General features: G+C 43.0%; 4 protein-coding genes, 2 long non-coding RNA genes and 1 other non-coding gene across 14 annotated transcripts in view; 6 read left to right on the top strand and 1 right to left on the bottom strand.

Moving 5' to 3' along the window:
- Positions 1-10,457: 10,457 nt before the first annotated feature.
- On the top strand, positions 10,458-11,808 carry LOC127928673 (uncharacterized). Of its 6 annotated transcripts, none has more exons than XR_008131764.1 (4): positions 10,468-10,640; positions 10,761-10,835; positions 11,223-11,522; positions 11,648-11,802. It is a non-coding gene; the product is annotated as an uncharacterized LOC127928673 (long non-coding RNA). The 6 variants fall into 6 exon arrangements; XR_008131766.1 differs by having other exon boundaries at positions 10,469-10,640; positions 11,723-11,808; XR_008131765.1 differs by lacking the exon at positions 10,761-10,835 and having other exon boundaries at positions 10,458-10,565.
- Positions 11,809-16,895: 5,087 nt separating this feature from the next.
- On the top strand, positions 16,896-19,839 carry LOC127928666 (gastrula zinc finger protein XlCGF57.1-like). Its single transcript, XM_052515847.1, has 2 exons — positions 16,896-17,641; positions 18,434-19,839. Exons 1-2 carry the CDS (start codon positions 17,314-17,316, stop codon positions 19,594-19,596), a joined length of 1,491 nt encoding a protein of 496 aa, XP_052371807.1. The 5' UTR covers positions 16,896-17,313; the 3' UTR covers positions 19,597-19,839.
- Positions 19,840-21,390: 1,551 nt separating this feature from the next.
- Positions 21,391-34,582, top strand: LOC118372579 (transaldolase). 2 transcript variants are annotated; one of them, XM_052515849.1, is made up of 8 exons: positions 24,362-24,582; positions 28,616-28,739; positions 31,188-31,295; positions 31,713-31,844; positions 32,123-32,298; positions 32,485-32,682; positions 33,832-33,977; positions 34,133-34,582. In XM_052515849.1, the coding sequence occupies exons 1-8, from the start codon at positions 24,483-24,485 to the stop codon at positions 34,163-34,165; spliced, it is 1,017 nt and encodes a 338-aa protein (XP_052371809.1). In that variant the 5' UTR covers positions 24,362-24,482; the 3' UTR covers positions 34,166-34,582. The 2 variants fall into 2 exon arrangements, 1 of the variants encoding a protein (XP_052371809.1); XR_008131759.1 differs by lacking the exons at positions 31,188-31,295; positions 31,713-31,844; positions 32,123-32,298; ... (1 more) ...; positions 33,832-33,977; positions 34,133-34,582 and adding an exon at positions 21,391-21,704 and having other exon boundaries at positions 22,003-24,582; positions 28,616-28,683.
- Positions 34,583-35,099: 517 nt separating this feature from the next.
- Positions 35,100-53,886, top strand: LOC118372581 (uncharacterized). Of its 2 annotated transcripts, XM_052515845.1 has the most exons (14): positions 35,100-35,213; positions 39,618-39,682; positions 39,901-40,057; positions 40,562-40,747; positions 41,144-41,248; positions 42,699-42,837; positions 43,161-43,302; positions 43,681-43,813; positions 45,148-45,303; positions 45,392-45,429; positions 45,735-45,764; positions 49,181-49,347; positions 53,089-53,518; positions 53,788-53,886. In XM_052515845.1, exons 3-13 carry the CDS (start codon positions 39,921-39,923, stop codon positions 53,449-53,451), a joined length of 1,596 nt encoding a protein of 531 aa, XP_052371805.1. In that variant the 5' UTR covers positions 35,100-35,213; positions 39,618-39,682; positions 39,901-39,920; the 3' UTR covers positions 53,452-53,518; positions 53,788-53,886. The 2 variants fall into 2 exon arrangements, with proteins under 2 accessions (XP_052371805.1, XP_052371806.1); XM_052515846.1 differs by lacking the exon at positions 39,618-39,682 and having other exon boundaries at positions 39,876-40,057.
- LOC127928671 (uncharacterized) lies at positions 39,600-40,004 on the bottom strand. The gene is made up of 3 exons (XR_008131760.1): positions 39,858-40,004; positions 39,726-39,809; positions 39,600-39,683 (listed from the first exon to the last, which is right to left on the bottom strand). It is a non-coding gene; the product is annotated as an uncharacterized LOC127928671 (long non-coding RNA).
- Positions 53,887-59,843: 5,957 nt separating the features above from the next.
- The window catches only part of LOC127928669 (paired amphipathic helix protein Sin3a-like), a 23,943-nt gene continuing 13,113 nt past the window's right edge, over positions 59,844-70,673 (top strand). Inside the window, 10 exon segments of the mRNA XM_052515861.1 lie at positions 59,844-60,055; positions 61,491-61,695; positions 61,901-62,080; positions 62,917-63,023; positions 63,252-63,576; positions 65,420-65,671; positions 68,305-68,457; positions 68,803-68,940; positions 69,556-69,657; positions 69,863-69,981. Coding sequence (XP_052371821.1) covers positions 61,513-61,695; positions 61,901-62,080; positions 62,917-63,023; positions 63,252-63,576; positions 65,420-65,671; positions 68,305-68,457; positions 68,803-68,940; positions 69,556-69,657; positions 69,863-69,981 — 1,559 coding nt within the window. The 5' untranslated portion in view covers positions 59,844-60,055; positions 61,491-61,512.
- LOC127928677 (small nucleolar RNA U109) lies at positions 70,066-70,203 on the top strand. The gene has a single exon (XR_008131780.1). It is a non-coding gene; the product is annotated as a small nucleolar RNA U109 (small nucleolar RNA).

Genomic DNA, 70,673 nt, shown 5'->3' with positions numbered 1-70,673 from the left:
CCTCTTCATGTTTTATGAAGGTAACACACATCCCTCTTCATGTTTTATGAAGGTAACACACATCCCTCTTCATGTTTTATGATGGTAACACACATCCCTCTTCATGTTTTATGAAGGTAACACACATCCCTCTTCATGTTTTATTATGGTAACACACATCCCTCTTCATGTTTTATGAAGGTAACACACATCCCTCTTCATGTTTTATGAAGGTAACACACATCCCTCTTCATGTTTTATGAAGGTAACACACATCCCTCTTCATGTTTTATTATGGTAACACACATCCCTCTTCATGTTTTATGAAGGTAACACACATCCCTCTTCATGTTTTATGAAGGTAACACACATCCCTCTTCATGTTTTATGTTTTATGAGGTAACATCCCTCTTCATGTTTTATGAAGGTAACATGTTTTATGAAGGTAACATCCCTCTTCATGTTTTATGAAGGTAACACACATCCCTCTTCATGTTTTATGAAGGTAACACACATCCTCTTCTTCATGTTTTATGTTTTAAGGTAACACACATCCCTCTTCATGTTTTATGAAGGTAACACATCCCTCCATGTTTTATGAAGGTAACTTCATGTTTTATGAAGGTAACACACATCCCTCTTCATGTTTTATGAAGGTAACACACATCCCTCTTCATGTTTTATGAAGGTAACACACATCCCTCTTCATGTTTTATGAAGGTAACACACATCCTCTTCATGTTTTATGAAGGTAACTCTTCATGTTTTATGAAGGTAACACACATCCCTCTTCATGTTTTATGAATCCCTCTTCATGTTTTATGAAGGTAACACACATCCCTCTTCATGTTTTATGAAGGTAACACACATCCCTCTTCATGTTTTATGAAGGTAACACATCCCTCTTCATGTTTTATGAAGGTAACACACATCCCTCTTCATGTTTTATGAAGGTAACACATCCCTCTTCATGTTTTATGAAGGTAACACATCCCTCTTCATCCATCCCTCTTCATGTTTTATGAAGGTAACACACATCCCTCTTCATGTTTTATGAAGGTAACACACATCCCTCTTCATGTTTTATGAAGGTAACACACATCCCTCTTCATGTTTTATGAAGGTAACACACATCCCTCTTCATGTTTTATGAAGGTAACACATCCCTCTTCATGTTTTATGAAGGTAACACATCCCTCTTCATGTTTTATGAAGGTAACACACATCCCTCTTCATGTTTTATGAAGGTAACACACATCCCTCTTCATGTTTTATGAAGGTAACACACATCCCTCTTCATGTTTTATGAAGGTAACACACATCCCTCTTCATGTTTTATGAAGGTAACACACATCCCTCTTCATGTTTTATGAAGGTAACACACATCCCTCTTCATGTTTTATGTTTTATATCCCTCTTCAAGGTAACACACATCCCTCTTCATGTTTTATGAAGGTAACACACATCCCTCTTCATGTTTTATGAAGGTAACACACATCCCTCTTCATGTTTTATGAAGGTAACACACATCCCTCTTCATGTTTTATGAAGGTAACACATCCCTCTTCATCCATCCCTCTTCATGTTTTATGAAGGTAACACACATCCCTCTTCATGTTTTATGAAGGTAACACACATCCCTCTTCATGTTTTATGAAGGTAACACACATCCCTCTTCATGTTTTATGAAGGTAACACACATCCCTCTTCATGTTTTATGAAGGTAACACACATCCCTCTTCATGTTTTATGAAGGTAACACCCTCTTCACATCCTCTTCATGTTTTATGAAGGTAACACACATCCTCTTCATGTTTTATGAAGGTAACACATCCCTCTTCATGTTTTATGAAGGTAACACACATCCCTCTTCATGTTTTATGAAGGTAACACACATCCCTCTTCATGTTTTATGAAGGTAACACACATCCCTCTTCATGTTTTATGAAGGTAACACACATCCCTCTTCATGTTTTATGAAGGTAACACACATCCCTCTTCATGTTTTATGAAGGTAACACACATCCCTCTTCATGTTTTATGAAGGTAACACACATCCCTCTTCATGTTTTATGAAGGTAACACACATCCCTCTTCATGTTTTATGAAGGTAACACACATCCCTCTTCATGTTTTATGATGACATCCCTCTTCATGTAACACACATCCCTCTTCATGTTTTATGAAGGTAACATGTTTTATGAAGGTAACACATCCCTCTTCATGTTTTATGAAGGTAACACACATCCCTCTTCATGTTTTATGATGGTAACACACATCCCTCTTCATGTTTTATGAAGGTAACACACATCCCTCTTCATGTTTTATGATGGTAACACACATCCCTCTTCATGTTTTATGATGGGTAACACATCCCTCTTCATGTTTTATGAAGGTAACATCCCTCTTCATGTTTTATGAAGGTAACACACATCCCTCTTCATGTTTTATGAAGGTAATGAAGGTAACACACATCCCTCTTCATGTTTTATGAAGGTAACACACATCCCTCTTCATGTTTTATGAAGGTAACACACATCCCTCTTCATGTTTTATGAAGGTAACACACATCCCTCTTCATGTTTTATGAAGGTAACACACATCCCTCTTCATCCCATCCCTTTCATGTTTTATGAAGGTAACACACATCCCTCTTCATGTTTTATGAAGGTAACACACATCCCTCTTCATGTTTTATGAAGGTAACACACATCCCTCTTCATGTTTTATGAAGGTAACACACATCCCTCTTCATGTTTTATGAAGGTAACACACATCCCTCTTCATGTTTTATGAAGGTAAGTTTTATGAACACACATCCCTCTTCATGTTTTATGAAGGTAACACACATCCCTCTTCATGTTTTATGAAGGTAACACACATCCCTCTTCATGTTTTATGAAGGTAACACACATCCCTCTTCATGTTTTATGAAGGTAACACACATCCCTCTTCATGTTTTATGATGGTAACACACATCCCTCTTCATGTTTTATGAAGGTAACACACATCCCTCTTCATGTTTTATGAAGGTAACACACATCCCTCTTCATGTTTTATGAAGGTAACACACATCCCTCTTCATGTTTTATGAAGGTAACACACATCCCTCTTCATGTTTTATGAAGGTAACACACATCCCTCTTCATGTTTTATGAAGGTAACACACATCCCTCTTCATGTTTTATGAAGGTAACACACATCCCTCTTCATGTTTTATGAAGGTAACACACATCCCTCTTCATGTTTTATTATGGTAACACATCCTCTTCATGTTTTATGAAGGTAACATCCCTCTTCATGTTTTATGAAGGTAACACACATCCCTCTTCATGTTTTATGAAGGTAACACACATCCCTCTTCATGTTTTATGAAGGTAACACACATCCCTTTCATGTTTTATGAAGGTAACTTCCCTCTTCATGTTTTATGAAGGTAACACACATCCCTCTTCATGTTTTATGAAGGTAACACACATCCCTCTTCATGTTTTATGAAGGTAACACACATCCCTCTTCATGTTTTATGAAGGTAACATCCCTCTTCATGTTTTATGAAGGTAACACACATCCTCTTCATGTTTTATGAAGGTAACATCCCTCTTCATGTTTTATGAAGGTAACACACATCCCTCTTCATGTTTTATGAAGGTAACACACATCCCTCTTCATGTTTTATGAAGGTAACACACATCCCTCTTCATGTTTTATGAAGGTAATGTTTTATGAAGGTAACATCCCTCTTCATGTTTTATGTTCCCTCTTCATGTTTTATGAAGGTAACACACATCCCTCTTCATGTTTTATGAAGGTAACACACATCCCTCTTCATGTTTTATGAAGGTAACACACATCCCTCTTCATGTTTTATGAAGGTAACACACATCCCTCTTCATCCCTCTTCATGTTTTATGAAGGTAACACACATCCCTCTTTCATGTTTTATGAAGGTAACACACATCCCTCTTCATGTTTTATGATGGTAACACACATCCCTCTTCATGTTTTATGAAGGTAACACACATCCCTCTTCATGTTTTATGTAACACACATCCCTAACACACATCCCTCTTCATGTTTTATGAAGGTAACACACATCCCTCTTCATGTTTTATGAAGGTAACACACATCCCTCTTCATGTTTTATGAAGGTAACACATCCCTCTTCATCCCTCTTTCATGTTTTATGAAGGTAACACACATCCCTCTTCATGTTTTATGAAGGTAACACACATCCCTCTTCATGTTTTATGAAGGTAACACACATCCCTCTTCATGTTTTATGATGGTAACACACATCCCTCTTCATGTTTTATGAAGGTAACACACATCCCTCTTCATGTTTTATGAAGGTAACACACATCCCTCTTCATGTTTTATGAAGGTAACACACATCCCTCTTCATGTTTTATGAAGGTAACACACATCCCTCTTCATGTTTTATGAAGGTAACACACATCCCTCTTCATGTTTTATGAAGGTAACACACATCCCCCTCTTCATGTTTTATGAAGGTAACACACATCCCTCTTCATGTTTTATTATGGTAACACACATCCCTCTTCATGTTTTATGAAGGTAACACACATCCCTCTTCATGTTTTATGAAGGTAACACCCTCTTCATGTTTTATGAAGGTAACATCCCTCTTCATGTTTTATGAAGGTAACACACATCCCTCTTCATGTTTTATGAAGGTAACACACATCCCTCTTCATGTTTTATGAAGGTAACACACATCCCTCTTCATGTTTTATGAAGGTAACATGTTTTATGACATCCCTCTTCATGTTTTATGAAGGTAACACACATCCCTCTTCATGTTTTATGAAGGTAACACACATCCCTCTTCATGTTTTATGAAGGTAACACACATCCCTCTTCATGTTTTATGAAGGTAACACACATCCCTCTTCATGTTTTATGATGGTAACACACATCCCTCTTCATGTTTTATGACACATCCCTCTTCATGTTTTATGAAGGTAACACACATCCCTCTTCATGTTTTATGACAACACATCCCTCTTCATGTTTTATGAAGGTAACACACATCCCTCTTCATGTTTTATGAAGGTAACACACATCCTCTTCATGTTTTATTAACATCCCTCTTCATGTTTTATGATGGTAACACACATCCCTTTCATGTTTTATGAAGGTAACACACATCCCTCTTCATGTTTTATGAAGGTAACACACATCCCTCTTCATGTTTTATGATGGTAACACACATCCCTCTTCATGTTTTATGAAGGTAACACACATCCCTCTTCATGTTTTATGAAGGTAACCACATCCCTTCATGTTTTATGAAGGTAACACACATCCCTCTTCATGTTTTATGAAGGTAACACACATCCCTCTTCATGTTTTATGAAGGTAACACACATCCCTCTTCATGTTTTATGAAGGTAACACACATCCCTCTTCATGTTTTATGAAGGTAACACACATCCCTCTTCATGTTTTATGAAGGTAACACACATCCCCCTCTTCATGTTTTATGAAGGTAACACACATCCCTCTTCATGTTTTATGTAACACACATCCCCCTCTTCATGTTTTATGAAGGTAACACACATCCCTCTTCATGTTTTATGAAGGTAACACACATCCCTCTTCATGTTTTATGAAGGTAACACACATCCCTCTTCATGTTTTATGAAGGTAACACACATCCCTCTTCATTTTATGAAGGTAACACACATCCCATCTTCATGTTTTATGAAGGTAACACACATCCCTCTTTCATGTTTTATGAAGGTGTCCCTTTCATGTTTTATGAAGGTAACACATCATCCCTCTTCATGTTTTATGAAGGTAACACACATCCCTCTTCATGTTTTATGAAGGTAACACACATCCCCCTCTTCATGTTTTATGAAGGTAACACACATCCCTCTTCATGTTTTATGAAGGTAACACACATCCCTCTTCATGTTTTATGAAGGTAACACACATCCCTCTTCATGTTTTATGAAGGTAACACACATCCCTCTTCATGTTTTATGAAGGTAACACATCCCTCTTCATGTTTTATGAAGGTAACACACATCCCTCTTCATGTTTTATGAAGGTAACACACATCCCTCTTCATGTTTTATGAAGGTAACACACATCCCTCTTCATGTTTTATAGCGGTAACACACATCCCTCTTCATGTTTTATGAAGGTAACACACATCCCTCTTCATGTTTTATGACGGTAACACACATCCCTCTTCATGTTTTATGAAGGTAACACACATCCCTCTTCATGTTTTATGAAGGTAACACACATCCCTCTTCATGTTTTATGAGGGTAACACACATCCCTCTTCATGTTTTATGAAGGTAACACACATCCCTCTTCATGTTTTATGAAGGTAACACACATCCCTCTTCATGTTTTATGAAGGTAACACACATCCCTCTTCATGTTTTATGAAGGTAACACACATCCCTCTTCATGTTTTATGAAGGTAACACACATCCCTCTTCATGTTTTATGAAGGTAACACACATCCCTCTTCATGTTTTATGAAGGTAACACACATCCCTCTTCATTTTTATGAAGGTAACATCCCTCTTCATGTTTTATGAAGGTAACACACATCCCTCTTCATGTTTTATGAAGGTTTTAACACACATCCCTTCATGTTTTATGAAGGTAACTTCTTCATGTTTTATGAAGGTAACACATCCCTCTTCATGTTTTATGAAGGTAACACACATCCCTCTTCATGTTTTATGAAGGTAACACACATCCCTCTTCATGTTTTATGAAGGTAACACACATCCCTCTTCATGTTTTATGATGGTAACACACATCCCTCTTCATGTTTTATGACGGTAACACACATCCCTCTTCATGTTTTATGAAGGTAACACACATCCCTCTTCATGTTTTATGAAGGTAACACACATCCCTCTTCATGTTTTATGAAGGTAACACACATCCCTCTTCATGTTTTATGATGGTAACACACATCCCTCTTCATGTTTTATGAAGGTAACACACATCCCTCTTCATGTTTTATGAAGGTAACACACATCCCTCTTCATGTTTTATGAAGGTAACACACATCCCTCTTCATGTTTTATGAAGGTAACACACATCCCTCTTCATGTTTTATGACGGTATGACCTTATGATGGTAACACACATCCCTCTTCATGTTTTATGAAGGTAACACACATCCCTCTTCATGTTTTATGATGGTAACACACATCCCTCTTCATGTTTTATTATGGTAACACACATCCCTCTTCATGTTTTATGAAGGTAACACACATCCCTCTTCATGTTTTATTATGGTAACACACATCCCTCTTCATGTTTTATTATGGTAACACACATCCCTCTTCATGTTTTATTATGGTAACACACATCCCTCTTCATGTTTTATGAGGGTAACACACATCCCTCTTCATGTTTGTATTGAATAACTCTTTCCTTAATCACTGTGGGTCAGTTGGACTGGACAAGGGATCAAATCAAATTGTATTGGTCCCATACACGTTACTGTGGGTGTAGCAAAATGCTTTACAGAAGAGACAATAAGATACACAAGGGCTGAAACTAAACAATATGTACACAGATTCACTCATAGGTGAATTTTAAGGAGTGAATAACGAGAAGCAGTTGATTTTCTAGTTGTGTTGATGTTGGTGGTAATGTGTGTTCCTTCACTCTCTGTCTAGCTCTTATTCTAACCTGCTGTTTTCACACACACACAGACACAGACACACACACACAGACACAGACACACACACACACACACACACACACACACACACACACACACACACACACACACACACACACACACACACACACACACACACACACACACACACACTTCTTTGAACTCAAGTTAGCACAATGATGACCCCATGTGGCCATTTAAGGGACTACAGTGGGAAAATAAATATTGAATATATTTTTTTTCTATAAACAATGATAATCCATAAACATGATATTCAAAGTATAATTTATTATCCAAAAACAGAACATGTTCCAACATAAAAAAAAAATATAGAAATGTCAAATTTGTCAGCAGTAAATTGTGTGATATTTTCTACAAGCTGCAATTTCCAGCAACAGTGTGTGAAAACCTTGTGAAGACTTACAGAAAACGTTTGACCTCTGTCATTGCCAACAAAGGGTATATAACAAAGTATTGAGATAAACTTTTGTTATTGACCAAATACTTATTTTCCACCATAATTTGCAAATAAATTCATTAAAAATCCTACAATGTGACTTTCTGGATTTTTTTTTCTCATTTTGTCTGTCATAGTTTAAGTGTACCTATGATGAAAATTACAGGCCTCTCCCATCTTTTTAAGTGGGAGAACTTGCACAATTGGTGGCTGACTAAATACTTTTTTGCCCCACTGTACAAACAACAAACTGCAACAATAACAGATATGGCAGCGCCTGAGTTTGAATGGTCAAGTGGGCCCATCCACTGCTTCTGTCCTGGGACCACAGTTCTAGAGATGCAGTATTCCCCAAACTCCATCTGCAACGTGGTCATTAAAAAGTGTTATGGACAGATAAGCACGGTCAGAGATGGCTACATTGAGAGGAGACAGTTATACAGGATACGATGACGAGAGACAGACAGAGAGAGACATAGAGAGAAAGAGAGAGACAGAGAGAGACAGAGAGAAAGAGACAGACAGACAGAGAGAGAGACATGGAGAGAAAGAGACAGACTGACAGACAGAGAGAGAGACATAGAGAGAAAGAGACAAACAGAGAGACATAGAGAGAAAGAGACAGACAGACAGGGAGAGAGACATAGAGAGAAAGAGACAGACATAGAGAGAAAGTGAGACAGACATAGAGAGAAAGTGAGACAGACAGACAGACAGACAGACAGACAGACAGACAGACAGACAGACAGACAGACCGAGGACAGAGTTACACTTGTACCACAGTGGGCCCCTTCACCAAGGACAGTTCTCCTTTAACAGATTTCCAAAACGTCAGTGGTAAAACTTGAAAAATGTTGATGTATCGTCTTTGGGTAAAACCAAACCAAAAAATAATAAACAAGGCAGAATGATTGTCTTTTTAAATGTTTTATTATATATATTTTTAAACTTATTACGATTGTCATTTCTCACTGATTTTGTAGATGTGAGTTTTTGCTCTCTCCCAAGGATCGACTGCCATGGGGAAAATTCACAATTCAAATCCTTCCAAAGAAAAATTAACTTTTTTTTTTTTAATCTTGAAAATGTCTCATAGGTTTTTTCTGTCCAATCCCTGTAATGACTTTACAAGGTACGACTTCTTAACAGACAACTTGATATCCATAGAAGTGATAAGGACTTTGAAGGAAGCCAAGGGTCGTCTTGCCCAGTTCACTTTACCCACTAACCTTCCAAAATGCTACAAAAAAGGCCCTAAATGGGTCAAGTAGAATGTCTCTCTCAAAAGACACACTTCTTTGTCCTCTATCCTGTAACCTGGTTAGCGTCACGGAGAGGTTTGACCATTGTGAATTGTGCTGACTATGGCCTAAGTCAACACTGCAGGCAGCTCATAGTCCAAATTCTTGCTGGTATAAAGTTTAAATAAAGTAAAAACATGAGTTGTTTCACGTCCCCATCTACACATGGTGACAATTTATACAGCTCAGTCACTGCTGATACATCTGTCTAGAAGATTCTAAAGATACATCTGTTTTCAACACTGATGAAAACTTAAGCCTAGTATGTCAAACTGAAATGGTATTTTTGTCAGACTAAACAACATTTTTCCCCCATTTAGTAGACCTAGACATAATACAATTAGATCTGTGGTTTTAGTTTCACTAAAATCTCATGTTTTCTCTGTTATCCTCATTGCTGGATGTGTACTGGCTTTGTGAGGGCTACTTTTCTAGAGGATCTCCTGCCCTTTTTCATGTTAATCCACCTGTACAGTACCTTCAGCAGGTAGGCAACGTTTTTGTTTGCTGAGTGTGTTCATTGGCTCTGTATCCCTAACCACACCTGTGGCACACTTTGAAACCCTGCCCACAGCCACTTTCACCATCTTTCTGGATGGTTTGTCAGGCAACGTCTCAGTTGTGTCTGCTTTTCCTTTCAGACTGGGGGCTTTGACTTCTTCAGAGGTGTTGTTTTTTCAGATAAATTACCTCAAATTTGTCACAAGTTCTTCAAAGCTAAGTTTTAATGCCGGCAATTGAATCGTTGAGAAGCCCGTTCTCATTTTTCATACAAAGGACATATTTCCGGAACTGAAGTTGGGAGATAACTGCAGAATACCTATCATGTTTATCTAATAAAGCCAACTGTTCATCCATATCATCCTCTTTCTTCCACAAACCACCACACATCTCTAACTCTCTGATCAAATCATGTTTCATCATGGTATAGTGTCCACCTGCTGATGGTGTTGCTCCATGGTTTATCTACATGTTGCTCCATAGTAGGGCTGATTGTTGAGGTCTTGTTTATCTCCTCAGTCTTCATGTCATTGTGGTTTCACCCTGTAGGGCTGATTGTTGAGGTCTTGCTACTTCTCTCTCCATCTCCTCAGTCTTCACTGTCATTGTGGTTTCACCCTGTAGGGCTGATTGTTGAGGTCTTGCTACTTCTCTCTCCATCTCCTCAGTCTTCACTGTCATTGTGGTTTCACCCTGTAGGGCTGATTGTTGAGGTCTTGCTACTTCTCTCCTCAGTCTTCACTGTCATTGTGGTTTCACCCTCTGATTGTTGAGGTCCATCTCCTCAGTCTTCACTGTCATTGTGGTTTCACCCTGTAGGGCTGATTGTTGAGGTCTTGCTACTTCTCTCTCCATCTCCTCAGTCTTCACTGTCATTGTGGTTTCACCCTGTAGGGCTGATTGTTGAGGTCTTGCTACTTCCCTCTCCATCTCCTCAGTCTTCACTGTCATTGTGGTTTCACCCTGTAGGGCTGATTGGAGCTGATTGTTTCACTGTCATTGTGGTTTCTTAGGGCTGATTGTTGAGGTCTTGCTACTTCTCCATCTCCTCAGTCTTCACTGTCATTGTGGTTTCACCCTGTCTTGCTACTTCCCTCTCCATCTCCTCAGTCTTCACTGTCATTGTGGTTTCACCCTGTAGGGCTGATTGTTGAGGTCTTGCTACTTCCCTCTCCATCTCCTCAGTCTTCACTGTCATTGTGGTTTCACCCTGTAGGGCTGATTGTTGAGGTCTTGCTACTTCCTCTCCATCTCCTCAGTCTTCACTGTCATTGTGGTTTCACCCTGTGATTGAGGTCTTGCTACTTCCCTCTCCATCTCCTCAGTCTTCACTGTCATTGTGGTTTCACCCTGTAGGGCTGATTGTTGAGGTCTTGCTACTTCCCTCTCCATCTCCTCAGTCTTCACTGTCATTGTGGTTTCACCCTGTAGGGCTGATTGTTGAGGTCTTGCTACTTCCCTCTCCATCTCCTCAGTCTTCACTGTCATTGTGGTTTCACCCTGTAGGGCTGATTGTTGAGGTCTTGCTACTTCCCTCTCCATCTCCTCAGTCTTCACTGTCATTGTGGTTTCACCCTGTAGGGCTGATTGTTGAGGTCTTGCTAGTCTTCACTGTCATTGTGGTTTCACCCTGTAGGGCTGATTGTTGAGGTCTTGCTACTCTCTCTCCATCTCCTCAGTCTTCACTGTCATTGTGGTTTCACCCTGTCTGATTGTTGAGGTCTTGCTACTTCTCTCTCCATCTCCTCAGTCTTCACTGTCATTGTGGTTTCACCCTGTAGGGCTGATTGTTGAGGTCTTGCTACTTCCCTCTCCATCTCCTCAGTCTTCACTGTCATTGTGGTTTCACCCTGTAGGGCTGATTGTTGAGGTCTTGCTACTTCATCTCCTCAGTCTTCACTGTCATTGTGGTTTCACCCTGAGGGCTGATTGTTGAGGTCTTGCTACTTCTCTCTCCATCTCCTCAGTCTTCACTGTCATTGTGGTTTCCCCTGTAGGGCTGATTGCTTGTTTCAGTCTTCACTGTCATTGTGGTTTCACCCTGAGCACGATGTGACATCCATGGTCAATGCACGGCACAGACCTCAATCATTCTTCTTCACAAAAAATAAACTTGAGGAGGCGGGTGGAGAAACAAATGTACCCCTGATGCAGGGATTCAGAGACATATGTCTCCATAGCCACCGTCTCCGCTTGCGACAGGGGATACACGTGACTCTTGGGATATGCAGCGTCTACCAGGAGATCTATCGCACAATCCCCCCGTCGATGGGGTGGTAATTGAGTCGCCTTCTTTTTACAGAAGGTTGAGAGCCAAATCGGCATATTCTGGGGGAATGCACACGGTGGAGACCTGGTCTGGACTTTCTACCGTGGTAGCACCAACGGAAACCCCTACACACCTCCCCGAGCACTCTTGCGACCACCCCGCGAGAGCCCTCTGCTGCCAGGAAATGGTAGGGTTATGACGAGCCAACCAGGGAAGGCCAAGTACCACGGGAAACGCAGGAGACTCAATGAGAAAGAGACTGATTTTCTCCTCGTGCCCCCCTGTGTCTCCATGGCCAGGGAGATGGTGGCTTCCCTGATTAGCCTGGACCCTAAAGGTCCACTATCCAGAGCGTGAACTGGGAAACGTCTATCCACAGGAATAATGGGGATCCCTAAACTAAGTGCTAACGCTCTGTCAATAAAATTCCCAGCAGAGCCTGAATCGACGAGTGCCTTATGCTGGGAATGCGGGGAGAACTCAGGGAAACAAACAGGTACAAACAGGTGGACAACAGAGGACTCTGGATGAGAGTGGTGCAGACTCACCTGGGGTGACGCCAGAGTGCCCTGCCTGCTGCCTCGACTCCCAGAGGGACCAACCCGGCACCGACCGGCAGTGTGCCCTCTGCGGCCACAGATGGTGCACGTGAAAGCCCCTCCGCAGCCCCTTCCAACTCCATGGGCACCGGAGCGGAAGTGCTGGGAGATGGAACCGACAGAGCCCCCTCAGTACGTCCACGGATGACCAGCAGGTTATCCAACCGGATGGACAGATCCACCAGTTGGTCAAAGGTGGTGGTGGCATCCCTGCAGGCCAACTCCCGTCTGACATCCTCACATAGGTTGCATCAATAGTGGTCAATGAGGGCACTGTCATTCCATCCTGCTCTTGCGGCCAAGGTCCGGAACTCCAGCACGAAATCCTGTGCGCTACTCGTCCCCTGCCTCAAATGGAAGAGTCGCTCCCCCGCAGCTCTACCTTCGGGCGGATGGTCAAAGGTGGCCCGGAAGTGGATGTACTCCTTGTAGTGGTCCAACGCTGCGTCTTCCTCTCCCCACACGGTGTTTGCCCACTCCAGAGCTCTCCCCGAGAGGCATGAGACGAGGGCGGATACTCTCTCCTTTCCTGAGGGAGCTGGGTGAACGGTGGCCAGGTAGAGGTCCAGTTGTAAAAGGAACCCCTGGCTCTGTGCGGCCGTCCCATCATACTCCCTGGGAAGGGAGAGACGTATCCCACTGGAGCTGGATCCAGACGGGACGGGGATAGGTAACCCCGGTTGAGCTGGATCCCGGGGACGGGAGCGGTAACCCCGGTTGCGCTGGTCGAGGAGCTGGAGACTTCCTGTCTCTCCCAGCGGTCCATTGTCTGGACAACGCGATCCATCACGGCACCAATATGATGTATCATAGCCGCGTGTTCCTGGACACGTTCCTCAACTCCTCTGACCAACTCCTCTGACCAGCTCCTGCTGACTCCATGGGCGGTGGAAGATTCTGTCAATGGATGTTTATTGGTGGCGAAGTCAGGTGCAGGAGAGCAGAGTGAAGTGAACAGGCGCACTTTATTCCGGTAAAATATACCCAAAAAGCACTACATCATGCACAAAACACAGAACATAGACAGATGTCTGTCTGGCACATAACAAAACCACATAACAAAATACACGTAACACAAACAATCTTTCAAAAGACATGATGGGGAACAGACGAATAAATACATGTAGATTGATTGAATGAAAACCAGGTGTGCAGGGAACAAGACAAAACAAATGGATAAATGAAAAATGGAGCGGCGAAGGCTAGAATGCCGGTGACGTCGACCTCCGAACGCTGCCCGAACAAGGAGAGGAGCCGACCTCGGCGGAAGTCATGACAACTGCTTTGCTTTATCTTGGCCAGGTCGCAGTTGCAAATGAGAACTTGTTCTCAACTAGCCTACCTGGTTAAATAAAGGTGAAATAAATCAAATTAATAAAATAATAAATGGGACACTAGTCAGTTTAATAATGTCACTTTAGTAATGTTTACATATCTTGCATTACTTCTCATATGTATACACTGTATTCTATACTATCTACTGTGTATTTGTCTGTGCCGCTCTGACATTGCTCGTCCATATATTCATATATTCTTAATTCCATTCCTTTACTTAGATTTGTGTGTATTATGTATTTGTTGTGAAATTGTTAGATATTACTTGTTAGATATTGCTGCACTGTCGGAACTAGAAGCACAAGCATTTCACTACACCCGCAAGAACATCTGCTAAACAAGTGTATGTGACCAAATGTTATTTTATTTGAGATGTTAAGACACAGTTATAAATGTCCCATTTGTGAGATTGACTTGTCATTTCAATAGGTATAGGCTACAGACTCAAATCTGAGGAAAGGGTCGTAATTTCAATCACTGAATGAAATATTAATAATATGTATGTGAACTGAATATTCCTGTCAACAACTGCCAGTGTTTTTGTAGTATTTTTAACCTATAGCCTAATCTGACCGACTGTTACCATTAATCGAATGGGTTCTAATAACTGATCGGTAAATGCAGTAGAGCTTTGACAAATCCAATTTACTTAACTAAACATGGCCATTAACAATTACATAATAACACAAGGCTACAATAATAAACTTAAGAAAGCAGTTAAGAACAAATTATTATTTACAATGATAGCCTACCAAAAGGCAAAAGGCCTCCTGCGGAGACAGGGGCTGAGATTAAAAATACTATAAAAATATAGGACAAAACACACATCACGACAACAGAGACACCACAACACTACATAAAGAGAGACCTAAGACAACAACATAGCCTGGCAGCAACACATGACAACACCGAATAGTAGCAACACAACATGACAACAACACGGTAGCAAAACAACATGGCAGCAGCACAACATGGTACAAACATTATTGGGAAAAGACAACAGCACAAAGGGCAAGAAGTTAGAGACAACAATACATCAGGCGAAGCAGCCTAAACTGTCAGTAAGAGTGTCCATGATTGTGTCTTTTGGGTGTTTTTTTGCAGCTCGTTCCAGTCGCTAGCTGCAGCGAACTGAAAAGAGGAGCGACCCAGGGATGGGCATGCTTTGGGGACCTTTAACAGAATGTGGCTGGTAGAACGGGTGTTGTATGTGGAGGATGAGGGCTGCAGTAGATATCTCAGATAGGGGGGAGTGAGGCCTAAGAGGATTTTATAAATAAGCATCAACCAGTGGGTCTTGTGACAGGTATACAGAGATGACCAGTTTACAGAGGAGTATAGAGTGCAGTGATGTGTCCTATATGGAGCATTGGTGGCAAATCTGATGGCCGAATGGTAAAGATGTTAGCCACAGTGGGACTTTTTTATATAAAAGGGCTTTATAAATGAAAACATAGCAATGTATCAACCTACGTGACATCATGGGGCCAACCAACTTTCTGGTAGAGAATGTAGTGATGAGTACTAAAATCATCACCCATAATAAAGCGCATTGTGCTATGATAAACTGCATCTAGCAGCATCCCACCCTGCATCCCACTGCTGGCTTGCTTCTGAAGCTGAGTGGGGTTGGTCCTGGTCAGTCCCTGGATGGGAGACCACATGCTGTTGGAGGGACAGCAGCAAGCACTCTTTCGTCTGGTCTAAAAAATATCCCAATGCCCAATGGCAGTGATTGGGGACATTGCCCAGTGTAGGGTGCTGACTTTTGGATGGGATGTTAAACAGGTGTCCTGACTCTCTGAGGTCATGAAAGATCCCATGGCACTTATCATAAGAGTAGGGGTGTTAACCCTGGTGTCCTGGCTAAATTCCCAAGCTGTCCCTCATACCATCACGGTCACCTAATCATCCCCAGTTTACAATTGGCTCATTAATCCCCCTCCTCTCCCCTGTAACTATTCCCCAGGTCGTTGCTGTAAATGAGAACGTGTTCTCAGTCAATTTACCTGGTAAAATAACGTTCAAATAATCAATCAAATCTACCGGCTTTAATGAATTGGCAGCCGCATTCATATAGATGATGTCGCCATAATCTAGGCCGATAGGAACGTTAACTGAATAATCTGCTTTCTACTATTTAGCGAGAGGCAATACCTATATTTCTATAGAAGAAGCACATTTTTATACTCAGTTTATTAACTAACTCATCAATGTGTTTTATAAAAGGCAGCTTTTCATCTATCCAGATGCCCATATATTTGTAAGCACGGACACAATCAATGTGGACACCATCCAAAGTACATGTGCTTAAATCAGACTTATTTTTATGCGCTCTACAGAAAAACATATACTTCGTTTTACCTGCATTCACAGGCAGGAAAGAAGAGGAATTTGTACGCTTCAGTGGATTTACTGTAAATGTTGAGATAGAGCTTGAAAAGCTGTCGGTTGATTTAGCTGTCTTCATCAAGATAGTACATCAGTTTCTCAATTGTCTGAAAGATTGCCAGTCCACCAGAGTCAATTCCTCTTGCTTTAGCCCGGGCATTATTTATCTTCTGAATAAACTCAAGATAATTCCGAAGAAAACCAAGGGTTCGATCTATCTTTGACTCTGAATTGTTTAAAGGAGACGTGTTTATCTGCCAGAGGAGTAAATATGGAGGACACATTTTCTAGAGCCAACTCAAGGTCAGGAATACAGGGGACGGTGGCTCAATCAGAGTAGAACATGTCATTAAAAATAACTTGATTAGAAAACGTTTTGCAATTTATGTTCTTAATTAAACAAGGATTAGTATTTTCATCTGTCTCGTATACTAATACATACTATGGGACAAAGATCACTGAGATCATATGCAAATACTCGATTAGACAAATATTTGTGGGGGTTATTTGTAAGAATGAAATCAATCAATTAAGAGTTAAGAGGGTTTTTCACATTTAGCTGTGTGGGTTTTGAGATCAATTGAGTCAGATTAAAATCAATACATATACTTTTCAATTGATCTGAGGCCGGGGATAGCCAATCCAGATTCAAATTCCCGAAAATGTCCATAATTGTAGCCCAAACCAGGAAAACCTCGGACATGGCGACTCAGACTGAACTCTATTTGTTTAAATGATGTTTGCGCACAGAGTTGGGTTGGTTCACGTGCGCTCCTCCAGTACAAGCACCAGATGGCGGTAGCACAATTTATGTTTTGCTCTATTCGGGCAATGAACACAGTCAGCTCTTACTCTGTGGTTCTAGACGCAGTTCCTCTCAGGAAGTGTTGCATGAACGAATCTCCCTCGACAGTCATTCCACAGAAAATGTCCAAGTTACAGTTGTTGCAAGCGTTTTTCTCCGACCGATTAACAACAGTGGCCGTAGAGATATCCGTGGCAGTGGAAAAGGTGTTTGCCGAGTACCAGGATGAGATCTCTCGTTCAAAGGAGGAGACTCAACGCCTGCAGAGGCTGCTGGATTCGGTTTTTAATCCCGATGTAAAATTACACAAAGCAGGTAAACTATCAACAAGCTTGCCATTAGCTGCTTTTAGCAACACTGGTGTATTTACACAATAGTGTTGACCCTTCGTTAAGCCCCGCCACCGACTATTTGACAACCAATCGCAGCTCCAATGCAATTGTCGTCGAGCGACACCTCGGACAAACTCACGTTTGAATCCACTGACATTTTTTACAATTATTATCAATACCAGTCTGTACTGTATGGGATTTCGTTTATTTTACGCCTGCTACCTTATGGGTTTGGAAACGCTGTCAGCAGGGTCACTGCCCTTTAAATACGTCACTCATTGAGCGGATTCGATTATGCTGAGCCGGAGCACCGGTCTATGGCCCGTGATGTGAACAGGCGAAAGTGGTGAGGGAGGAGCATCCTTTTCAAATGGAACAGTCATCTGCGCCGCTCGGCCATGTTGTCGACAAGCCAGCATGGTGCATCGTCCGGAAACATACAACATCTCTCCTATGTTAGGCTTTTCAATCTAGTTTGGAAGGCAGATTAAGTGTTTTTATCAAAAGCAATCACGTGTGCATGTGAAAACAGAGTCCTACTCTACGTGTGCTAATTAATCACTTTTGTTTTGCGCCGACTTTACCGTGGGACTTGAATGGGGCACCTGGCTCAAATACACCAGCCTTAATAAAAACACCTATATAACGCCGTGTATGTAAATTATGCTAACATTAGCTAATAAATTATGTAATTACAGTCTCAAGTCACAGAGGGTGATTATTTATTGAAATGTCTAGATTTTTCTTGAAAGTTATTTCATATCTTTCTTTCCAGACCCCCCGCAGCTCACTCTCACTGTTTCTGGAGATGAGGTTCCCCCTGAGCAGCAGCACTTTGAGGAGGAGTGGAGCGATCAAGAGATCATCGAGTCCATATTCATTTCCCCCTGTGTGGAAATCAACAGTGATCAGGACTCACCCGAATGCTCACGACTTTACCAAACTCTGAAGAACTCCCTTCCCACCATTGTAGCAGAACCGATCCAAACAAATCCAGATGGAGAGGACAACAAAATATCAGAATCTACCAGTGACACTCCCCTCACACAATTAAAGCCTCTCAAAAAGAAGAGAACACGGTTAAAGAAAGGACAAAGATCTTATATCTGCACCGAGGGCAAGACAACCAGTGAGTTGAAAGCGCCATTGAGGCTTCACACAAGGAAGAGGCTCTACAGTTGTACCGAGTGCACGGCAACCTATGACAGACCGTGTCATTTGGAAATACACAAGAGAACTCACACAGGTGAGAAACCATACGAGTGCAAAGACTGTGGTAAATGCTTCAACCGCAAGAATAGCCTAACGATGCATATGCTAACTCACACAGGGGAGAAATCGTTCTGCTGCCATGAATGTGGCAAACGCTTCGGTCTAAACACGAGACTGATACTTCACATGAGGACACACACAGGGGAGAAGCCACACAAGTGCCCTTTCTGTGCCAGATGCTTTACATTTCCAAGTCACTTAAGTCGTCACAAGAAGCTCCACACAGGAGAGAGACCACATCAATGCAATGTATGTGGGAAATGCTACACGCGGAAGGAGCACCTGACAGACCACATGACATCCCACAGTGGAGCAAAACCATACAGCTGTATGCAATGTGGCAAATGCTACGCACTGCAAGGAAACCTGAGAGCGCATATGGCGAGTCACACGGGGAATAAGTTGTTGTGCAGGTGCGCTGTGTGTGGATTAGCTGTTCTAAATCTAAGTCGCCACATGCAAGAAGTTCACACAGGAGGCAAACAGCATCAGTGCCAAGATTGTGGGAAGTGCTTCAACCGAAAGGAAAAAGTGACAGAGCACATGAGGACTCACACGGGAGAGAAACCCTATCGATGTCATGATTGCGGCGAATGCTTTAGGCTCAATGTAACCCTGAAGAAACACATGATGACACACACATCTGCGGCAACTGCTGTTCCATGAGAGAAGATGTGAGAACTCAAGATGGGACATACACAGGGAGAAATCTGTGTAGCGCAATGCATGTTTCAGCAATATTGTTTTAGATGTTTCAATGTTCACATTCAATGTTCATTTTTATTCACTTGTTTTGATACATGGTCCATTTGTAACTTTCATCTCAAAGTCAACCTTTATCTGTCTGAACCTTTCAGCCGTTGTTGGTGCTTTCTGTTGGTATCAATAAAAAAATGATCAACATGGAAACTCACTGCTGTTTCTATAAAGCACAAAGACTGCATTTCTAACACCCTGAGTCCCTATGGTAGAATCTTACTCAGGACATCGGAAACATGTTTTAGTTTTATAAATGACTGTCTGTCGACTTGGGAGCAGAGAGGGAGTTTCTCCACTTTTGTAAACTATGTGCACTCCAAGGATATTTGTTGCAGGGCTCATTGTTCAGTAAATATGACTTGATTAACAAGAGACCGTTATTATGACAGCCTATTTTTCATCAAAACTCTGCTCAGGTAGATGGAAACGTGGTAGATGGAAATGTGGTAGATGGAAACGTGGTAGATGGAAATGTGGTAGATGGAAACGTGGTAGAAACGTGACCGTTCATGATCCAGGGCATCAGGTAGCCTAGCGGTTAAGAGCGTTGTGTCAGTAACTGAAAGGTTGCTGGTTTGAGTCCCCGATCAGACTAGGTGAAAAATCTGTAGATGTGCCCTTGAGCAAAGCACTTAACACTAACTGCTCCTGTAAGTCGCTCTGGATAAGAGTTTCTGCTAAATCAGCAGATCTCAAACTTCTCCTCAGCGACCCCCAGTCATTCCAGTTATTTGATGTGTTCCAGAGTTAGCGCCCCTGATTCAACTTGTTAACTAATTAGGTGAACAAATCCGTTGCTCTGCCGTTGAGCAAGGCACTTAACCCTAACTGCTCCAGGGGTGCTGTACAACGGTTACCCTGTTCATGACCCCCTCCCTGCGGGTGTCTCAGGGAGATTTGGGATATGCAACAACAAAAATGTCAGGACAAATATATCACCCCCCAAATAATAATGATTCATTATCAAGCCCTTGAATAGGTGGATCAGGTGAGCTAGTTCACAGCTACAACAAAATAGTGAAAAGTTTGTGGGTCCCGAGGAGAGTTATGGTACACGGTATTTTATTAGGATCCACATTAGCTCTTGTGAAAGCAGCAGCTACTCTTCCTGGGGTTCACGCAAAACATGACATAATACAGAACATTAATAGACAAGGCCAGAACTATATCAATTTAAAAATGGCACACGTAGCCTACATATCAATACATACAAACTATCTAGGTCAAATAGGAGAGAGGCGTTGTGCCGTGAGGTGTTGCTTTATCTGTTTTTTGATGCAGTCAGTCTCCCCTCAACTCTTAGCCAACACCAAGTAATTTAGTCTCCCCAACTTGTTCAACAGCCACAACATTCATTACCAGATTCAGCTGAGGTCTAGAACTTAGGGAATGATTTGTACCAAATACAATGCTCTTGGTTTTAGAGATGTTCAAGACCAGTTTATTACTGGCCACCCGTTCCAAAACAGACTGCAACTCTTTGTTACGGGTTTCAGTGACTTCATTAGCAGTTGCTGATGCGTATATGGCGCATCACTGTGCTAAATGTAATCAATCCATCCATACCCATTCTGCTCTGTCCTTTCTATGTGCACTGAGCTATAAGAACAACGGCTTTTACTCCAATACAGCAGGTGGCAGTGCAATGTCGGTTACGACGTTTCAGCCAATAAATGAACCATGAAAAAACAGAGGCAGTGTTTACGACTTTTTTACGACAACATGTTCTTACTTTTCTCTGTTTACGTCCTAGTCCTGTTCAACACATATATCCCTAATCTTTGTCGTGGCTCAATGTTATTACCTTATTAAACCTAAAATGTCTAAACTACATTCGTTGAATGCGTTTCTTACTGCCCGATTAACTGCGGCGGCTGTGGATATATTCGGGGCAGTGGAGAAGACTATAACAGCGTACCAGGAAGAAGTCTCCAGATCAAAAGTGGAGAACGACCATCTACGGAGGCTGTTGCTAGATTTCGGTTTCAAACCTGATAGAGAATCACAAATACCAGGTGTGTAAGACGAATCAGCAACCTATGGTTCTGTAAACATTATTACGATGATTATCTAGCTAGTTAGACAACTGTGACAACCATAGGACTAGTTCATGACTGCTGAACTGTGCTGAACCTCGATTGTTATTAGCTAGCTAATCAGGCATCGGAATTAGATAGCGATCACTTCTCACTGCACTCTGTAATGTTAGTGTGAGTCTAGTCTGTAAATGTGTTGTGAGCTAAGGGGAAGAAGTAAAAGTGAAGTGTGTTGATATATCTCAATGGTAAGTAACTTCCCTATCTTTCCTTTCAGACCCCCAGCAACTCACTGTCTCTGTCTCTGGAGAGGAGCTTCCCTCTAAGCAGGAGTGGAGTGATCAAGAGGACACAGAGACCATATTCATTCCCCCCTGTGTGGAAAGTGCCAGTGATCAGGACTCACCCCAGAGCTCATACCTTTACCAAATTGGGAAGAACAGCAAGAGGGACTCTCTTCCCACCAACTCAACAGAACCGATCAAAACCAATCATGATGGAGAGGACTACGGGGCATCAGAATCAACCAGTAACTCTCAGACCATGTCAAAGTCAAAACATACACAGGCAAAGAAAGAAGAAAGTCCTCTTGACACTGGGATAACCAGTGAGCTGAGAGCACCAATGGTGGCTCACACAGGTGATAGGCCATACAAGTGCCCTGTGTGCAGGAAAAGGTTTACTAATAACAACCATTTAAAAACACATCAGAGAATTCACACAGGGGAGAGGCCACATTGGTGCAAAGAATGTGGTAAGTGCTTCAACCGCAAGGGGGATCTGGGCACACACATGAGGACTCACACAGGAGAGAAACCGTACCAGTGCAGCGTTTGTGGCAAAAGCTTCAGGCGAAACCGACTGAATGAGCATATGAGGGTACACACAGGGGAAAGACCCTATCGGTGTGCCGACTGTGAGAAGGGCTTTATTTCAGTAAGTGACCTAAAACGCCACCAGCGCATTCACACGGGAGAAAAGCCTTTTAGGTGTGACAGTTGCGGAAAATGCTTCAGTCAGATGACAACCTTGAAGAAACATATGAGGACTGTTCATAAGAAGGTTCAATTACAGAGCAGTGAGGAAAGCCCAGATCCCTGCTAGCATTACGGACTCCTGTTCATTTATGTGATAATGACAAACAGCACAGGACATATCTTATGTTAACCTTGGTACCATCTGCGTGTGCCTTAGACAATTTCTCTGACTATCGCTGTCATTCATTCATGCATGCAATTTTGTGTGTTGTAAATCTCTTCTACAGAACAGTTGCTTTCTTTCAGGACACTGCTCTAACACCAAGATCTACCAGATGACAATCATCATGTGTTGTTGTTACTTGACATTAAAGTGGATATACTGGGGGCTTTCAAACTCTGTGCCAACATTGATAGAATGAAATAATAATACTTTTTTGGGGGGGTCTTATTTGTCCTATTGCACACAAGTGTGTAATGGAAACGTGTTTGTTGCATATCCCAACTGACCCTAAGACACCCTCAGTGAGTGGGGTTACGGCCAGGGTCACCCTTGTCCAGTTCCCCTGGGGCAATTGGGTTAAGCACTTTGCTCAAGGGCCCAGCAACAGATTTATTTCACCTTGTCGGCTCCGGGATTCAACCAGTGACCTTTCAGTTGCTGGCCCAACACTCTAACCCCGAGGCTACCTGCTGCCCAAGTTTGGAACAGTCACAAATCCCTCGCTAAAGCATGTGCAGAAACCTGCAACTAACTCATTGCCATGTGACCAAACTCTTGGGGTTGTTTTTACACATCCAGATTATGCCTAGTCCTGGACCATAACATACTTTCAACAATCTCTTCAACAAGAATGATTTTGAATCCAGGACTAGGTTTAACCTGTATTCGGGAAAGCGGCCCCTGGTATTTTCGTTTGAGATGTTTTGCCAGGCCTAATGTTAGGTTGTTAATCAGAGCAATGAACTAAAAAGTGTCCAACACACTGTTTGTCATATCCTGTATGTACCCTGAATATACATACACAAAGACATCTATCAAGGCAAAATAGTTACGTTGTTTTTTATTATTGTTATCTTTATTATAAATGTTAGCTTTTTCATTTGTTTTTGTAAACCACATTAACAAGTATGATTTACGTAGATAATTGCATTCCATACTTGAATTTTATAGTCGAACTGAATGTTCCCCATTACTTCTGTGCATGGCTGACTTGTTCAACAGTCTCATAAGTTCTTCAGCTCAGCTAAATATTGTAAACTAATATGTTTATCAAGTTATGTAGGTAAGATTTTGTTAATTCATTACAGATTATATCCTGCATTATCTATTACAGATGGACTTTGTACTACATTATATTCATCTATTCAAATATGAAGTGCATGAGCCTACAACCTTGACACAACCAACAATCTTGGTATTTTCCTTTGAGTTTCTTTGCTTTTAGTATGTTTTCATAATCAGAGCAATGAAAAAAGACATACTGTGTACAACACCTGATGCATGCACCTTAAATATACACAAGAGGTCTATGAACTACTTCCCCGACAAGTCATTCTATTGGCCAATTCAAGTAGCAGTACGAGGCGTGAGAGCAAGTATCGTTCTCCATTGGACGAGAGCAACTTGTTGCTTCAAACCGATTTCAAACAGCCAACGTGCGCGCCCCTGTCTCTCCAGCTTCCGAGCGCCGCCGTCCACACCGCGCTTTCGTCGATCCAAAATTCCGTCTGTCTCACGTGCTTTGTGAATATAAAAGCTCTCTTGTTTCCCTTCATCATGAGTAGTGTGTCACCAGACAAACGGCGAAAGATGGAGTCGGCGTTGGAGCAGCTGAAGAAACACACGGTGGTCGTGGCGGACACCGGAGACTTCAACGGTAACAGATTGGATTGACCGCAATGCACTAACGTTACTTGCCAAGGCCAGGCAGGCATTCGCTAGAACACATTGATGTAACATGTTGCCATTTTTATAGCTGCGTTATCTACTTCTCGTAGTCTGCTCGAATATTAATTTCGATAAACTTTCTATGTTTTTAGATTTTAAATGTTGCTAGCTAGCTGTCGTATCATGTTTGGTTAATAATTAACTTACTGCACTTGTGGTTAACGTTAGCTAGTTATGACCACGGCTCTTGCACGTTCCATGCATTGCAACTTGATCGCTAATGTTAATTAACTATGGGAAGAACTATATAGTTATTGGTTTCCATTTTCAGGTTTTGTCTAATTTAGAAGACGTTGTGAGCTATCAAACAGGAATTGCAATTTTAAAACAATGACTTACTCCTCTCAGGGCACGCACGTTAACGCTGTCACGCCCAACTACTCAACATTGGTTCTCCCACGTGACACTAATGGGGTTTAGTTAAATAACACTAAATGCAGAAGACAACCTAAAAGACCGTTCAGCGTAGTTGGTTAGCTACATATGACTTATACAAATGCCATGTTCACTCCCCTCGACTGACATTACTGTCTCCCAGATTCAGAGAACTGGTTCCTCTTCCGTTTGAATAAGGAAGTAGGAATGATGTAATCCGTTAGTTCCATTGTGGTGTAAACCAAACATTTCCTCATGCTTGCACTGCAAGTCAGGATGACAAGACAGAAACGGTTTACCTGCCACAGGGTAATGTTAACCAGGCTCAAATGGGGCACACTGTAAGTGGATAGGCTTTGATGACATGCTGCTTCAGTCTACACAATGTTTCTTCTCAGGATAAGTGAAGTGGTGTTGGAGCTTCACTGGTTTTGGTCCCTGAATGCAGTTGTCTTTAGGACAGGGTTATTTTCAAATGTCTTTGTTCTCTATAGAAAACCTAAAGAATGTCTATAGGACCAGTCACTCAAATGGCCTATGATTCTGAAGATTGACCAAGGAATCTGACCTTGCTTCATGCCTCAGTAGTTCAGTTTTTAGACTGTGGTGAGGGGAACCTTGATGTACCCATAGGCCCAATTCCATGTTGTGAAAGGGTGCGCTTGGCCAAATCTCATTGTGAAAGGACCTCACTGGCCAACTCTTGTGTGACACAGTGCATTCATTGGTCAACTGGTTTGAAGACTGTGAAACCCTGACTGCAATACTGAAGGACAGTTGAACCACATCAGTTAGTATAGTATGGTGCTACAGTCATTTTACCAGTAGGTCGTGTCCAGTAGGATTAAAACAGGAACAATCACTTTCAAACTTGATCAAGTTCAATTAGTAACTCTTGTCTGGCATATAGTGTGATATCATATGGATGTTTATCCATATTGCAAAGCCTAATACATTGTCTACCTTAGCTTAAATAACTGAACGTAGCTGACTCGTGATGGCTTAAGTGTGGCCTCATTGACAATATTTTGCTGGCATGCAGAATGGTGAACAGCTCAGTTGTACAATTCATCAGTTATCCCATTGATGGGGAGGGTGTACATTTAATCTCTTTCAATGGAATAAATGCATCAGATTACATTGGCACAGAACATGCTTTATCTTGCCAGTTGCTGTCTTTGTTCAAATGGGGGTGGTTAGTGTCTTATCTTAGGGTTGGTCTCTGTGGAGGCTTACATGGCTGGACTGATTTAGCTAAGCCTTATTCATTACATTTACATTTACATTTAAGTCATTTAGCAGACGCTCTTATCCAGAGCGACTTACAAATTATTCCTTCAAGAAAAGACCTCGCCAACAGACGAGGGCTTCTGCTATGAGAATTACTAAAATAAACAACAAATGAAAAGTGCCTCATTACTTTTCTCAAAGGAACACACTTATGGCATCTACCTATCCTTACATGTTGTAAAACCCACACGTGTCATCTGTCAGATTGACTGGTTGCAAGCACAAGCTTGATTAAATTTGAGCAACCCTTTTTTTTTCTTGTCCCTGTGAAATATGACAGTGCTTGGTTAAAAGTGCAACCCTGTACTCTTCCTGAACCATGTGGGAAACACATGGTCACTAGTGTTTATGCATGGCAGTCATCTGGTGTGCATCAGGTGTGCATAACAAATGGGAAGTAGTCTGCAAATTGCAGTAACACTTTAGCCTGAGGTTGTCCTTTTAACATGCCATGTTACTCTAACTACTTTAGTAATCTCAGTGCGGTTACTGCACTGTGGTAATTGCAGATGTGGCACATAATCATTGAACTATAGTGAAAAAGACAGGAACTTTGGTTTCTAATTGGATGTGTTAATACATACATTCTATATAACTACCAGGTATTTGAAGTGTAGGCTTAATCCAAATATCTGAGCCCCTGGGGTATGCCTCAAGCCCTCATTGAACAGTTACACAATCTGTCTTGATAAAGTGAATCCAAAGCTCTTGATGTGGAGAATTGTCTGCATGTTTTTCCACAAACACAATATTTTCTGCCTGCCTAGTTCATCTTTCTCCAAAGACCTCCAACAGATAATTCAGCTACCAGAAGTTTGTACTGTTCATTCACAAACGGCGTGTTTGGATATGCTATTTTGGCTTGTTTAATCACTGCCAATAATACATACTGGTGGGATTGGATTGCAAATTGCTGCCTGTGACAGATCCAGCCATAAGGACTGGCTAAAAGAGTAGGGTATTTGACCAGAATGAGATGGTGAGAGCCTAGAATGTGTTAGTTGTTTTCAGAGAAACACAGGGGGCCTTTGTGCTTCATTGTGTTGCCTACTCTCTGTCAGTGGCAGACGCTTGGCCAGCTGGTCTAAAGCCCATCGCCACAGGCCTCCCTCACTGTAGCTGACATGGCATATCGCAACGATGGGACTATACTAATCAAAACTGGAACCGGCGAGTACCCTGACCGTAGGTTAACACGGCTATAGTAAAGGCCCTCCAGTGTAAAGTAGGAAAAGCAAGACAATTGTGGGCTAACTTGAAAATACAACCTTTTTGTATTGCAATGGATGACAGGTAGCCTAGTGGTTAGCGCATTGGACTAGTAACCGAAGGGTTGCAAGATCGAATCCCCGAGCTGACAAGGAAGTTAACCCACTGTTCCTAGGCTGTCATTGGAAAATAAGAATTTGTCAACTAACTTGCCTAGTTAAATAAAGGTAAAATATTTTTTTTTTTTGTTTTTCATTCAAATTTTCACTCTTACCCTGATGTTGCACTCTGTATTAGACCTTCACCTAGGATGCTTCACTACTAGGCTACCTCGCAGGCTAAAGGGATTTAACCTTGAATGTTTAATTTGAACATCGGGTGTCATTCTTCTACTGCAGTGTTGCAGGTACACAATGGGCTGTTTTTCCTCCCAGTGTTCTGCTTTAGTTGAGGAAACTGCTGTTGGCTTGTACCTACAGTAGAGGTCACTGTTTGAGACCAGTGCTTCTTGACCCATCCAGAGCTTTCTGTAGTTGTGTCTCCTGTATAAGTGACTTTATTCAAAATGGGCATAGGCAATATCTGTAGACCTTTTACTGAGTTATTTCACAGCTACACATCTCAGGATAAGATTGGTGAATGAAGTTGTGTCCTATGAAGGCTTGTATGTACCTTGACTGGAGGCTTCCCAGACGAAACAGTTCGGTTGAGTTACTGTTTTTAATTTTTGGACTTTTCTGGCGGCAAGCGGAAGTTTGGAGCCAAAGTCTACGCCCACTTGTAGGTGATTGGTCAACAGTGGGGTTTCTTCAAAGTATTTGTTATTCAACAAGTGACTCTTTTTCATTGAAATACTGCACCAAACAGCTCATGTAAAATTGCGTGAGATCTCCTTGGCAAATGCGTCACTAAGAAATCTGTCATTTAATGTTTTTCAGATTATTTTGAGGAAGTGTACTGGCTACGGTGTCTCAATGGACAAACAGTACTGTGGCCACTTTCTCATTTTTCATGCATAGGTCTAGTGAGGCTATGAACACCTAGTGTTGTGAGCTGTTCTTAACTTGTTGTCTCCCACTTCTGAACAGCCATTGAAGAGTACAAGCCCCAGGATGCCACCACCAACCCTTCCCTCATCCTGGCTGCTGCCAAGATGGCCGCCTACCAGCATCTGGTCGACCAGGCCATCAAATACGGCATCGCCAAGGGCGGGTAAGATGGGCACTCAAATGTTTACAACCCCTACCCTTTCAATGATTGGTGAAATAAGCTCATGTGGTCATATTGCAACTCTGCACTGCTTCTACATTTGTATAGTAGGTCAGTGGCTTCACTGACATCCCCTTTAAACAATGGGATTTTGAGTGAACAAAGAACCAGGTGTTTTCCCTTTGCTCAAGATAAGTGTTAATGCAGGTGCCCTGAGGGTGCTGTTCAGTCTGCCTTGCCTCGCACATGCCTACATGCGCCTACAAACTACATGCGTTTCACGGTCGCTTCGCCCTGTTATGAACATTGTCTTGGTGACTGACAACTTTTAAGGTGTCCATTTGCAACTGGCGCCTAATCATTTAGTCTAAAGAACAAATATTTCCAAGCCACTAAAGTACATCTGAAGACATCAGTTTTGGGCTTTCCTCTTCATTTAGTTGCCTTGTTTAGAATGTCATATTTCCAAGCCTCTAATGTACTTTAGAGAATATTCATCAGTGCCAAATCAAATGCATTGAGTAAGATTGAGGTGAGAACATGAATACTGGAAAGTGAATGAACATTTCAAGTTTATTACAGCACTTAATAAACTGGGTAGTTTGAGCCCTGAATGCTGATAGATATACCACGGCTGTACCACAGGTATAAACTTTATTTTTTACTGCTCTTACGTTGGTAAGTTTAATCGCAATAAGGCACCTTGCTTTGTTATGTGGCCAATATGCTAAGGTTTGTATACAGACACGTGTGTCGTGCATTAGAACAGCCCTTAGCTGTGGTGTTTTTTGGCCATATACCACACCCCCTGGGCCTTACTGCTTAAATATACACATTAACACCTGCTCTTTCCATGTGACTGACCAGGTGAAAGCTATGAGCCCATGTCACTTGTTAAATCCACTTCAAACCGACAGAGTTCAGTGTCAAATCTGAGAGCCTGTTGTCTGGGCCTCTGGCAGTCTCTATGGGGTGCCACAGGGTTCAATTCTTGGGCCGACTTCTCTGATATATCAATGATGTCGCTCTTGCTGCTGGTGTCACTGATCCACCTCTACGCAGACGACACCATTCTGTATACTTCTGGCCCTTCTTTGGACACTTAACAACCCTCCAGACGCGTTTCAATGCCATACAACTCTCCTTCCCATACAACTCTCCTTCCCATACAACTCTCCTTCCCATACAACTCTCCTTCCCATACAACTCTCCTTCCATGGCCTCCAACTGCTCTTAAATACAAGTAAAACTAAATGATGTTCTTCAACCGATTGCTACCTGCCCTCCTGTCCAGCATCACTACTCTGGGTGGTTCTGACTTAGAATATGTGGAGAACTACAAATACCTAGGTGTCTGGCTAGACTGTAAACTCTCCTTCCAGACCCACATCAAACATCTCCAATCCAAAGTGAAATCTATAATTGGCTTCCTGTTTTGCAACAAAGCATCCTTCACTCATGCTGCCAAACATACCATCATAAAACTGTCCATCTTACCGATCCTCGACTTTGGTGCTGTCATTTACAAAATAGCCTACAACACTTTACTCAACAAATTGGATACAGTCTATCACAGTGCCATCTGTTTTGTCACCAAAGCCCCATATACTAACCACCACTGCGACCTGTACGCTCTCGTTGGCTGGCCCTCACTTCATACTCATCACCAAACCCACTGGCTCGAGGTCATCTACAAGACCCTGCTATATTAAGTCCCCCCTTATCTCTGCTCGATGGTCACCATGGCTGCACCCACCTGTAGCACACGGTCCAGCAGGTATCTCACTTGTCTCCCCCAAAGCCAATTCCACCTTTGGCCGCCTCTCCTTCCAGTTCTCTGCTGCCAATGACTGGAACGAACTACAATAATCTCTGAAACTGGAAACGCTTATCTCCCTCACTAGCTTTAAGCACCAACCGTCAGAGCAGCTCACAGATCACTGCACCTTTACATAGCCCATCTGTAAATAGCCTAAACAACTACCACTTCCCCTACTGTATTTATTTTGCACCCCAGTATTTCTACTTTGCACATCTACTGTCAAATCTACCATTCCAGTGTTTTAATTGCTATATTGTATTTACTTTGCCACCATGGCCTATTTATTTATTGCCTTTACCTCTCTTACCTCGCCTCATTTGCTCACATTGTATATAGACTTATTTTTCTACTGTATGTTTTACTCAATGTGTCGAACTGCTTTGCTTTATCTTGGTCAGGTTGCAGTTGTAAATGAGAACTTGTTCTCAACTTGCCTACCTGGTTAAATAAAATCAGTGTAGACAGGGAGCAGACTGGTTAAAGGAGGTGGGGGTGCAACTCAATGTCTGGTGTACTCTTAAGTAATTACTTGGTTAATAAATCCTTAGTCTACTGCTGAAAGCAATGATACATGTTTGCTATGCTTGAGGTATTGCACCTCACCAGTATCCTGTTCCTGTGTCCATCAGACCTGAGGAGGAGCAGGTCACCAACACCATGGACAAGCTGTTTGTGAGCTTTGGCCTGGAGATCCTGAAGAAGATCCCAGGCAGGGTCTCCACGGAGGTAGACGCCAGGTACAGGAAGCCTCCTCCTGTGCCACTCAGGCCTACATAAGTCGCTCATGACGTGCTTTGTATCTGTCGACACCAGCTATCAGAATAACACCCACTCATACATTTTCAATATGAACGTCTGAACATAGAAATTGATCATGGCTAATGGGAGGGGAATGTTTCATATGAAATTACAGGTAAAAAAATACACAATTCCACAAAGTAGCTGAATGACTTGTTGCCTCAAATGCAACCTGGAGCCTTTACAGATCAGGGTAGCAAATTGATCCTTTAAGTTGACTAGCTCACTGAACAGTCTTTCACGCTCACAGCAGCGCCTCAGACTCAAATGACTGGTATGGAGTCCACATAAAACGGCTCTACCAAATAGTAAGCGTTAATATTTTGATTAACTCAACCTCTTCCACTTGACATTAGGCTTTCGTACGATAAGGATGAGATGGTGTCTCGGGCCCTGGGGCTCATTGCCTTGTACGAAGAGGCTGGTATCAAGAAGGACCGTGTTCTCATCAAGCTCTCCTCAACATGGGAAGGCATCCAGGCTGGCAGGTGTGTGGGGGGGGGGGAGGACATGAGTCATATACCTTAAAGGCATTTTGTCACAGTAAAGTAGAATATTTTCAAAACGTGCCGTTTTTTGTTTTGCCAGAACTGTAATTTGATTCAAATGGGTTAAACAATTTACCTGCTATGTTCTGTCAGTTTACCTCCAACCTAGAAATAATTTTAGTGTCAAACTAAAATGTTTGTTTTGACAGCCATGGAAGCACAGTGAAGCTCTGCTGTTAACTGTCCTTTAATGTGCCTGTCAATGTGTGTACCTGCAGGGAGCTGGAGGAGAAGCACGGGGTCCACTGCAACATGACCCTGCTGTTCTCCTTCGCCCAGGCAGTGGCCTGCGCCGAGGCCAAAGTCACCCTCATTTCACCCTTTGTGGGCCGTATCATGGACTGGTACAAGGAGAACACTGCCCAGAAGAGCTACGAGGCCCATGAGGACCCAGGTATGGGCTGACTGATCTACCATTTGATAGCATGAGTGTTAGCTTCTAAACTTTAGGTTGTCCTCAACAGTCCCAGACCGTACGAGTATAAATATGATGCCTGGCGACATGGGTGTATTGACTTCATTACTGCATTGGAGTGGCTTTATTAGGCATAAACATCTTTATTTTGTTCTCTTCCCTCAGGTGTGATCAGTGTGACCAAGATCTACAACCACTACAAGAAGTATGACTATACCACGGTGGTGATGGGAGCTTCCTTCAGGAACACTGGGGAGGTCAAGGCCCTGGCCGGCTGTGACCTGCTTACCATTTCCCCCGGCCTACTGGGAGAGCTGAGCAAAGACCACAGCACAGTCACGCCAATGCTCACGGTTCAGAAAGGTAACAGGACTCATTGCTACCCCCTACAGGATACTAGTATTATCTCACGTCCCCTCCCTGGAACAGTTGGGAATAAACATGTGTTTTGCTAGCACATTGTGGTTGTCAGATGTGCTGAATACTGTGAAATGCTTACTTATAAGCATCTATCCAACAATGCAGTTAAGATGACATTTACTAAATAAAATAACAATGAGGCTATATACAGGGTATCTGTCCTGAGCCAATGTGCAGGGGTACAGGTTAGTCCATGGAAACAGTCCTGGTGGCCATTTGATTGTTCAGCAGTCTTAAGGCGTGGGGTAGAAACTATTAAGGAGCCTTTTGGACTTGGTGCCCCAGTACAGTAGCAGTGAGGGGGGGTTGTGCCCTCAAATTTGTAAGTCGCTCTGGATAAGAGCGTCTGCTAAATGACTTAAATGTAAATGTAAACTGTCTTGGTGTCTGGACCATGATAATTTGGTGCTGTGGACCTTGACACTTTTAAAACTTGAGTCCTGTTCAATTAAACTTTGTTCTTAAAATAATTTGAATTGGTGCGAACTGTCATGTAGTTGAAGGAAAGCTGGTGAAGTAGGTCTACTTGGGTGACCCCTTGAGGTAGACTCTGAGCCCCGTAAGTTAGTGTTACACACTAGCAGGTCAAAGACCAAGTTTGTTACACCCCTCCTAAGGAGAACTTGCTGAGGCCCCTTCAACATTGGTTATGCAGTCTCTTATGAGTAGGAATGTGTTTATTAGTCTCAATTTGTACCTCGGGCAAAAATGGCTGTATTTCACAAACGTACAGAGCAAAACAAATTAATTTGCTATGCATTTAGGAACTCCTATGTATTTCAATATATTTTCTTTGAGGCTTCTTAAATGGATGCTCATGTCTCTTCCCCTGGGCCAGGTCTGCATTGAGAAAAGGGTATATTTATCCTGCATCCCAATGCATACATTGTTTCCTTCATTAAACACCTGAAACCATTGAGGGGATAATGAGGTCCTCTTAAGTAAAACCATATGCCGTAGGCATTCTGGTAGCTTGCAGCCATACTACCAGTCCTTCAAAGACCTGGGGACGGGGACTACGTAATCCCATTGGACCAAGGATGAATTAAACTAATGGCAATTCATTACATCTCACTTGTGTCCCCTGTTTAGCCAAGGCCTGTGATTTGGAGAAGGTTCACCTGGATGAGAAAGAATTCCGCTGGCAACACAACGAGGACCGCATGGCCGTGGAGAAGCTCTCTGACGGCATCCGCAAGTTCGCTGCCGACGCCATCAAGCTGGAGACCATGATCAAGGTGAGACCGTGACGGAGCGCTGAGGTTGTAAATATTTCTCAATGACCTGTAAAGTAGCAGAAGGTGTGGTGCACATGGTGTCATGCAGGTGACACTTCGACAACCAAGTTCCCTTGCCTTTGTTTCCTCTTTCATATGGTTGTTTCCCTCCACAGGAGAAGATGCTGAATGTGAAGAACGGCCAGTAAAGAGGGACCAGATGTTCAACCCTCCCAGCAGGGAACTATGACTGTTGTGCAACAACCACCACTGGGGCCCCAAGGGACCAACTCTCCCACCTCCCCTGACCCCAAAGTGGGACCCCCTCAACACGAATGACTCGCCACTATAGGCCTGGATTGACTGATTTACTGTATTTTTGTCTTTACTCAATGCAGAGATTGATTTCAATTGTGAATCCAGCACTGATGTAATGTTATTTTTGTTACTTGCAGCACTGTAGATTTGGTCAGAGGAACGAACACACAACTGTCAGGCTCGGCCCAGTCTCTTTACTCATCAGCCCTTTAGTGATCTAGAAAAACAACTTGAAACTGTAACAATTATGAACATTCCTCAGGAAAATGATATGACTGTTATACAAATTAAACTCTTTCCTCAGTGAACCTGTGTTCTGTCCTGAATGTTTCATTAAGGCAGCAGTGGGTATAACAGTTCATGAAGCTTTGTTTTAAGTCTTTCTCTGGCTCACTTGTTGACGTTGCATAAATCTCCCCATTAAGAGATGCTTTGGGCATGACATTTAAAACATGCTAGATGTGGGTGGTTGAAAATGCTAATATTTGTTGGTAGTGGCTAGTTTATTAAAACAGAGTGGATTGCAGTCACTGGCCACAACTTAGTTTTTTTTAAAGGTAAGGAAACAATTCTGGAAGTATTCTTTACTTCTGTCAAGAAATCTGTTGCTAATGTTACTCCTCAAACCATTTGTTCTGTCCTGCTGGATATCCTAGTGAGGTATGTTCCAATTGGTTAAGCCATAATTAGACTACAAAATGCCATTTACTTGGCTTAGTTTCAGCTTGTGCTAAAAATCTGTCACTCATTGTAATTTAGTCATACTGTTTCCTCTTAGTCAGAGCCACTGGTCCAGCCAGTTTAGCATCTTTCAAGCGCATTCCCAGCAACGTACTAGGTAATGTGAAAGCTGAGATGCAACCTGCACTTCCTATCGGACCACTCGACTCAGACAGCTGTCCGCCTGAACACCAGGAGACCCTTGGTTGAGTGATTAAGGTTGGTATTTGAGGGAAGAGATTCCTAAACTTCTAAATCAATGTATTTTTTTGGTCATGAGGCTGGGCTTCTGACAATGAGTATACTTTTTGGTTGTGATGTGATTTGAGCTGCTATGGCTGTTTACACTGAACCTGAGAACCCACTTGTGATTTGTTTTGCTGACTCTCCACCCATATCACATCTATGGTGGTAGAAATATAATTAGCAAAAGATCTGAATTGGGCTGCCGGTGTAAACGCAGCCTGTGAAGTTTCTTCATACTTGGCATAGACCAATGGTCAACATCTGGATTCCACACATTCTAACACGTCCTGGTGTTTAGGAAAGGGGTGGAGGGTCAATGGTATGAGCTCTTTTTAAAGGGGGAAATCTGCATTTCAAACATTAACAAAGTTGCCACCCCTCCACTGATTTGGTAAATGGCTGAGGGATGGGACTGAATGTAACCACTCAAATTCATAGATGGCTGAGGGATGGGACTGAATGTAACCACTCAAATTCATAGATGGCTGAGAATGCGAAGACTGACCAGCTACAATATAAAATTGTTATGAAGCGACAGTGTTTAAATTCACTTGTTTTTGGAAATGGTGGTAAAACAAGCTTATTGGTTCTGATGGGTTAAGACTGAACTGACATGATGCATTTAAAAGTAATATTCAACAATGAATTCAGTCTAATTAATTTAAAAGTACTACAATTGATGTAGCAATGTAGCTTCTAAGGGAAGTAGTCTGTTTCCTTCTGTAACATAATGAATGTTCTCTGGTCATTGTTGCGGTGCTGAATTTTTTTTCTGGTCACCTGACATAGTTCAGGGCCTGGTGGTTGTCAGGTATGTTAGTTGTGCTGGAACAAAAGCCTGCACACACTTTGACCTTCAACCTGGGCCTGTATTCACAAAGCCTCCTGAAGTAGGAGACCTGAGAGGTATACTACAAAACAGAATCAATGAGTTAAGCAGCTAACTTTGATCAACAACTAGACATAACTATAGATTTTCTGGGTCATTATGCTCCACTTAAATGTAATTTGTGTTAATTAGTCCATGCCCATTTGAAGCTTATCTTAGAAAAAATGTCAAGTTATTTCAGAATATTTAGGCAATTTAGCTGGCTAACTTATTGATCCTCCATTGTAGAATAGCCGTCTGATCTTGGATTTAGATCATAATAAATAAGATGGGGATCTGATCCTAGACCAGCCCTAATTCAATGCATCTTTACCAACTTACCCTCAAGGCCCTTGAAGTGGTGTCTAACAGGTCACTTATTTCCGTACTCAGACTACGTTTAAATCAAATGTTATTTGTCACATGCTTCATAAACAAGTGTGGACTAAAAGTGAAATGCTTGCTTACGGAACCTTCCTAACAACACAGAGAGAAAAATAGAGAAATAATAGAAAAAGAAAAACAAGGAATATATACATGAGTAATTATAACTTGGCTATTTACATGGGGTAAGTACTGAGTCGATGTGCAGGGATTTGAGGTAGATATGCCTACTAGAAAGTGTGTGCCCTCAGGCCTGAAGGGAAGCAATAGTCATTACACTACCTAAGAATAGTAAAGCCCACTTGCTCAAATACCTGACCAATCAGCCTGTTACCAAACATTAGTAAACTTTTGGAAAAAATGGTGTTTGACCAGATCCAATGATATTTTACAATAACCAAATTGACAACAGACTTTCAGCACACTTATAGAAAGGACATTCACCACGCACAGCACTTATACAAATGACTGATTATTGGCAGAGAAATTGATGATAAAAATATTGTGGGGGCTGTTTTGTTAGACTTCAGGGCAGCTTTTGACATTGTTGATCTTAGTCTGCTGCTTGAAAAAAACGTATGTGTTATGGCTTTACACCCCCTTGCTATATTGTGGATAAAGATTTACCTGTCTAACAGAACACAGAGTGTGTTCTTTAAGGGAAGCCTCCAACATCAAGATAGAATCAGAGGTCTCTTCACAGTCCCCAAGTCCAGAATAGACTACATAGAGCCATGACTACATGGAACTCTATTCGACAGCAGGTAACTGATGCAGCAGTAGAATCAGATTTAAAAACCAGATAAAAATACAGCTGATGGAACAGTGGAGACTGTGAAGAGACACACACAAAGGTACAGACACTCGCATAAACACACAAGCGCTAGCACACAACTCTACACACACGTACGTTGTAATATTGTTGTATGGTGGTATATACGTTTTGTATTGTAGACATGTAGTGGTGTAATAATGTTATATGATGTACTGTTTTATCTTTTGTTTTATATGTAATGTAAGTGCCTGAATGTTTTTGGACCCCAAGAAGAGTAGCTGCTGCCTTGGCAGGAACTAATGGGGATCCTTAAACTCCAGGAAGAGTAGCTGCTGCCTTGGCAGGAACTAATGGGGATCCTTAAACTCCAGGAAGAGTAGCTGCTGCCTTGGCAGGAACTAATGGGGATCCTTAAACTCCAGGAAGAGTAGCTGCTGCCTTGGCAGGAACTAATGGGGATCCTTAAACTCCAGGAAGAGTAGCTGCTGCCTTGGCAGGAACTAATGGGGATCCTTAATAAACTCCAGGAAGAGTAGCTGCTGCCTTGGCAGGAACTAATGGGGATCCTTAATAAACTCCAGGAAGAGTAGCTGCTGCCTTGGCAGGAACTAATGGGGATCCTTAAACTCCAGGAAGAGTAGCTGCTGCCTTGGCAGGAACTAATGGGGATCCTTAATAAACTCCAGGAAGAGTAGCTGCTGCCTTGGCAGGAACTAATGGGGATCCTTAATAAACTCCAGGAAGAGTAGCTGCTGCCTTGGCAGGAACTAATGGGGATCCTTAAACTCCAGGAAGAGTAGCTGCTGCCTTGGCAGGAACTAATGGGGATCCTTAATAAACTCCAGGAAGAGTAGCTGCTGCCTTGGCAGGAACTAATGGGGATCCTTAATAAACTCCAGGAAGAGTAGCTGCTGCCGTGGCAGGAACTAATGGGGATCCCTAATAAACTCCAGGAAGAGTAGCTGCTGCCTTGGCAGGAACTAATGGGGATCCCTAATAAACTCCAGGAAGAGTAGCTGCTGCCTTGGCAGGAACTAATGGGGATCCCTAATAAACTCCAGGAAGAGTAGCTGCTGCCTTGGCAGGAACTAATGGGGATCCCTAATAAACTCCAGGAAGAGTAGCTGCTGCCTTGGCAGGAACTAATGGGGATCCCTAATAAACTCCAAGAAGAGGAGCTGCTGCCTTGGCAGGAACTAATGGGGATCACTAATAAATACAAATATGTACATATTATATGTACAAAACAATTGCATACGCCTTGCGTCCTCTCTCCTTTTTTCCTTCTCAAAACCCATTGGAGGAGAATGTCAAAGGAGCAGGACATCTGGTTTTCTCATCCAATAGCTTCTGATAAGGAAACGAGGAGAGAGGACACAAGGTGTATGGAATCTACCATAGACTTTCAGGAATCTGAAGTGTCCTTGAGTAAGGCCTAATTAGTCTGTCAGTCAATTGCAGCCCCACCACTTGGTTTTCTGTAAAGCAGAGGGATAGGGCTGGAGAAATGTAAGATCTCATTCTTTGAATGAGCTATGGATGAAATGACTGACAGCCAATAAGATCAGCGTATTTAGAAGTTATACAGGACAGTGTTTGTAACTTTTAAAACTGAATTCTTAGAATAGATTTTCTTTGCATACCATCCCCACATACAAATGAACAGGTCATAGTTTTCACCCTGTAACACTGAAACCCAATGAGGGTAAATTAGGTTAGTCTTGAAATTCCTCAGGCTTTGAATTACTCCTTAAAGGCCCAATGCAGTCGTTTTTATATCAATACCACATTTCTGGGTAACATTTGGTACCTTACTGTAATAGATTATCCCATTAAAATGGGCAAAAATGGCTTTTTATCAGAAAAATATTTCTCAAGCAAGGGAGTGTATGGGAGTGGTCTGAGTGGGGAGGGGAAATCTGAAAAGTAGCTGTTATTGACAGAGAAGTCTCCATAACAATGTGTGTTGGAACTGGAAAAGAATGAGACATTATACAAAAACAACAGGGATGTCCACATTCATAACATTCTAACCTTGATGTGTTGATGTCCTGTTGACTTTTACAAAGACTACAATCATTTAAGTTGTGTTACTACTAGCACATTTACAAATGTTTGGTCATTGTCTCAATATTGATCCTGTTTTGTAAAATAAGAGTGAGTGTGTTTGTCTGTGTTTCATGTTTGTGATTGCCCTCTAACTGACCTCCATTTCTGTCTCCAGAGGCCCAAGCTTCCTTCGACACACCTCCATTTCTGTCTCCAGAGGCCCAAGCTTCCTTTGACACACCTCCATTTCTGTCTCCAGAGGTCCAAGCTTCCTTCGACACACCTCCATTTCTGTCTCCAGAGGCCCAAGCTTCCTTCGACACACCTCCATTTCTGTCTCCAGAGGCCCAAGCTTCCTTCGACACACCTCCATTTCTGTCTCCAGAGGCCCAAGCTTCCTTTGACACACCTCCATTTCTGTCTCCAGAGGCCCAAGCTTCCTTCGACACACCTCCATTTCTGTCTCCAGAGGCCCAAGCTTCCTTCGACACACCTCCACCTCCATTTCTGTCTCCAGAGGCCCAAGCTTCCTTTGACACACCTCCATTTCTGTCTCCAGAGGCCCAAGCTTCCTTCGACACACATCCCTGTGTGAAAAGCTCTGATGTTGATCCAAGTTTTTCTGGGGCACCTGGTTATGGCCCTAGGTCTGCTCCTGCCCTACCCTGTCTGTGAGGCCACCTCTCTGGGTGCAGTGGTCAATGTTGTCCCTCTAGAGAAGAGTGGAGGAAATATGGTGAGGTTACACATTGTTAATTACCAATGCTGTCAGCTTTTAACACTGTGTATTAGGAATGTCAGGATTGACCTAAAATATGCACTGCGATAATGATAGGCTTTCTATGTTATGATGCACATGTGCGCAGTATTCAAATGAATTACAAATCCATGTTGATTGGTTCTGTCACGAATATCATCCTCTGCTCTCTGAGCCTGACTCCACACCCATCACTCTTCGAAGCCTGACAGGTTCTTGCTGTACCTCCCAGCTGTAAACACACAGCCCCTCCAGGTTACTTACTACACTGGTATTTTACAGTCTCTGGGATTTACCTGTTGTTTTCATTGTTTTTGTTTGTTTCAATTTACTTGATGAAATGGTAAATAGCCAATAATTACAGTGTGGTTTAGGCACCAATAACAGGTAGACAGTGATTGTGCTGAATTCCGAAAAGCAAGTTCCTCACTGTTACCATGTAATTAATTATATGACCTCCTGACCTCACGTCACCTTTGGCAGGTGAGGGCCCACTACACCGTGATCTCTGCCCTTCCCTGTCCTACGTTCTCCGGAGTGTGTCAGACAGGGGAAGACTGTGTCGTGCATACCACCTCGTTACCCTACACAGGACAGAAGCCCGCCTCAGGCTGGTGTGTCCGCCAATGGCAGAGGACCATTCCCAGCAACTACAAGGCCAACGTGAATGTGGGGTATGTGATTCGCTGAGAGACCTGTTATTATTATGACACCGTGACCATTTGATGTGCTTTTGTAGAACATCTATAGAACCAATACACACTGACTGGTCATGTTCAGCGCTGGCTTCCGCAGCATTGAAGACCGTAAGGTTTCATGAGTTGGTTTCATAATGGTGAAATAGTTACACAAACTTACTTCAATGCAGTTGGTCATTAGACCTCCTCAGTCCTCACAATTCAGAACATTAATGTATAATGCAGTTTCATGACTGATCATTCTTACTTTATATCATATGCATTATGTTGTTTATGTGTTATAAAGCAACCCTTTTGCAGGTTATGTCACACCATTTCAGGAAAAGTGAAAAACAAACATGCTTATTTGACTCCTCTGTAACTGTGAATTAGGTCCAACGTGAATGTGTTTCTGTTCTTGTGGGCTGGACCCTCCAACCAGTCTAACCCATTGAGACTAAACCAGCCCCCTTACTGCAGCCTGCCTCCTCCTCTCAGGTAACTCAACTCACTGTAACCTGGACCTGAGTCTTGAACTGCACATAAAAACATTACTCTGTTTACTCTAGTCTACACATTCTCACAGTTTTGACTGTTGATATGTAGTGTGATTTATTTGGTCATGATGACTGATACATTTGGACCCTTTTCTCTCCTCTTTGTCCTTCTCTCCCTTTCTCTCCTCTTTCATTTCCTTCCTTCCTTCCTTCTTTCCTTCCTTCCTTCCTTCCTTCCTTCCTTCCTTCCTTCCTTCCTTCCTTCCTTCCTTCCTTCCTCCCTTCCTCAGCACCGTTATCCCTTTCCATACTTTTTTCTTTCTCCTCTGTATCTCATCCCGATTGTCAAGCTCTTCGGTTCCGCCACAGCCTCTTCAAGTCTCTCAAAACAGGGTCCCAGTCCTCAAACTGCCTGTGTGTCTGACTTATTGTTTATAAGATACACTACTGTCCAAAAGTTTGGGGTCACTTAGAAATGTCCTTGTTTTTTAAAGAAAAGCACATTTTTTACCATTAAAATAATATCAAATTGATCAGAAATGCAGTGTAGACATTGTTAATGTTGTAAATGACTATTGTAGCTGGAAACGGCAGATTTTTAATGGAATATCTACCCAGGCGTACAGAGGTTCATTATCAGCAACCATCACTCCTGTGTTCCGATGGCACGTTGTGTTAGCTAATCCAAGTTTATCATTTTAAAAGGCTAATTGACCATTAGAAAACCCTTTTGCAATTATGTTAGCACAGCTGAAAACTGTTGTCCTGATCAAAGAAGCAATAAAACTGGCCTTCTTTAGACTAGTTAAGTATCTGGAGCATCAGCATTTGCGGGTTCGATTACAGGCTCAAAATGGCCAGAAACAAATAACTTTATTCTGAAACTCGTCAGTCTATTTTCGTTCTGAGAAATGAAGGCTATTCCATGAGAGAAATTGCCAAAAAACGGAAGATCTCGTACAACGCTGTGTACTACTCCCTTCACAGAACAGCGCAAACTGGCGCTAACCAGAATAGAAAGACGAGTGGGAGGCCCCCGGGTCACAACTGAGCAAGAGGACAAGTACATTAGAGTGTCTAGTTTGAGAAATAGATGCCTCAAAAGTCCTCAACTGGCAGCTTCATTATATAGTACCCGCAAAACACCAGTCTCAACGTCAACAGTGAAGAGGCGACTCCGGGATGCTGGCCTTCTAGGCAGAGTTGCAAAGAAAAAGCCATATCTCAGACTGGCCAATGAAAATCAAATATTAAGATGAGCAAAAGAACACAGACACTGGACAGAGGAACTCTGCCTTGAAGGCCAGCATCACGGAGTTGCCTCTTCACTGTTGACGTTGAGACTGGTACTATTTAATGACGCTGCCAGGAGGAATTTATATATGTAATAAAGTGGGGAGAAAACTCTTAAGTTACATATGATATTAACTGAGTGTGTATTCTTGTGTCAGGGCTCGTGTGAACTGCCCACGTCACTTCCCACTGACGGTGAAGGACCTGGATGGGGACACAGTGCTCTGTCGCTTTGCCCAGGCTGACCTTGGAGAATGCCTTGACTGCCCCCAGTACAACTTTCTGAAGATGGAGGAGGTGAGTCTTAACTTATCTGTGTCTTTGTGTTAGTCCACACAGCAGTGACTGTTACGATGCCCCAAACCGCCAAGAAAAGGTGCAAGAAAGAGAACCGTGTAGAATTTCATTCCTATCCAGAGAAATATCAAACATGAATCGGTCATTATGGATGCATCATGTACCATCTAAATGTGCGGGGAGGTTAAACCAGTTTAGAGTTATTTGTTGGACTTGTTTTTTTAGGGCTAGACTTTCGGCTTCAGGCATGTGCTCTGTGGAAAACAAAGAACAATTGTTTTCAAATAAATGTTGTTGAATTAGTTTAAATTGCTACTTCATAGGAGACGTGTACTCTGTTGTACAACGGTAAATCGTCCGCTGGCCAATACTCTGTGCAGCTGATGGTGGAGGACTTTTCACGCCAAACCCAAACCAACAAACCCAAAGCACTCAGTTCCATTCCACTGCACCTGTCCCTTACAGGTGAGACTGACACACACAAACTATTTCACGCGGTTTTCTCTTTATTGATGGGCCTGTTTTAGGGGAAATGAATCAGGTATATTCTGCTGGTCTGTTCTCAATAACTCTACATACTGGACTCTATAATGTCGCTGTGTTGTTCAGTATTGAACTGAGGCACCCTGGGATTGATTTATCAAGAGCTCTTGAAAAATACAATTTCAACACAGTAGTTAGTAATGGATGAATTACCCATTACCGGTAGCAACATTTTATATTGAGATACACCCAAAGTTATTGAAAAGGAGCAATCATATACAGTATGATACCTGAAGGAGGTTAAAAAGATTGTTGTTTAAAACTAAATAACCTTAACTTTTGTCTTGTTCTTGGTTTCAGTGGAGGAGGCGTCCTCAAGCTGCACTGCTGAGCCGGTCACTACAGGACTGACACCAACAGGGGGAGCCACCATCTACGTTCTGCCCTATGAGCAGATCAACGTGTCTGTCACCTTTCATTCTGACCTAGAGAGGTGTGTTATAATACTCAACCTAGAGAGGTGTGTTATACTACTGAACCTAGAGAGGTGTGTTATAATACTCAACCTAGAGAGGTGTGTTATAATACTCAACCTAGAGAGGTGTGTTATACTACTGAACCGAGAGAGGTGTGTTATAATACTCAACCTAGAGAGGTGTGTTATAATACTGAACCTTGAGATGTGTTATACTACTGAACCTAGAGAGGTGTGTTATACTACTGAACCTAGAGGTGTGTTATACTACTGAACCTAGAGGTGTGTTATACTACTGAACCTAGAGGTGTGTTATAATACTCAACCTAGAGAGGTGTGTTATAATACTCAACCTAGAGAGGTGTGTTATACTACTGAACCTAGAGATGTGTTATACTACTGAACCTAGAGAGGTGTGTTATACTACTCAACCTAGAGAGGTGTGTTATAATACTGAACCTAGAGGTGTGTTATACTACTGAACCTAGAGGTGTGTTATACTACTGAACCTAGAGAGGTGTGTTATACTACTGAACCTAGAGAGGTGTGTTATACTACTGAACCTAGAGAGGTGTGTTATACTACTGAACCTAGAGAGGTGTGTTATACTACTGAACCTAGAGAGGTGTGTTATACTACTGAACCTAGAGATGTTATACTACTGAACCTAGAGGTGTGTTATACTACTGAACCTAGAGGTGTGTTATACTACTAAACCTAGAGGTGTGTTATACTACTGAACCTAGAGGTGTGTTATACTACTCAACCTAGAGGTGTGTTATACTACTCAACCTAGAGAGGTGTGTTTTACTACTCAACCTAGAGGTGTGTTATACTACTCAACCTAGAGGTGTGTTATACTACTCAACCTAGAGGTGTGTTATAATACTCAACCTAGAGGTGTGTTATACTACTGAACCTAGAGGTGTGTTATACTACTGAACCTAGAGGTGTGTTATACTACTGAACCTAGAGGTGTGTTATAATTCTCAACCTAGAGGTGTGTTATACTACTGAACCTAGAGGTGTGTTATACTACTGAACCTAGAGGTGTGTTATACTACTCAACCTAGAGGTGTGTTATAATACTGAACTTTTCCATGAGTTTCCCTCCTTTTGTGTTATGTTTCTCTCGTCTCTCTCTCTCTCTCTCTCTCTCTCTCTCTCTCTCTCTCTCTCTCTCTCTCTCTCTCTCTCTCTCTCTCTCTCTCTCTCCCTCTCTCAGTTGTGTGTAAATGTTACAAACGGGTTGTTTTCAAAACTTTCAATGGGGATTTCTAATGGAGAAGTTAGTCAGTTGCTGTGCATATTTCTACTGTGTTGACTGTGTTGGCGGTATGTCTCTTCTTCAGCGTGTCAGAAATAGTTGTGGTTGGTCCCCCTGGCCTCTTCAGGACAGCGCTGGAAACCAAGGGTTCCCTGGCCACCATGAATCTCACATGGGTCCAGAGCCCCAGTAACATGCCCCCCCCTCTTTTGCCCCTTTGTTTCCTGGCCAACACCAACAGGTAACTTTTTGTCAACAACCAATAATGTTTTGGCATATGTTATAACCAACCTGTCTGATGTACTTTACACAACCTTTTTTCTTCACAGTTTGCAGTCTGAACCCAGATGTGTGTGGCTTTACCAAAGTAAGGACAAGAACAATCACAGTTCTTCCACTCTGTGTGTGTGTGTGTGTGTGTGTGTGTGTGTGTGTGTGTGTGTGTGTGTGTGTGTGTGTGTGTGTGTGTGTGTGTGTGTGTGTGTGTGTGTGTGTGTGTGTGTGTGTGTGTGTGTGTGTGTGTGTGTGTGTGTGTGTGTGTGCGTGCGTGATTGCGTGCGCGTGTGTGCATCTGTCCGAGAGTAAGCATGGTGTTGTTTACAGTGGTGAAAGGATCGTATTAATATTTGGTTCAAAATATGTCAATAATATACATCTTTTTTTCTGTTCCAGGACAGATGGAGACCTTTCCCACTGGAACAGGTATAGAACACACTGTGTAGTTGATATCCATGACTGGCTGGCTGGCCTACCCTAACCCTTACCCTAACCCAGGTTCCTATCCAGATCCCTCCTCTCTTCACCATAACCCTAACCCTTACCCAGGTTCCTATCCAGATCCCTCCTGTCTTCACCATAACCCTAACCCTCTCTTACCCTAACCCAGGTTCCTATCCAGATCCCTCCTCTCTTCACCATAACCCTAACCCTCCTTTACCCCTAACCCAGGTTCCTATCCAGATCCCTCCTCTCTTCACCATAACCCTAACCCTAACCCAGGTTCCTATCCAGATCCCTCCTCTCTTCACCATAACCCTAACCCAGGTTCCTATCCAGATCCCTCCTCTCTTCACCATAACCCTAACCCTACCCCTACCCTTCCTAAGATCCCTCTTCTTCACCATAACCCCCTAACCCCTATCAGGTTCCTATCCAGATCCCTCCTCTCTTCACCATAACCCTAACCCTTACCCTAACCCAGGTTCCTATCCAGATCCCTCCTCTCTTCACCATAACCCTAACCCTTACCCAGGTTCCTATCCAGATCCCTCCTCTCTTCACCATAACCCTAACCCTTACCTAACCCAGGTTCCTATCCAGATCCCTCCTCTCTTCACCATAACCCTAACCCTTACCCAGGTTCCTATCCAGATCCCTCCTCTCTTCACCATAACCCTAACCCTTACCCTAACCCAGGTTCCTATCCAGATCCCTCCTCTCTTCACCATAACCCTAACCCTTACCCTAACCCAGGTTCCTATCCAGATCCCTCCTCTCTTCACCATAACCCTAACCCTTACCCTAACCCAGGTTCCTCCTCTCTTCAGATCCCTCCCTCCCAGGTTCCTATCCAGATCCCTCCTCTCTTCACCATAACCCTAACCCTTACCCTAACCCAGGTTCCTATCCAGATCCCTCCTCTCTTCACCATAACCCTAACCCTTACCCTAACCCAGGTTCCTATCCAGATCCCTCCTCTCTTCACCATAACCCTAACCCTTACCCAGGTTCCTATCCAGATCCCTCCCCTTCACCATAACCCTAACCCAGGTTCCTATCCAGATCCCTCCTCTCTTCACCATAACCCTTAACCTAACCCAGGTTCCTATCCAGATCCCTCCTCTCTTCACCATAACCCTAACCCAGGTTCCTATCCAGATCCCTCCTCTCTTCACCATAACCCTAACCCTTACCCTAACCCAGGTTCCTATCCAGATCCCTCCTCTCTTCACCATAACCCTAACCCTTACCCAGGTTCCTATCCAGAGCCCTCCTCTCTTCACCATAACCCTAACCCAAACCCTTACCCAGGTTCCTATCTAGATCCCTCCTCTCTTCACCATAACCCTAACCCATGTTCCTATCCAGATCCCTCCCCTCTTCACCATAACCCTAACCCAGGTTCCTATCCAGATCCCTCCTCTCTTCACCATAACCCTAACCCAGGTTCCTATCCAGATCCCTCCCCTCTTCACCATAACCCCAACCCAGGTTCCTATCCAGATCCCTCCCCTCTTCACCATAACCCTAACCCAGGTTCCTATCCAGATCCCTCCCCTCTTCACCATAACCCTAACCCAGGTTCCTATCCAGATCCCTCCTCTCTTCACCATAACCCTAACCCAGGTTCCTATCCAGATCCCTCCCCTTCACCATAACCCTAACCCAGGTTCCTATCCAGATCCCTCCTCTCTTCACCATAACCCTAACCCAGGTTCCTATCCAGATCCCTCCTCTTCACCATCTTCACCATAACCCCCTAACATAACCCTAGGTTCCTATCCAGATCCCTCCACCATCTTCACCATAACCCTAACCCAGGTTCCTATCCAGATCCCTCCCCCTCTTCACCATAACCCCAACCCAGGTTCCTATCCAGATCCCTCCCCTCTTCACCATAACCCCAACCCAGGTTCCTATCCAGATCCCTCCCTCTTCACCATAACCCCAACCCAGGTTCCTATCCAGATCCCTCCCCTCTTCACCATAACCCTAACCCAGGTTCCTATCCAGATCCCTCCCCTTTCACCATAACCCTAACCCAGGTTCCTATCCAGATCCCTCCTCTCTTCACCATAACCCTAACCCAGGTTCCTATCCAGATCCCTCCCCTCTTCACCATAACCCTAACCCAGGTTCCTATCCAGATCCCTCCACCATAACTTCAGGTTCCTATCCAGATCCCTCCTCTTCACCATAACCCTAACCCAGGTTCCTATCCAGATCCCTCCCCTCTTCACCATAACCCTAACCCAGGTTCCTATCCAGATCCCTCCTCTTCACCATAACTTCACCATAACCCTAACCCAGGTTCCTATCCAGATCCCTCCCCTCTTCACCATAACCCTAACCCAGGTTCCTATCCAGATCCCTCCCCTCTTCACCATAACCCTAACCCAGGTTCCTATCCAGATCCCTCCCCTCTTCACCATAACCCTAACCCAGGTTCCTATCCAGATCCCTCCCCTCTTCACCATAACCCTAACCCAGGTTCCTATCCAGATCCCTCCCCTCTTCACCATAACCCTAACCCAGGTTCCTATCCAGATCCCTCCCCTCTTCACCATAACCCTAACCCAGGTTCCTATCCAGATCCCTCCCCTCTTCACCATAACCCTAACCCAGGTTCCTATCCAGATCCCTCCCCTCTTCACCATAACCCTAACCCAGGTTCCTATCCAGATCCCTCCCTCCTTCACCATAACCCTAACCCAGGTTCCCTCTTCACCATAACCCTAACCCAGGTTCCTATCCAGATCCCTCCCCTCTTCACCATAACCCTAACCCAGGTTCCTATCCAGATCCCTCCCCCTCTTCACCATAACCCCTAAGATCCCAGGTTCCTATCCCTATCCAGATCCCTCCCCTCTTCACCATAACCCTAACCCAGGTTCCTATCCAGATCCCTCCTCTCTTCACCATAACCCTAACCCAGGTTCCTATCCAGATCCCTCCCTCTTCACCATAACCCTAACCCAGGTTCCTATCCAGATCCCTCCCCTTCTTCAACCCAGGTTCCTAACCCTAACCTCAGGTTCCTATCCAGATCCCTCCCCTCTTCACCATAACCCTAACCCAGGTTCCTATCCAGATCCCTCCCCTCTTCACCATAACCCTAACCCAGGTTCCTATCCAGATCCCTCCCCTCTTCACCATAACCCTAACCCAGGTTCCTATCCAGATCCCTCCTCTCTTCACCATAACCCTAACCCAGGTTCCTATCCAGATCCCTCCCCATACACAGATACATCACACTCTTTTTCTTCTTTATTCATGTTTTGTTTAGTCTGATATTTTGTTTTGAGTCCTTTATTTTTGTTTTTCTTTTCATTTATACAATGTGGGTCCTTAAAAAGCTCTATGTCCCGTGTATGATTATTATTTCTGTCTCCTTCCAGAGCTGACATGTGGGGAGACTGAGATGCATCTGGTTCTCCCCATTTCCACCCTGAAGAACCTGATTGTGTCAGAGCTCCAGCTCAACCATCCTTCCTGTAGTGTCACGTCCAACTCCACCCATGTGATGGCCCGCATCTCTCTGACTGGCTGCGGCACTAAGAGAGTGGTACGAGACTCCGCCCACTGTATCAAATGCAAAACTTACATTGGCTCCGTCCCAGTAGTGGTGCATGAGTAAAATAACTGGAAAAGCCAAGCCAGAGAAAATGCCATATTACAACCTACGTGTTGTGATAATTGCATTGTTTGCTCTATAACCTGTTAGTTCATATGCCTTGCCACTGTGATATATAGGCCTAAGACCGAGACAATAAGAAGCCACAGTGGCAGAATAAATTCAACCACACCTTTGTATCATCACTAAAACCGGAAATAAACCTCTGTCCGATGAAGTCCACAAAGCATAGTGCATGAAACAAACAGTTACATGACCTACAGCAGGGTCAAGCAGGGTAATGTTGGGGCGGCAGGTAGCCTAGTGGTTACAGCATGGTCAAGCAGGGTAATGTTGGGGCAGCAGGTAGCCTAGTGGTTACAGCATGGTCAAGGGTAGGGTAATAGCCTTGGGGCAGCAGGTAGCCTAGTGGGTTACAGCATGGTCAAGCAAGGTAACGTTGGGGCGGCAGGTAGCCTAGTGGTTACAGCATGGTCAAGCAAGGTAACGTTGGGGCGGCAGGTAGCCTAGTGGTTACAGCATGGTCAAGCAAGGTAACGTTGGGGCGGCAGGTAGCCTAGTGGTTACAGCATGGTCAAGCAAGGTAACGTTGGGGCGGCAGGTAGCCTAGTGGTTACAGCATGGTCAAGCAAGGTAATGTTGGGGCGGCAGGTAGCCTAGTGGTTACAGCATGGTCAAGCAAGGTAACGTTGGGGTGGCAGGTAGCCTAGTGGTTACAGCATGGTCAAGCAAGGTAACGTTGGGGCGGCAGGTAGCCTAGTGGTTACAGCATTGGACTAGTAACCGAAAGGTTGCAAGATCGAATCCACGAGCTGACAAGGTAAAAATCTGTAGTTCTGCCGATGAACAAGGCAGTTACAACTATTGATTTAGAACCACAGAGAACCAAACAAAGTAGGAGCTGCCTCCACTATTCCAGCACCATTTCAACTTCAACATTTCCACATCATCGAATCAGCCCTGCTTAGTCTAATACAGTGAAAACTTAAAGATACCAAAAACAATTTAGTCCAATCAACGTAAGCTAAATGTGGCTGTCCATAGTTCTGATTTGTGTGTGTGTGTGTGTACAGTTGAAGTCGGAAGTTTACATACACCTTAGCCAAATACATTTAAACTCAGCTTTTCACAATTCCTGACATTTAATCCTAGTAAAAATTCCCTGTCTTCGGTCAGTTAGGATCACCACTTTATTTTAAGAATGTGAAATGTCAGAATAATAGTAGAGAGAATTATTTATTTCAGCTTTTATTTCTTTCATCACATTCCCAGTGGGTCAGAAGTTTACATACACCCAGTTAGTATTTGGTAGCATTGCCTTTAAATTGTTTAACTTGGTTCAAACGTTTCGGGTAGCCTTCCACAAGATTCCCACAATAAGTTGGGTGAATTTTGGCCCATTCTTCCTGACAGAGCTGGTGTAACTGGGTCAGGTTTGTAGGCCTCCTTGCTTGCACACGCTTTTTCAGTTCTGCCCACAAATGTTCAATAGGATTGAGGTCAGGGCTTTGTGATGGCCACTCCAATACCTTGACATTGTTGGCCTAAAGCCATTTTGCCACAACTTTGGAAGTACACTTGTTGTCATTGTCCATTTGGAAGACCCATTTACGACCAATCTTTAACTTCCTGACTGAAGTCTTGAGATGTTGCTTCAATATATCCACATAATTTTCCTTCTCATGATGCCATCTATTTTGTGAAGTGCACCAGTCTCTCCTGCAGCAAAGCACCCCCACAACATGATGCTACCACCCCCGTGTTTCACGGTTGGGATGTTGTTCTTCGGCTTGCAAGCCTCCCCCTTTTTCCTCCAAACATAACGACGGTCATTATGGCCAAACAGTTATATTTTTGTTTCATCAAACCAGAGGACATTTCTCCAAAAAGTACGATCTTTGTCCCCACGTGCAGTTGCAAACCGTAGTCTGGCTTTTTTAATGGCGGTTTTGGAGCAGTGACTTCTTCCTTGCTGAGAAGCCATTCCGGTTATGTCGATATAAGATTTGTTTTACTGTGGATATAGATAATATTGTACCTGTTTCCTCCAGAATCTACACAAGGTCCTTTGCTGTTGTTCTGGGATTGATTTGCACTTTTCGCACCAAAGTACGTTCATCTCTAGGAGACAGAAGGTGTCTCCTTCCTGATCGGTATGACGACTGCATGGTCCCATGGTGTTTATACTTGCGTACTATTGTTTGTACCGTTGAACGTGGTACCTTCAGGCGTTTGGAAATTGCTCCCAAGGATGAACCAGACTTGTGGAGGTCTACAATATTTTTTCTGATGTCTTGGTTGATTTCTTTTGATTTTCCCATGATGTCAAGCAAAGAGGCACTGAGTTTGAAGGTAGGCCTTGAAATACATCCACAGGTACACTTCCAAATGACTCAAATGATGTCAATTAGCCCATCAGAAGCTTCTAAAGCCATGACACAATTTTCTGGAATTTTCCAAGCTGTTTAAAGGCACAGTCAACTTAGTGTATGTAAACTTCTGATCCACTGGAATTGTGAAAGAGTGAATTATAAGTGAAATAATCTGTCTGTAAACAATTGTTGGAAAAATTACTTGTGTGATTATAGTTTGTTAACAAGAAATTTGTGGAGTGGTTGAAAAACAACTTTTAATGACTCCAACCTAAGTGTATGTAAACTTCCGCCTGCAACTGTATGTGTTCTTGCAAGTAGAAAAAACATGTTGACCCAGCCTACTTGCAGAGAAATGTCAATGCCATCCTCCTCTCATGTTGACGAAACAGTCTATGATTCTGTCATACAGTACATGCTTATAGTTTTTGTTGTCCTAGGCTACCTGGCTAAAATACTTGCTCGCTAGCCTAACTTTCATGTAATAATGAGCCAGCTAGTTAACATTAGCCTACTACATTTAGCTACATATTGAACTTCCATGCTCTCAGGCCGGGGACACAATGTATGGTTGGTTGGATAAGAATCACTGTTATAATCATTTGCCAGTAAGGATAATTAAGTAAAACTACAAGTCCAAATCTCTATCTTCATCTATGGCTAATTTAAGAACGGGACCATTTTAGCTAGCTAGCTAGCCACTCGAGAACAACAATGCAACAAGATGCAACAAATCCATTTTTTTCTGTCAATAACGTTTTGCTCTCGATGTGATGTGATTGGTGTGAAGCCAATTCCAAACTGGCCTCTCTGGACCTTTTATTTTTGGTGTGCCTGGACCATTCACAGTTTTGAGCTCACTCAGTTTAGCTCAACGCTGATTGGCTATCATTTTATACTTTTTTATCAAGGGAGACCAAATGCTTGCTGTGGGTTCCCTTGCGTTTAATACTATATATATAATACAATGTTATACTTTTTTAACCAGACAGCATCAGGTAGATGGGCTACACATACAGAGTCAGAGGGGTGCTGTTTCGTTCGCTCGGATGCTTTCACCGGTGAGATACAGAACATTCAGCCTCTTGCGAATTAAAGGAAAAGGATGAAACTCAGAGATGAAAGATAAATAATTTTATATGTTTTTTTCTTGGTCAGTTTTTTGAGGGAGCCTGGCTTCCCTTTGCATACATGAATGCACGCCACTGCTCCTTCCATAAATCTGTTTTAACAGACTGTCTGCTGTGATGTGTGAACGAACCAGAATATCCACACATGATCCTGTTCCTTTTCTCCTCAGCACTCTGGTTCAGAGATGGTGTACACCAACACCCTGCAAAGTGTACGCAACACTGTCATCAGTCGGCAGCCCACCCTGATTATGTCGCTCGCCTGCCGTTTCCCGGCGTCGAGGCCAAGGGCCCGCGGTACGCCATCAACATGCCGTCGGAGCAGGAGACCTTCGGCATCATCAAGTTCTGGTTGGAGTTCTACCGGCCTGGGGAGGGGCCCATGGCTACCAGAACTAAAATCCCCAAGTTCCGCCACCTCCTCCCTTTCTCGCAGCGTGTCCGCCGAGAAACGTCGGTCCGCACCGCGAGCAGGCTGGACACACTGGACCTGCATGTGTTCTCCAACACCTCTCTGGACAGGGCAGAGCTGATGGTGGGCAAGTGTATGGAGTCCGAGACAGAAGACATGGCTGACAGCCACTGTATCCTGGATCAGGGGTCAGTGATATTTTTCTGACATTTTTACCCAATCTTAATTGTTTTTTATTACCCCAAATGGAGTACTTGGGTTCTTAATACAAGCTATACAATAAGCCATATGAACTAAACAATGCATGGAATTTCAGAAAACTGTCCATTTAACTCAGTTGAGGTGGTAGCAATTCGTCAAGTCTCTATGAAATGGATAGTTTACTGAGATTGCCTCTGTTTTGAAACCGCTTCTCTCACCTACATTAAAAACATGAAATGTCTTCCTTCTTTCTCAGGTGTTCGGCTGGAAATGGAACCCTGGAGATTCTGACTTCAACCCCCACTGTCAGGGTATACCGAATCAACCTGAGCACTATCAAAACTAAAGGAACCACGGTGTGTCTTTCTGGCCATGTATCTCTCTTCAGGGATATGAAGGGTGCTCCCATTTGTCTCTCGGGCATCCGGGAACCTGCCAACATGACTATCCAGTTGAGCTAAAGCCCAGGGACTAAAAATAAATAAACTAACTAGTGCCTATATCCCATACTTAAGCAATAATGCATGAGGGGTTGTGCCAAATGACCAATATACCAAGGCTAAGGGCTGTTCTTATGCACAACGCAACGCAGAGTGCCTGGATACAGTCGTTAGCCGTGGTATATTGGCGGCAGGGTAGCCTAGTGGTTAGAGCGTTGGACTAGTAACCGGAAGGTTGCAAGTTCAAACCCCGAGCTGACAAGGTACAAATCTGTTGTTTTGCCCCTGAACAGGCAGTTAACCCAGTGTTCCTAGGCCGTCATTGAAAATAAGAATTTGTTCTTAACTGACTTGCCTGGTTAATAAAGGTTAAAAAAATATATATATATATATATATAGCACAAACAACAGATGTTCCTTATTGCTATTATAAACTGGTTACCAATGTAATTAGAGCAGTAAAAATGTATTTTTGTCATACCTGTGGTATACGGTCTGATATACCACAGCTGTCAGGCAATCAGCATTCCCAGTTTATAATATTTAATTTAAAACATGTTTTATTATTGTTATTACTGATTTATCCACTTCAATCCATGTGTCAGTCTGCCACTGTGTGTTTGTCCCTTTCAGCTCTGTTTGAATACCAGTATATGTCCATCTGAAAGGCCATCAAATGTGTATAATGCTTATTTCAAATTCTCACAATATGTTTCTCCAAGATTTTTGTGGTCTTGGGTCCGACTCTCTCTAACGACGTTAGCCTATATGATCACAATAGTGTAACAATCACTAGTACAAGTGTTGCATGTGTAGTTGATCGTGTCTCTTGTCGTCTGCAGATGTACGTGGAGTGTACAGTGTATCTCTGTGTCACCACGAGGCCCTCTCAGAAGTGTCCTGATCAGTGTGACAGGGCCAGCAGCAACCAGGTAATGGTTGACAACGTGCTGACCAGGAGCTACACCGTCCGCTCCGGCCCTGTTAGCCTCGTACCCACCACCGCTGCACTGGCAACTACCACTGTGGTCCCAGCAACCACCCCCACTGGTACCATTAGTGCAACAGCAGCACCAACTACAACAGCCTCAAATGGTAGGATTTGTAAACAGGCTCAGCTCAGTCCCGTAGCTTCAATTTATCTTTTGGGGCTTTAGCCCGGCAGTATTCCAACCGATAGGAAAAGATGACCAGCACTCACCAATAAAGTAGAACTAACCAGTGATATTTACCCTCAATTGGATTCTCTCCTCTACTTTCTCCTACTCTAGCTCCAACTGAGGACTCAAACATGGCAGTGGGCGTGGTCTTGGCTGTCATTCATGTCTTACTTCAAGGCCTGCTTCATCACTGAAGAGAGCAAGGCTTATAATTCCAATGTTGTTAAATTGTAGCTCTCGTGAATTACTGCATACTAATTTTACATCATAAGAAGCCAATGGAATTAATGATATGACACACTTCTTACATTGAATGGGTCGTTTTTCAAGATAATTATTTTGTACAGTAAAACTCCCCATGGTGATTTCTACATTTTCTCTGAGGACATTGGTAGACTTACATTGCATCAAAACTCGAAATTTGTGCATGTAAAGCACGAAACACCGAGAATCTCACTGCTGAAAGGTACTTATCACAGCGGGTGGCATTCCTTCTCTTGCTCGAGCAAAAGCGGTAGCTGCTGCGTGACAACCTGGTAGTGAGGAACCTACGGCTTCTCGTCAGTGGCCAATAACTTGATTTTGAGCCAATCAGAGGTTCGTCATTAGTTACCACAGCCACAAAGTCATGTGATTTTAAACCTAAACCACACTGCTAACATTATGCCTAACCATAACTTTAAATTAAGACCAGAAAGCAAATGTTTGTTTTCATTCATTTTTATGATGTAGACAATTTTGGACTTTGCGGTAACTAGTGGAAACCCAATCAGAGAGCACCAACCCCCACGTTGGGGAGCCAACAACGGAAAAAAAGGAAAGAGGGCAGTTTTCCGCACATCCTCGGATGAGCCAGTCACGCTTAATATGCAATGTAGGCTATGGGATGGAAACTAACTAAGTGCACAGACAAAATACTCAATTATTCCTCCAAGCTCGCTGTTTTATTACACTACAGTGGTTGGAGCAAACCAACCACTGTAGTTAGTATTGACATTGTATGTAAATAACAATGGATTCGCTAGTGTCCATGAAACAGCTGCCTGTGTCAGTTGTGCAGTTAGCTGCCTAACTTTAGCTACCAAACGTTAGCTAGCTAAATTTTGGGGTATGGGCTGGTACTTTGGGATTATGGCGAGTGAATAAAATAGTTTCTTCTTCACCTTGCTAGGTAGTTATCTGGCTGTGGCCATCTGGCTAGTAGCAACATAAACACAGATGTCTGGTAATCTAGACCATAAACAAGACGCACGGATATGCATTGCCAAACAAAGCTACTGCCACCTTCTGGTTTGGAGTATTTTAAAAGTCTTGTGACGACTTCCAAGGTCTTTGTTATGTGATCACAAAAGAGTGACTGCCGACGCTGTTCAGAGTTTCTAAATACAGTCGGGAGGCAAATGTTTGACAATTTTACCAGGCAAACGTTTGACAATCTTACTGGTGTGTCTGAGCTTTAGCTATTTTTAACCCCTGTTTATAACTATTTTCGTCCAAAAATCCCGTTCAAAATGTAATCCTGGAAATGAACATAAAATAATTGTTTAAATTTTGACCTGGTCATGCATGCACTGTAAAAAATATAAATAAAATCTATTTTCAACTTATTATTATTAAGTAACTGGTTCCACAGCCTTTTTTTTGTTTACTCAACTTTTCGGTCCAAGTGTGACCTGAACAAAACAATTACTCAAACTTAACTCCAATTTGACAAGAATTCAGTCAATTTAAAATGTGTTTTCTCAACTTGTCTCATATGTTCATTCAGCTATAAATTATTATTTGGGCAACCATATTTGACACATTTTTACATACAAACACAATCAGCGCTTTTGTAACTAATTCCACAATCATTTTTTTAGGTAAGATGCCCAAATAACATTTGAGAACACACATAAAGACTGACTTGAAGTACACTGCTCAAAAAAATAAAGGGAACACAAAAATAACACATCCTAGATCTGAGTGAATGAAATATTCTTATTAAATACTTTTTTCTTTACATAGTTGAATGTGCTGAAAACAAAATCACACAAAAATTATCAATGGAAATCAAATTTATCAACCCATGGAGGTCTGGATTTGGAGTCACACTCAAAATTAAAGTGGAAAACCACACTACAGGCTGATCCAACTCTGATGTAATGTCCTTAAAATGCGGCTCAGTAGTGTGTGTGGCCTCCACGTGCCTGTATGACCTCCCTACAACGCCTGGGCATGCTCCTGATGAGGTAGCAGATGGTCTCCTGAGGGATCTTCTCCCAGACCTGGACTAAAGCATCCACCAACTCCTGGACAGTCTGTGGTGCAACGTGGCATTGGTGGATGGAGCGAGACATGATGTCCCAGATGTGCTCAATTGGATTCAGGTCTGGGGAACGGGCGGGCCAGTCCATCGCATCAATGCCTTCCTCTTGCAGGAACTGCTGACTCACTCCAGCCACATGAGGTCTAGCATTCTCTTGCATTAGGAGGAACCCAGGGCCAACCGCACCAGCATATGGTCTCACAATGGGTCTGAGGATCTCATCTCGGTACCTAATGGCAGTCAGGCTACCCCTGGCGAGCACATGGAGGGCTGAGCAGCCCCCCAAAGAAATGCCACCCCACACCATGACTGACCCACCGCCAAAACGGTCATGCTGGAGGATGTTGCAGGCAGCAGAACGTTCTCCACGGCGTCTCCAGACTGTCACGTCTGTCACATGTGCTCATTGTGAACCTGCTTTCATCAATGAAGAGCACAGGGTGCCAGTGGCGAATTTGCCAATCTTGGTGTTCTCTGGCAAATGCCAAATGTCCTGCACGGTGTTGGGCTGTAAGCACAACCCCCACCTGTGGACGTTGGGCCCTCATGGAGTCTGTTTCTGACCGTTTGAGCAGACACATGCACATTTGTGGCCTGCTGGAGGTCATTTTGCAGGGCTCTGGCAGTGCTCCTCCTTGCACAAAGGCGGAGGTAGCGGTCCTGCTGCTGGGTTGTTGCCCTCCTACGGCCTCCTCCACGTCTCCCCTGATGTACTGGCCTGTCTCCTGGTAGCGCCTCCATGCTCTGGACACTACGCTGACAGACACAGCAAACCTTCTTGCCACAGCTCGCATTGATGTGCCATCCTGGATGAGCTGCACTACCTGAGCCACTTGTGTGGGTTGTAGACTCCGTCTCATGCTACCACTAGAGTGAAGGACCGTGCCCCAGGACTACCTGACATGAAGGCTCCTTGCTGTCCCCAGTCCACCTGACTGTGCTGCTGCTCCAAACTGTTCTGCCTTAGACCATGCTGGTCATTTATGAACATTTGAACATCTTGGTCAAACATCACCCCACATAGCCAGGAAGGGAGTTTTTCCTAGCCACCGTGCTTTTACACCTGCATTGTTTGCTGTTTGGGGTTTTAGGCTGGGTTTCTGTACAGCACTTTGAGATATCAGCTGATGTCTATATAAATAAATTTGATTTGATTTTGTCAAAACATCAGCCAGGAAGCATAGGAACTGGAGAACTGTGGTCACTACCTCAGAACCACTCCTTTATTGGGGGTGTCTTGCTAATTGCCTATAATGTCCACCTGTTGTTATTCCATTTGCACAACAGCATGTGAAATGTATTGTCAATCAGTGTTGCTTCCTCAGTGGACAGTTTGATTTCATATAAGTGTGATTGACTTGAAGTCACATTGTGTTGTTTAAGTGTTCCCTTTATTGTTTTGAGCAGTGTAGTATATCTTAATTGGAAGTTGGCATGCACACTTTTGTGGGAATGTATCAAAAGTGGACTAATGAATATGGGGGGGTTGAGTAAAATTATCCTGCAATTAGCAAATTATACTCGATTTTATTTTTAAACTGCCGTTGACACATATTTACAAGAGTTTCCTCCACTGTTAAGTGAAATTGAAAGGTTTTCAACGTTGTTTTTTTTAACAACCTTTCTAATAACTCCCAATGCATACCAATCAAATTCGATCAAATGTATTTATAAAGCCATCAACAGTTGTCACATCATTACAGTAACCCGGTCTTAACGAATCAATATTGTTGATACTACTCCCGCCCCACGTTTACTACAAACATAGATCGTGCTTTTGTACGCACAAAGACGACTCCTGCTGGGGCTTTAGTTCATCTGGCTATCAGTCTTCAGGTGCAAGGACAAACCAGGTCTGATACGCAGTTTGTCACAAAAAGGCGTATTGGTCTCCTACTCCCGCTGAAATAGTGTTAATCCTCATGAATTTCACTTAATTCAACATTTTATACCCATGAAACATAAACCCTCTGACTGACTACCAGATTCTCCGAAGTAAGAACATGTAATTTACCATTTGGAAAAGCACCAGAAGGAAGCACCTTTTATAGTATCGCTTTGGTTATAACTGATTTGTGAAGCATCTATAGTCTGGTTCATAAATACTATATGTTGTGCTTATGAAGTCGTTGAGCACTATAATACCTATGCGGTTGTGCTGTATCCTCGTGTCAAGATACGACAAGGCACAAAGTAGCGTATTATGTTCATACAGTTTACGCTTCTATATATGATATTTTGTAGTCAATGGTAAAAAATAAAGTTTGCGGAGGTCTAAAAATGCCTGTAAGTAACATTTTTTCCCCGATCTGAGTGACTGGAAATCTGACCAATGAAGTTCCGTTGCTATTGTTTCCTCTGTTGAAGAGTTGCCAATTATCATTTAGAATGGGAGGAGACTAGCCGCCCTCATTGGAACCACGCCTCTGTTCAAGGAGCGTACTAGCCACAGGGATTGTTGTTAGCGGGTTTGCTAGCAGGGGCAGTTCTTCTTTGACATTTCAATTGGAATATGCACCCTCAATCTTGATACGGTTTAACTGGCGAATTTTTGTCATTTGACTGAGAAAATCCAAATTTGGTTCGACAAGTTGTTATTGGTCTCAGTCAGTTGAGGTGAGTTTTATCTCTCAAGCTAACGTTAGCTCGCTAACTAAGCCCATTTGAAGCAAAACTAAATGGCGCTAGCTACGTGCTGTTACAGCAAGTTGCTACATAACCTTGTCAGACAGATGCATAAATACATCTCAGAAAATGTTCTTTCTGCTGGCAGACTGAGTCTTTAAACATTAACGATGCTTGCTTTAGCATGTCGAAATGTCGCTAATGTTCGCTGGCTAATGTGTTTTTGACGATTAGCTAGCTACAGTAGTTCCATGAGCTAGTGAACAGCATCGTACAACAGTAGTTGGCTAGCTAAACATTTAGATAGGATTCGGACAAATTAACGACTGTAACTAGCTAATCGTGAAAAACACATTTATCCAGCGAAAAACAGTATTTGCTACAGTATTGAGATAATGTTAGCAAGGACAGTTGTTGTGCTACCTAACGTTAGTCGAATCACTGGGTTTCATGATGATGACGTTCGACCATGGCTGGTTAGCGTAAAGCCACAATGTGTTGCTAGCAGTAGCTTACTAAAAAGACCACCGGGAAGTCAACCACCCCTTGTTAGCTAACGTTAACTGAAATCTATTTTTTAATTGAAATTTTCGTTATTACGATAGCTAAGGCTAACGCGTTAGTTAAAAATGAAAAGGCAAATAGTTAACAGTACTCTGCACATTATTTGACCTGACACGCTCGTACATTTAGCCACACAAGTTCGGGCGCGCACGACTCCGCTAGCAGTGGATGGCGTCAGGCCCTCTCTTGGCAGAGGGGGAGGGGAATGGGCAGGTCTTATGGCTGGTTTAGAAGCTAACCGCTAGCCAGTTAACATCTCACTGTTAGCTTGTGGATTGTCTTTGGGACATGTCGCCACCGCTAAATAAGAAATATACATTTAATTGGATTAGACTTATGGATGTGTTCCCTAGCCATATTCCATATGTTGGTTTACCATCTTGAGTGATCAGAGTAACGTTACTTCCGAGTTATCTTAGCAAGCACGCTAGCTAGATAAATGGTTGAATAACGTTGTCCAGTCGGTATCTTGCCAATGCGTCCCTCGTCCCTACACACTATAGTTAGCTACATAGTAATCTATGTATTGTCCACTAAAGCAGTCAATGTGAATTCTAGCTCATATATATTCTGGTCAAACGTCCTTCTTTGTGACGTACTGAATTCTCCAGCCTTGTTGGGGGCTACCACTCTCCCTCCAAAGTGATCACAATAACGTTCATATCACTTAAAAAAAAATATATATATATAGCCACTAGTTGTGGGTGAGACAGAGACTGGAGAATCCCATAAATGTGTGCCAGAGTCTGAAATGTGCTAAATGAATGTATGCAACTTGAAATTCGCAGTTGTGTCAGGGTGACTATCGATTTATCAATCTAATATGCTTAAATGTTAACTGTGTTGTACCTGTGCCTCCTAGCTCTTTTGAGTATGAATATACAATGAAGCGGCGTGTGGAGGATCAGGAACCAGTATTTGCGTCCCAGCAGCAGCGTCGCCCCCCAGTCCCAGGTACTGCGGAGGGCTTCCAGCACCGCGTCCTAGCCCCAGCCGTGTACGAGGCCGTCACCGACAACATGCAGCCTTCCCCCGGCATCCAATACTCCATCCCCCAGGGTTACCAGGTATGGGACCTGTTGCCCTATCTCTTTAATCTAGATGAGAGCGTGTTGCACAGAAAATAATAATTTTGCTAGATTCTACAATGCATTCATTTATAAGTGCCAATTAACCAGCAAACTGTAGTTTCTGTATTTGCCTTTTTCAATGCTTTGTTTACTATTTTACCACGGGCATAATGCTGATATTTGACTGATTCTTGTCCTCCAGGTTCCCACAATGCCCCAGAACTCCAGTGGCCATGGACATGCCTCTAGTCCCGCTGCACTTGTCGGGCCCCACCCCCACAGTCCAGCTGTCCAATCACAGGGGGCTGCGGTGGTCCAGAGCCATGCCCATCCTTTGGCCCCTATGGCCCCCTCACAGGGTGCCCAGTTCCAGCGACTTAAGGTGCATTTTTCATATGTATACATTTTATTGAATGTACAAAAGAGATCAAAATAAGCACATGTAGTAAATACAGAATAAAGTGGAGGTATGATGGACTCAATTAGGACCTGTTGATTTCAAAGCATGGTAGATAATAGGGCTGGGAGTTGCCAGGGATACAATATCATCACCATACTTAGGTACCGATATGTATTGCGATTCTATATGTATTCTGTCATTGAATTGCTATTCCACGTTACAAACATTGCTCACTGTATGACTGCTGCAGAGGGACGAGCCATGGGAAAATTAGTTTTGATCAGTCATGGAAATACAAGTGCTGAAAACAAGCTATGAAGGAGAAGTACTGGAGTATAGGGATCCAGAATGGAGCAGCGGTCTAAGGCACTGCATCACTACAGACCCGGGTTCCATTCCGGGCTGTATCACCACCAGCCGTGATCGGAGTCCCATAGGGTGGTGCACAATTAGCCCAGCATCTTCCTGGTTAGGGGAGGGTTTGGATGGGGTAGGCCGTCATTGTAAATTAAGAATTTGTTCTTAGCTGACTTGCCTAGTTAAATAAGGGTTGAATACCTTTTTTTAAGGTGGTTCAGCCAACTAGTGCAAAAATAATATTGGGATATTGTCAAAATGATAGGGATATTATTTTGGATGATATATCCTACGTCTAACTGTATTGAGCCCCCCCATCACTAGTAGATAATACAGCAATGAGACTAGTCAACAATTAAAGTATGGAGCTCATTGGGATGTTTTCATTATCTTGATCAATGCCCACTTCATCTCCTTATACCTTTGAGAACATTGTTTGACTGGCATAACTGTGTTTGTAGGTTGAAGATGCTCTGTCCTACTTGGACCAAGTGAAACTGCAGTTTGGGAATCAGCCTCAAGTCTACAACGACTTCCTTGACATCATGAAAGAGTTCAAGTCACAGAGGTCAGTTACAATTTAGTTTGTTTTTCTAAGCAAACACTGTAAACATCCATGTAAGTCGTGAACTCTTGCTGCAGGAAGATATTCCATGTGTTTGAGGGGATCATTTTGAGCAAGGCGAGGTGGGGAATCACTAATCTTGATCACATAATTAGTAGTTATTTGAGAAGCGAGGTGATTTGTAGATCAGTGATTATGCACAATCTTAAACACACACATTTACTTTCACAGCATCGACACTCCAGGTGTGATCAGCCGTGTCTCCCAGCTCTTCAAGGGCCACCCAGACCTCATCATGGGATTCAACACCTTCCTGCCGCCGGGCTACAAGATCGAGGTCCAGACCAACGAGCAGGTCAACGTGACCACGCCAGGACAGATCCACTACATCACCCCGCACGGCATCTCTGTCCAGAACCTCCCCGTTACGGGGCCACCCAGCCAGCCGGTGCCCCATCATCACCAGGCCCTGCAGCTGCCCAGTGGGCCCCCCACCAGCACCGCCACAGCCAGCACCGCTCTACCCACCCAGCCTACACCGGCCAAGACCAGCAAGGTTCCAGCTCACTAAGACCCCTTTCCTTTGTTGTGTCATTCTGTGCAAGAACCTCTTCTCAAGTTCTTTGTTTCTGCGTGTTTAGTTTCCTATTGGAGATTTGAACCACAAGTCATTGGCTTATTTCTTCATTTGTTATGTAAACATGTATACATTTACTTATTACTGTATAGTTGCTTATGTCAAATATAATATTCAACTGTTTTATTGTTATGTGCTGCTGTACACTACCATTCAAAAGTTTGGGGTCACTTAGAAATTTCATTGGTTTTGAAAGAAAAGCACCTTTTTTTTGTCCATTAAAATAACATAAAATTGATCAGAAACAGTGTAGACATTGTTAATGTTGTAAATGACTCTTGTAGCTGGAAACGGCTGGTTTTTAATGGAATAACTTCATAGGCGTACAGAGATCCATTATCAGCAACCATCACTCCTGTGTTCCAATGGCACGTTGTGTTAGCTAATCCAAGTTCATCATTTTAAAAGGCTAATTGGTCATTAGAAAACCCTTTTGAAATTGTTAGCACAGCTGAAAACTGTTCTGATTTAAAGAAGCAATAAAACTGTCCTGGAGCATTAGCATTTGTGGGTTCAATTACATGCTCAAAATGGCCAGAAACAAAGTACTTTCTTCTGAATCTCATCAGTCTATTCTGAGAAATGAAGGCTATTCCACGTTGGAAATTGCCAAGAAACTGAAGATCTCATACAACACTGTGTACTACTCCCTTCACAGAACAGCACAAACTGGCGCTAACCAGAATAGAAATAGGAATGGGAGGCCCCGGTGCACAACTGCGCAAGAGGACAAGTACATTAGGGTTTCTTGTTTGAGAAACAGACGCATCACAAGTCCTCAACTGGCAGCGTCATTAAATAGTACCTGTAAAACACCAGTCTCAACGTCAACAGAAGAGGCTACTCCGGGATGCTGGCCTTCTAGGCAGAGTTCCTCTGTCCAGTGTCCGTGTTCTTTTGCCCATATTAATATTTTATTTTTATTGGCCAGTCTGAGATCTGGCTTTTCCTTTCAACTCTGCCTAGAATGCCAGCATCCCGAAGTCGCCTCTTCGCTGTTGACGTTAACTAGTGTTTCGCGGGTACTATTTAATGAAGCTGCCAGTTGAGGACTTGAAGTGTCTGTTTCTCAAACTAGACACTGATGTACTTGTCCTCTTGCTCAGTTGTGCTCCGGGGCCTCCCACTCCTTCTATTCTGTTTAGAGCCATTTTGCACTGTTCTGTGAAGGGAGTCATACATAGTGTTGTACAAGATCTTCAGTTTCTTAATTTCTCACATGAAATAGCCTTCCATTCTCAGAATAACAATAGACTGACGAGATTCAGAAGAAAGGTCTTTGTTTCTGACCATTTTGAGCCTGTAATCGAGCCCACAGCATTTGCTGATGCTCCAGATACTCAACTAGTCTAAAGAAGGCCAGTTTTATTGCTTCTTTAATCAGAACGACAGTTTTCAGCTGTGCTAACATAATTGCAAAAGGGTTTTCTACTGATCAATTAGTCTTTTTGAAGTTATTAACTTGGATTAGCTAACACAACGTGCCATTGAAACACAGGAGTGATGGTTGCTGATAATGGACCTATGTAGATATTCCATAAAAAATCAGCTGTTTCCAGCTACAATAGTCATTTACAACATTAACAATGTCTACGCTGTATTAAGGCTTAATTTGATGTAATTTTAATGCACACAAAAAAAATTGCTTTTCTGTATAAAAAAAAAAACAATGACATTTCTAAGAGACCCCAAACTTTTGAATGGTAGTGTATATTTCATATTTGGGGGCAACTCATTGTCGATCTCCTTTTCCCCCCCACAGCCGATGCAGTCTCCTGCCCTGACCCCGACTAGCCAACCCAACCCATCAATCCCATCCTATGCCTCCCCACGGTCCCCCTCGGTCCAGTCCCACGCCCCGGTGAGCAGCACCCCTTCCAGCGGGCCTCCCCTGCAAAACAACCAGCCAGTGGAGTTCAACCACGCCATCAACTACGTCAACAAGATCAAGAACCGCTTCCAGGGGCAGCCCGACATCTACAAAGCCTTCTTGGAGATCCTGCACACTTACCAGGTAAAAACACAGCGCGAGAACTGCCCCATACAAAGCATTTCATTCAATAAATCTGGCTTCTTTCTGAAGGGTGATTTATTTTCAGTGTAAACAACAAGCTATAAAAAAGACAGTACACACAGAGATCTGTTCGTAACCTGGGTCACCATTCAATATGAACTTGAGGTTCCATTCCAGTGCTATAACGAAACTGCCGACGGGGCAGTGGTGCCCTTTGTGTGGTCTCCCTGGTCACTTTCTGGGAACAGGGATACAAGAACCAGAGATAATCATTGTAGAAAGAAACTTTAGAGGAAGGAAATTCAGATCATTCTGATTGTGCGCCGCCCTGGCCCAGTGTCGTCCTGGTTAGGGTTTGGACGGTGTAGGCCATCACTGTAAATAAGAATGTTAACTGACTTGCCTTGTTAAGTAAATACATATATGTAATGTTATTTACATTGACCCTATTATGTCATCCATGATTCATTCTTGGTGTAGTCTGTAACCAGTGGTCTGAAGTTCTTGGTGTAGTCTGTAACCAGTGGTTTGAAGTTCTTGATATAGTCTGTAACCAGTGGTCTGAAGTTCTTGGTATAGTCTGTAACCAGTGGTCTGAAGTTCTTGGTGTAGTCTGTAACCAGTGGTCTGAAGTTCTTGGTATAGTCTGTAACCAGTGGTCTGAAGTTCTTGGTATAGTCTGTAACCAGTGGTCTGAAGTTCTTGGTGTAGTCTGTAACCAGTGGTCTGAAGTTCTTGGTATAGTCTGTAACCAGTGGTCTGAAGTTCTTGGTGTAGTCTGTAACCAGTGGTCTGATTGAAGTTCTTGGTGTAGTCTGTAACCAGTGGTCTGATTGAAGTTATTGGTGTAGTCTGTAACCAGTGGTTTGAAGTTCTTGGTGTAGTCTGTAACCAGTGGTTTGAAGTTCTTGGTGTAGTCTGTAACCAGTGGTCTGACTGAAGTTATTGGTGTAGTCTGTAACCAGTGGTCTGAAGTTCTTGGTATAGTCTGTAACCAGTGGTCTGAAGTTCTTGGTGTAGTCTGTAACCAGTGGTCTGATTGAAGTTCTTGGTGTAGTCTGTAACCAGTGGTCTGATTGAAGTTCTTGGTATAGTCTGTAACCAGTGGTCTGATTGAAGTTCTTGGTGTAGTCTGTAACCAGTGGTCTGATTGAAGTTCTTGGTGTAGTCTGTAACCAGAGGTCTGATTGAAGTTATTGGTGTAGTCTGTAACCAGTGGTTTGAAGTTCTTGGTGTAGTCTGTAACCAGTGGTTTGAAGTTCTTGGTGTAGTCTGTAACCAGTGGTCTGACTGAAGTTATTGGTGTAGACTGTAACCAGTGGTCTGATTGAAGTTCTTGGTGTAGTCTGTAACCAGTGGTCTGATTGAAGTTCTTGGTGTAGTCTGTAACCAGTGGTCTGATTGAAGTTCTTGGTGTAGTCTGTAACCAGTGGTCTGATTGAAGTTCTTGGTGTAGTCTGTAACCAGTGGTCTGATTGAAGTTCTTGGTGTAGTCTGTAACCAGTGGTCTGATTGAAGTTCTTGGTGTAGTCTGTAACCAGTGGTCTGATTGAAGTTCTTGGTGTAGTCTGTAACCAGTGGTCTGATTGAAGTTCTTGGTGTAGTCTGTAACCAGTGGTCTGATTGAAGTTCTTGGTGTAGTCTGTAACCAGTGGTCTGATTGAAGTTCTTGGTGTAGTCTGTAACCAGTGGTCTGACTGAAGTTATTGGTGTAGTCTGTAACCAGTGGTCTGACTGAAGTTATTGGTGTAGTCTGTAACCAGTGGTCTGATTGAAGTTCTTGGTGTAGTCTGTAACCAGTGGTCTGATTGAAGTTCTTGGTGTAGTCTGTAACCAGTGGTCTGATTGAAGTTCTTGGTGTAGTCTGTAACCAGTGGTCTGACTGAAGTTCTTGGTGTAGTCTGTAACCAGTGGTCTGATTGAAGTTCTTGGTGTAGTCTGTAACCAGTGGTCTGAAGTTCTTGGTGTAGTCTGTAACCAGTGGTCTGATTGAAGTTCTTGGTGTAGTCTGTAACCAGTGGTCTGATTGAAGTTCTTGGTGTAGTCTGTAACCAGTGGTCTGATTGAAGTTCTTGGTGTAGTCTGTAACCAGTGGTCTGATTGAAGTTCTTGGTGTAGTCTGTAACCAGTGGTCTGATTGACGTTCTTGGTGTAGTCTGTAACCAGTGGTCTGATTGAAGTTCTTGGTGTAGTCTGTAACCAGTGGTCTGATTGAAGTTCTTGGTGTAGTCTGTAACCAGTGGTCTGATTGAAGTTCTTGGTGTAGTCTGTAACCAGTGGTCTGATTGAAGTTCTTGGTGTAGTCTGTAACCAGTGGTCTGATTGAAGTTCTTGGTGTAGTCTGTAACCAGTGGTCTGATTGAAGTTCTTGGTGTAGTCTGTAACCAGTGGTCTGATTGACGTTCTTGGTGTAGTCTGTAACCAGTGGTCTGATTGAAGTTCTTGGTGTAGTCTGTAACCAGTGGTCTGACTGAAGTTCTTGGTGTAGTCTGTAACCAGTGGTCTGATTGAAGTTCTTGGTGTAGTCTGTAACCAGTGGTCTGATTGAAGTTCTTGGTATAGTCTGTAACCAGTGGTCTGATTGAAGTTCTTGGTGTAGTCTGTAACCAGTGGTCTGATTGCTGCTTTTGCAGAAGGAGCAGCGAAACGCGAAGGAGGCGGGGGGGAACTACACTCCGGCATTAACAGAGCAGGAGGTGTACGCTCAGGTGGCACGGCTCTTCAAGAACCAGGAGGACCTGCTCTCGGAGTTCGGACAGTTCTTACCGGATGCCAACAGTTCAGTGGTGAGTGTTTCGCGTCCAAGCTAAAATAGTGCTCTATTGCAAGAGATAATGCTTCCTTCACCTGAGATGTTATTTCAGAATGATAGAAGTTGAGTTTAAACTATGTGAGGACATTGAATTACAAACTTGGCCACTGTCATATCGTATTGTTATTTTCATATGACTAATACCACCTGTTTTATTTACTACATCATGTGACTCAGACAGGGTGCTTGATCAAGATGCACTGATAATGCTATTCAGTTTGATGTAAAAGTTGTATGTTCTGTGCAGATCTACACAGATGTTGCCTATCTTAAACTCTCACGTTTATCTCTGATCCAGAGTTGTCCCCCTTTTCTCCAGCTGCTGAGCAAGACCACGGCCGACCGGGCGGAGTCGGTGCGCAACGACCACGGCACCACAGTCAAGAGGCAGCGGCTCAACCAGAACGGCTGTCCAATCCGGAGGCATTCTGGAGCGGGCGCAACGCCTCCCGTCAAGGTAAACTAGCGCCCTCTCATTGACAGTGTCAAGCCTTTGTATGTAAACGTTTTGGCGCCAAACCGGTGGCAGTTGTGAAAGAGTAAATAATTGAGAATAATTTCATCGTTTGACTTTTTTCAATAATTAGGTTATTTTCTCTTAAAACCATATGGTCTATCCACTAGAAGCTAATGGACAATATGGACACAGATATAACAAATGAATACTATATATTGTTTTGTTTTTAAAAAAGTTATTCAAGTATAAATTACCCAAATTACCATAGATTACCTGTTAATTACCCAAATTACTGAAGATTCCGATAGATTACCGGTAGCTTTGCAACCATAGTTGTCAGACATGCGGTTATTAAGAAACTAGTTAGCAGTAGTAACAGTTGTAATACTGTTCAGACAGCTTAGAATGGTATACTTTTGACTAGAGTGTCCCATAGATCTGTCAACACTTTAAATGTGGGATTTTACCTTATTTTTTAGCTTCTCTTATTTACTGTAGAACTGTAATATACCTCTGAGGCCTCTGTCCCTGTATCAGTTAATTGGTCTACCATGTCAGTGGTAATGTAGTCCTTATTTATAGTCCTCAATTCTTCTCTTTTCCCCACCCTTGCAGAAGAAACCCAAGATGTTGGGGAAAGACCATGCCAAGGCTGAGGCCAGCAAACACAGCATCGGCACAGAATCTCTCTTCTTGAAAAGGTCCTTCTCCATTTTTGTTTTAAACCTAATGTGAATGTTATACAATAACATAAAATGTGATCTATACGAATGACACCTATAGAAATGATTTATTCTGTTCCAACTGAACATGATTTTGAATGAATGAATTGCCTGGTTGTGATGAGATGCTGTCCCCCTTACTGTAAAGTAATTCAGCGTGTGTTGAAGTGTGTATTTACAGAGCTGCTTTCTTATCATAGGTGAGGAAAGCCCTCCGGAGCTCTGAGGCCTATGACAACTTCCTGCGGTGTCTGCTCATCTTTAACCAGGAAGTGATTTCTCGTGCAGAGCTTGTGCAGCTAGTGCTGCCATTCCTGGGGTAAGCTTTAAGCAACTATCACCTGCGCGCCAAACAACCATTTAAAAAACTTTGCACAATTTATCAGCCTGACTACAGGATGCGCTGCATAGCTGTTGCAACTACCTTCTCTGCTGTGAGGAGTGTAGACAATTCAGTCATGCTACAGCAGATGAGTAGAGTTAACAGGGCCACCAGCCTCTCAAGATCAGGCTGAGTCGGTAGTATAAAACTCTGACACTCTGAGCATGTCAAAAAGGTGTTGCTAATATGTTTGTTCTTAGGCAAAATTAATGTCCATGTTCATGATCTAAAAAGCTATAGGCATCCTTCTCTATTCCTATTATTGGCCTCCTATACATTGTCAGCTCGGGGAAGGCAGGTAGCCTAGTGGTTAGAGGCAGGTAGCCTAGTGGTTAGAGGCAGGTAGCCTAGTGGTTAGAGGCAGGTAGCCTAGTGGTTAGAGGCAGGTAGCCTAGTGGTTAGAGCGTTGGGCCAGTAACCGAAAGGTTGCTGGATCGAATCACCGAGCTGACAAGGTAAAAATATGTCGTTCTTTCCCTGAACAAGGCAGTTAACCCACTGTTCCCAGGTAGGCTGTCATTGTAAATAAGAATTTGTTTTTAACCGACTTGCCTCGTTAAATAAAGGTTAAATTAAAAATAAAATATTACATTAAAAATGGCCTTGTTCGTTAACGGCATGTGAAAATA

The sequence above is a fragment of the Oncorhynchus keta genome, unplaced genomic scaffold (assembly GCF_023373465.1).
Source record: "Oncorhynchus keta strain PuntledgeMale-10-30-2019 unplaced genomic scaffold, Oket_V2 Un_scaffold_3208_pilon_pilon, whole genome shotgun sequence".
NCBI lineage: Eukaryota > Metazoa > Chordata > Actinopteri > Salmoniformes > Salmonidae > Oncorhynchus > Oncorhynchus keta.
Note: the sequence above shows the minus strand (reverse complement) of the source record. Positions and strands in the feature narration are given on the sequence as shown.

What these genes read in the sequence shown, in the direction of transcription:
- LOC127928666 (XM_052515847.1), top strand. Translation starts at nt 17,314, where the DNA reads ATGGCGGTAGCACAATTTATGTTTTGCTCTATTCGGGCAATGAACACA. An exon ending in TGTAAAATTACACAAAGCAG is followed by an intron (nt 17,642 to 18,433) that starts GTAAACTATCAA and finishes CTTTCTTTCCAG; the next exon opens with ACCCCCCGCAGCTCACTCTC.
- LOC118372579 (XM_052515849.1), top strand. Translation starts at nt 24,483, where the DNA reads ATGAGTAGTGTGTCACCAGACAAACGGCGAAAGATGGAGTCGGCGTTG. An exon ending in TCCACGGAGGTAGACGCCAG is followed by an intron (nt 31,296 to 31,712) that starts GTACAGGAAGCC and finishes ACTTGACATTAG; the next exon opens with GCTTTCGTACGATAAGGATG. An exon ending in CGAGGCCCATGAGGACCCAG is followed by an intron (nt 32,299 to 32,484) that starts GTATGGGCTGAC and finishes CTCTTCCCTCAG; the next exon opens with GTGTGATCAGTGTGACCAAG.
- LOC118372581 (XM_052515846.1), top strand. Translation starts at nt 39,921, where the DNA reads ATGTTGATCCAAGTTTTTCTGGGGCACCTGGTTATGGCCCTAGGTCTG. An exon ending in AGCCTGCCTCCTCCTCTCAG is followed by an intron (nt 41,249 to 42,698) that starts GTAACTCAACTC and finishes TTCTTGTGTCAG; the next exon opens with GGCTCGTGTGAACTGCCCAC. An exon ending in TTCCTGGCCAACACCAACAG is followed by an intron (nt 45,304 to 45,391) that starts GTAACTTTTTGT and finishes TTTTCTTCACAG; the next exon opens with TTTGCAGTCTGAACCCAGAT.